The sequence below is a fragment of the Puma concolor genome, chromosome A1 (genome assembly GCF_028749965.1).
Source record: "Puma concolor isolate L17-30 chromosome A1, mPumCon1.1.hap2, whole genome shotgun sequence".
Taxonomy (NCBI): domain Eukaryota; kingdom Metazoa; phylum Chordata; class Mammalia; order Carnivora; family Felidae; genus Puma; species Puma concolor.
The window spans coordinates 5046304-5116905 of record NC_141667.1 but is presented as its reverse complement, the minus strand read 5'-3'; the positions used below and the strand labels follow the sequence as shown (position 1 = coordinate 5116905).

Here is a 70602-nt window from a genome sequence, read left to right as displayed (position 1 = left end):
TATTCACCACGACCAAGTGGGATTTATACCTGGGATGCAGGGCTGGTTCCATATCCACAAAACAACCAATGTGATTCATCATATCAATAAAAGAAAGGACAAGAACCATATGATCCTCTCAATAGATGCAGAGAAAGCATTTGACAAAATACTGCACCCTTTTTGGATAAAAACCCTCAAGAAAGTAGGGATAGAAGGAGCATACCTTGAGATCATGAAAGCCATATACAAAAGACCCAATGCTAATATCATCCTCAATAGGGAAAAACTCATTGATACTAACAGGTATGTCCACTCTCGCGACTGTTACTCAACATAGTATTGGAAGTCTTAGCCTCTGCAATCAGACAACACAAAGAAATAAAAGACATCCAAATAGGCCAGGAGGAGGTCAAACTTTCACTCTTTGCAGATGACATGATACTCTATATGGAAAACCCAAAAGATTCCACCAAAAAACTGCCAGAATTGATTCATGAATTCAGCAAAGTTGCAGGATATAAAATCAATGCACAGAAATTGGTTGCATTCCTATACACCAACAATGAAACAACAGAAAGAGAAATCAAGAAATCGATCCCATTTAAAATTGCACCAAAAACTATAAAATACCTAGGAATAAATCTAACCAAAGAGGTGAAAAATCTATATGCTGAAAACTGTAGAAAGCTTATGAAAGAAATTGAAGACACAAAAAAATGGAAAAAGATTCCATGCTCCTGGATAGGAAGAACAAATATTGTTAAGACGTCAATACTACCGAAAGCAATCTACATATTCAGTGCAATCCCTATCAAAATAACACCAGCATTCTTCACAGAGCTAGAACAAATAATCCTAAAATTTGTATGGAACCAGAAAAGACCCCGAATAGCCAAAGCGATCTTGAAAGAGAAAACCAAAGCAGGAGGCATCACAATCCCAGACTTCAAGCTATATTACAAAGCTGTAATCATCAAGACAATATGGTACTGGCATAAAAACAGACACTCAGATCAATGCAACAGAAGAGAGAACCCAGAAGTGGACCCACAAACATACGGCCAACTCATCTTCGACAAGGGAGGAAAGAATATCCAATGGAGTAAAGACAGTCTCTTCAGCAAGTGGTGCTGGGAAAACTGGACAGCGACATGCAGAAGAATGAACCTGGACCACGTTCTTACACCAACCACAAAAAGAAACTCAAAATGGACGAAAGACCTCAATGTAAGACAGGAAGCCATCAAAATCTGTGGGGACAACACTGCCGTGGGAGCGAGACAGCCCGTGGCCCAGAGGCAGTATCTGCTCTCAGTCTCTGCTGCTCCTACAGCCCTTCGAATTTTTGTCCTTTGTAGTAGCTCATCACTTTCTCCTTGTTAGAATTCGTTGCCTGAGAGTTTCCCTGTTCCAATAAGCACGTGGCTTTTGTCTCCCCACTGGACTCTGACACCGATGTGTTCAGGGTAAGTTACATTACAGCCAGTTACTCATTAATATGAATAAAATTTGTAACTAAATATTTGAAATTTGTCTACAAAACTGGCGGGAAGTTTCTGAAGGTTACTTCCAAGAAGCACTTTAGTGTTGAAGGTTAAACAAAACTTTGCCCCAAAATGTATTTTAAAAATGCCTTCCAAGAAGATGGCACCGATTCGCACTTTGACGGGTAGGAGATGTGAGGGTCCGTTAGGAAAATGTGTGCAGAGATGTTGGGATTATGTATCTTTGCCATATTGGTGGTGAGAATGGGGTCTCAGGAAAGGCGGGGTTTCATCTGATTTCTAGAGAGATTTCCGCTTTTCTGTGCTGACTGTTCCTTTACAAATCTGTTGTGGCTTCTTCGTCATATCGCCTTCCCTTCCCAGGTTAGCTCATTAATTCACATGCACTGTTGTAACCGGTGGGTTTTGTCTTCTATCATCTTCTTGTATGCTTTCGGGGATGCTGTCTCTTTGCGCTTTCTTTTTGTTGGTGTGGTGTAATACTTCTCAGACCTTTCCATCACGAGCTACCTGAAAGCACATCCATTTTACGTTTATTCTCAAAAGAATGATCTTTACATTGGAAAAGGCAGACATCGGGCTGGAATGATGTGGCCAGGCTCACGTAAGCCAGGCCCCCGCCCCCCAGAGGATAAGAAGTAGGAGCTTCAGCCCCACCCCGACCGATGCTCCAAGGTTCCCTCGATGTCTGCGGATTGTCACCTGTGTGGGACGTGCGTGATGCTCCCGTCTAGCCGGACAGGGCGATAAGGGGCCAGGTGGCCGTCAAAATCCCCAGGAGGTCAGAGAGCCAGGCTCGCGTGTTACACTCCAGGAACAGAGCGACAGGAGTCACATTCAGGAGAATCGCCAGCACCCACGACAGGGGACTGGACACGGCCACAGAGGCCAGTGTCTCCGGGGCACACGCACCAGGCAGCAGCACCCTGGGTCCCTTCTTCCGGCTCATCGTCTGGCGAACCTAGGCCACCGGCATCACGCAAGGAAGGGGTTTGCCACGGCGCCCTGTCTACACATTGAGTGACAGGGAAACGGCCACCGTCAGCTCCTTCGTCAAGAAGAGACACATTCCAGGCTTGTCCCCAGATCTCCCTCTGCTGGGGTAGCAGGCTTGTCCTGTGAGCCAGGAAGCACCCCAGAGCTTTGTAAGGATGCACTGAAACTCCTCACCCAAATCCGCAGAGGCTAAGTACTGTGCTCACTTTACAGACAAGGAGTGCAGGTGGCACAGAGTGGTTTAGTAACCTGGCTGAGGTCACACAGGATACAAAGCAGGGCAGCTTTGTCTGCGGCCTGCGTTCTTTCCCATTTGCACTCTCCAAATGTCGATCACGGTGACTTCACACTTGACATGACTTTGGTTTCGCCCAGCCCTTCTCATCACAAAACACTTCATGCTTCACGTGCTCAGCACAGAACACTTTACGTGCTCAGCAAAGGCTTGAAACGTCGGTTAGAGAGGACTTCAGTGCGCTCCCTCCCTGGGACAGGATGGGTTCCTGTTACAGGTGCACGCCCCGCCCCCACTTGGCCCCGCCCATCTGGGCGCAGGTGCACAAGCCTGAAGTGCCTTCACTCCCAGGTGCCTGGTCACAGGTACGGGGGAGATGTGGTCCAAGAGAAGCACGCTGGAAGTCGGTCCCCGGTGCCACCAGCCTGTCGCAAGGCCCGAGGCGAGCGTGCCCGGCCTGGGTCTGCTCCCCGCCCGCTGGGGCCAGGGTTGGGGGCAGACCCTGGACCCCACTAAATGTGTCACGGGGCCATCCATCCTCGTGGTTTTCGCTCCCGGCCACCCTGCTCCTGCCTATAGGGCTGGCGGGGCTGGTGTGGAAGCTTCGGGACAAGGGGCAGATGGAGGGCGCCACCTGCCCAGCAGCTGGGAGTAGGTCCCCCCGTGCGGGAGGACTCCAGAAGGTGCGGAGCTGCCCGCCCACCCGGTCCCCTTCCTCTACCCCTCTCCCTCCTTTGCTGTGCGTTCTGGGGGGAAGGCGGAGGCCTCTCTGGGCAGTCAGACCCAGCCTGCGCTCTAGAAAGGGAAGAAGGGGCTTCAGTGACTCCCTGAGGGCGGTGGGGGGTGGGGCTGCTCACTCTTCATACACAAACATACTGTTGGTAGCGAGATAAATAAAACCTTATGGCGCAGAAGGAAAGCACGTAAGCGCATGGCTGTCCTTAACACTGTGGTTTTGTTGCAGGAATAATACAAGAATAAGTTCACATGACTTAAAAAATAAAGCATCCAGCCACGCCCACTGTCTGGGGTGGTGGAGGCATCCATGGTGGGCTGCGCCCGCCCCGTTCTGTTCTGTGCTTTGGGGTCACACACACACACACACACACACACGCACTAAACGCATCCTGGGTACTTTTCCTCTTCTCTAAGGGCCGGGAAGTATTTCCGGGGCTGGCTGCACCTCAGCTTATCTCACCACTGCCCCCTGGAGGCGCCTTTAGGTTGGTTCCAGGGTTTTCCAGTTTTCAACGCAGGAGGATCGGCCACGGAACCGCCCCGGCCACTGGGTGGCGCCCTTGCTTCCTGGCTTTGGGAGGGGCAAGTCCGCCCCGGCGCAGGTGGCTCTGTACCCCTCCCGGATCCACCCGGGGGTGGGGGGGCGGCACCTGCAGAGAAAGACCTCCCGCCCTCTGCACTGAAGGCAGGGCCCTTGAAAGCTGCAGCCCAGCCCCGGGCCCCCAGCGCCTCACGCAGGCGTTTGCTCCGGCTTCTTCCTGGACCCCCATTCCGTCGGATGGGTATTTCCTGTGTCTGTGCTCCACTCAACGTTTGCCAACCTTTTAGTTCGTGAAAAGCTTTACCTCTCAAGTAAACAAACAAAGGGACACTCCTGGGAGGATTTCACAAGTGATGCTGCGTTTACACACTCTGTACAGGAGTCCCGAGCAGTCCTACATTCCTGGCCCGAAGCCGCCTGTCGACTGGACACGTCAGCTTCATTTTTCCGAAATTTCTATTCTGCAGCCAACAAGCATTGTTCTCTCTCTCTCTCTTTCAAATGTTTATTTATTTATTTTTGAGAGAGAGCGAGATAGCGAGCAGGGGAGGGGCACAGAGAGAGGGAGACCGAGAATCCCAAGCAGGCTCCAGGCTCCGAGCTGTCAGCACAGAGCCCGACATGGGGCTCGATCCCACGGACCATAGCATCCTGACCTGAGCTAGATCAACAGTCAGATGCTTAACCTGATCCCCCTGGGTGCCCCCATCACTCTCTATCTTGCATCCAACATGGTCGCAAGTGACTGGTTTCCGTCAGCACTCTTCTTACAAAGAAGCCCGAATTCCATTACCTCTAGGTAGGTACTCGATCCTTTTTGGAGGAGTTGTGGCAAGGACCCACTGGGTGCAGGGGGACCCACCTCACAAACCAGCCAGCTGCTCCCACACTCGTGACCCAAGGATCGTGCTTCAAGAAACTTCCCAACTGCTATGTGCTGTGGACGGCAGTGAAGAGTTAAGTCATTGGCAGTAAGTTTACACGTGAGACGGATCCGTTGTCCACACCACAGCACGATGAGAGGAGGGTCGCAGCACGAATGATGTAAGTAAGGAGGAGGAAGACCCTCCAAGGTTCTTGGGGGTGATGGCGTGAGAGCTGTGTCTCAAAGGAGGAATAAGACGTTTTGTCATCAAGATAAAATTCACCATCTTAAAGTACACAGTTCAGTGGTTTTGATACTGGCTGTGTTGTTGTGCAAACACCCCAACCATCCAATTCCCAAACATTCTCCCCCTCTCCCCACCTGCAGCCACTGCTCTGCTTTATGTCTACGGATTTGCATATAAGGGAAGCGCAAACCAAAACCACAATGAGACAAGGCTTCATACCCCCTAGGGTGGCTAGAATTGAAAATTCAAGTAATCACAAGTACCGGTGAGGATGGGGGAGAGCCAGCCCCTCCCACATCGCTGGTGGGAACGTCAAATGGTAAAGACAGTTTGGAAAGCAGCTTGGCCGTTCCTCGGTGAGTTACACACCGAGTCATCATATGATGCAGCATTTCACTCCCAGGTGTATACACAGGAGAAATGGAAGCCGACGTCCAGACAGAACCTTGCACGTGAATGTTCATGGCAGCGTTGTTCAAAATGGCTAAAAAAAGTGGGCATGACCCAAATATCCATCAGCCAATGAAGAGATAAATGAAATGTACATCCACACAGTCCAGTGTCGCTCCACCAGGAAAAGGAATGAATTACTTCTCCCTTCTGCTCAGTGAAATAGGGCAGACACAGAAGGTGACGTCACTGCATGATTCCATGAATAGGAATAAGATGTTAGCAGGTGAAAGGGCGCCTGGGGGGCTCAGCGGGTTGAGCATCCGACTTCGGCTCAGGTCACGATCTCGCAGTTCGTGGGGTTGAGCCCCATGTCCGGCTCTGTGCTGACAGTCTGGAGTGTCCTTCGGATTCTGTGTCTCCCTCTCTCTCTCTGCCCCTCTCCCGCTCATAGTCCGTCTCTCTCTCTCTCTCTCTCTTTCTCTCTCTCTCTCAAAAATAAACATTAAAAAAATAATTAAAAAAAAAAGACATCAGCAGGAGAAGAGTGAGGGGACCCAGTGGGTAAGTAGGAACAGCAGAAAGAGCCACAGTGAACACTTACTCTGCACAGGAATTGCCGCGCCATCCTCACCACAACCCACAAGGCAGATATTATTTTATCTCCATTTTACAGACGAGAAAGGTCCCAGGCTGAGACCTCACCTAGGAGACACGGTGGACCCCCGGCGGGCTGGCGGGCTCCAGAACTCAAGCCCTTCCCAAGCAGGAGCCCGAGTGAGGGCTCCACCTGCTGCCGAGGAGATGGGAAAGGAGCCCCTTCACCCTTGCCCTCAGTGTCTGCCCTCAAACGCCAGGCCAGTCACCAGGCTGCATCTGACATCCACCGTGAACTCCCTCTCAGAGAGTAGGAGCACCGGACCCCCGCAGGGGCAGGGGAATGGTCCCTGAGCTTGAGCCCTACCCTGAAGACGCAGGCCCATTGTCCTGCTCCCCACGAGGCCGATGGCACATCACAGCCTTAGCATCACTGGTGCCCAGAGGGATGCGCTGCTGAAGACGTGAGCCCCTTCCCCCTCGCTGCCCCACAGCGCCCTGTGTCTTCCCCATGGTCAGCCCCCGCCGCTGTGCGGTCCCTTCTTTGCCGGCATGAGGAAGCAACGTCTACAGAAGCTGGGACCATGACCACATCCGCCAGCAAGCCACTGCTTACCTCATCTGAAGGAGGGAGGGAGGGAGGGAGGGAGCATTATGGCTGTATGCTTGTGTCCCCCAAAGCTCCTGTGTCAAAGCCCTAACCTCCAGTGGGATGGCATTAGGAGTGGGGCCTGCGGCAGGTGGTTAGGTTTGGAGGAGGGTGGAGCCCCCTCCAAAGGTCCAGCCCCCTTTGGTGGAGGGTGGAGGATTAGTGTTCTTTCTGTAGAAGAGGGAGACCGATCTCTCCCTTCGCAGGCATGCACCAAGGAAAAGCCCCATGAGGACAGTGAGAAGGCAGCCAGGCACCAGCCAGGAACCAAACCTGCTGGCGCCCCGACCGTGGACCTCCAGCCTCCAGAACCGTGAGCAGTAAATGTCTGCCACGGAAGCCGCCCAGCCCGTGGCATCTGTCACAGTGGCCAAGCTGACGAGGACTGGGGAGAGAAAGCAGTGGGTTGGGGTGTGGGGCTGAACTGCGTCCTCCAAAAATTCACGTCCACCAGGAACCTCAGAGTAGGATGTTGACTGGCATGTCATCGGGTAAATTAAAATGAGGTCTTAACTGGATTAGGGTGGGCCCTAACCCCAAACCGGTGTCTTGAGAAGAGGAGGGAAATGGACACAGACACGGACGCAGAGGGAAGGCGGCCATGGGGAGACGAAGGCAGTGATCGCAGCGAGGTGGCCACAGGTCAGGGCCTGCCAGGGACTGCCCGCCGCTGTGACGGGCTGGAAGAGTCCAGGCAGGGCGCTCCCCCGGAAACTTCTGAAAGACCATGGCCTCCCAGTGTGTGGCACTTTGTTAGGGCGGCCTGGGGACGCTAGGACAACCTCTGGTGAGTTTCCATGCAGGACAGCCATGTGTGTCTGGGCCTTTCAGGCCCTGGGGCTTCAGCGCTTATGGAGCCCCGGCTGGGCCCACAGCACCCCTCCCAGCCCTGTGCACCTGCTGTGCTAAAGGGACAGAAGAGGCAAGCCAGGAGGCCTGGGGGCAGAGGCCGCTGAGCTGCAGGTGAGGGTCTCGGCGAAGGGGGGGTCACGTACGTCTCCTACCTCCTCCCCCTCCTCACCAACCTGCTGATATTACCATCGCTATGTCCTGGGGCGTGACGGGCATTTAAACACATCAGGAGGAGCCAAATGCTCAGAGCAGTGCCTGGGGCACAGTGAGCCCCATGTGGACCGCTAGTGTGTTGTGTGTATGTATGTATGTGCTTCTGGCTGGACAGCCTCTTCTCAGGGGCCCGAGAGCCCACACACGGCCGCCTCCTTTCAGCCACCAAGGAGCTCGTCCTCCAGAGCCGGGCCTGTGTAATCGCCTTCAATCAATACCAGCCAGGGGCCTACTCTCTTCCTTCACGTCAAGAAGGGAAAGGTCAAGTCAGGATGAAAAGGTTAAGTTGGAAAGATCATCAGCGTTCCTGTCATTTTCTAGGTCAGGTGGGTTCCACTTGAAATCCTGTCAAACAGAAATTTAGCTGAAATTGTTTCAGGGAGAAAATGCAATTAGAAGAAGATAGAACCAACGGGGCCCGATCACAAGCCGCCGGGTGATTATTTGACAGGCTCTGCGTTGAGTTTGTGTGTTTTCCTGCCCCCCACACACTCACCCACATAGGTGTGCACACACACGTACATATACGTGGGTGCACACGCACACTCACCCGTAGAGGTGAGTGCACACGTCCATACACGTCACTGACCATTAACACCCATTCCATCAAATTACATCATTCGAGCCTTTCCCAGATGCAGTCTCTGAAGCAGGATGTTGTCCTGGGGCGGGGAGGGTGTTGGGCTGGGAAACAAGCATGCGATTCTTTTTTTTTTTTTTTTAATTTAAAAAAAAATTTTCTAACGTTTATTTATTTTTGAGAGATACAGAGACAGAGTGCGAGCAGGGGAAGGGCAGAGAGAGAGGGAGACACAGAACGTGAAGCAGGCTCCGGGCTCCAAACTGTCAGCACAGAGCGTGACGCGGGGCTCGAACCCACGAACCGTGAGATCATGACCTGAGCCGAAGTCGGACGCCCAACCGACTGAGCCCCCCAGGCACCCCCTGTGCAGTTCTTCTAAGTCATCAATCTGCCTGCAAGAGTCAGGCTGGGGGCAGGTGGGCTTCATGCAGGTCACATTGGATGGGTCTTGGAGATTCAGTAGTGCTTCCAGGTGGACAAAGACAAGAGCTCCCAGCTGTCGCGGAGAGACCACGGGCCTGGGGGTGGGGTGGATGCCAGCATCCCCTCAGCCCTGCCCGGACCAGTGTAGGCACAGGCCAGTCACATCACCAGTTCTCACGGCCACAGCAAACCACCATGCTTGGCCCTGTCAGCAAGCTGGGCCCCCCTCCAGTCACCACCCTTGGGAACACCAGGGACTGTGCCCATCCCTCCCCGGTCTGGCTGAGGAAAAGCTCTGAGAGCCCCGGCAGCTGTCCCTGGACGCCTTAATGTAGTAGCTGCACCAGAGGCACAGGAACAGCCGGGGAACCAGGCACGGCTCACCTCCAACGCCGCAAAGGGAGACACCGCCCCCAGATAGCCGGGGCCCTCCCAGGACGGGGCTTGTGAACCCCCCACCACAAACCCCACCAAACCCCACGCGAACATCAAGTATCTGGGGCCCACGGCAGCGGAGCAGAATGTACCCATGAGCCTGTAGCCCCCAGCGTCAGGCTGCGCACTGACCAAAGTGAGGCGGGCCAAAGTCACGTGGGGCTCAGCCTCCAGCAGCCGTCCCCGGTGCAAGCAACCCCGGACCCTGACCCTGACCCTGACCCTGCCATGCCGAGCCCCCTGCCCACGCACGTGGGCACCAACCAAGAGTAACAGAAGGAAAAGCAAGATGGCACCCCCCCCACACAGCGGAGTCCCCCCCTTGGAGGGGACGTGCGCCGTGGTCTGTTTCTTGGGGAGCGCGTGTTAGGAATGCTGACCAGTAGCATGCGCCCTGTCACCACGCAAAAGCATTTCCAAGACCTCGGCTTGAACAGCTATTCTGGACACGTGGGTGATTCCCGCGTCCAGACCGTGGGGGGCACCAGGACCGCCTCCTGAGACGGTGTGAGTGGCGGCCAGAGGCCCACTCCCCTCCGAGCCCCTCTGGTGTCTGTCCCCGTGCGCGTGCTGAGAGAGGTCGCAGATGTCACCACGTGGGACATCTGAGTGTGTGAGGCCCGGAGGCCTGGAAGTGAGGCAGGAGCTGGGCCGTGTCCCTTCCGTCACCTCAGAGCCGCCTGAAGCCCGGCCCTCCCAAAGGAGGACGCGTGCTGGGTTGACCTCCTTGTGACGGCAGGCCAGGCCAGTTAGGTGCTCGGAGCTGTGAGTGATTTTTGTCCCCAGGGCTCTGGCCTCACTGCCCTGCACAACAGGGTGCCACGTTCACCTAATTTAAGGAAGCGCACGTCAGCACTTTCTCTCACTCCTTGGGGAGGCCCCTGCGTCTCCCTGTGAACCAAGAGCGCGAGCAAAAGGACTTAAGGGCACAAGTGCCAGGCCCAGGGCCCTTCCTCCCACCTCGGGAAGCCCGAGGGGTGACGTGTCAGCCCGCAGCTGCCGTAAAAGATGGTCACAGACGTGGTGGCTCAAAATGACACCGATCTTTCCCCACACGGTTTTGCAGGCCGGAAGTCCAAACTCAGTTCGCAGGTTAGCGCTGAGGCAGGGCCGGCTCCTTCTGAGGGGTCGGAGGTCACACCTGCCCCTCGACCCTTCCAGCTGCACGTGGCTGCTGTCATTCCTTGGCCTGTGGCCACGTCACTCTGATCTCCGCTTCTATCACTGCGTTGGCTTCTCTTGCTCTGTCGTCAGACCTCCCCCTACCTCCCCCCACCCCGTAGGATACTTGTAATTATAGTCAGGGCTCACCCACGTCATCCCAGGCAGTCTCCCCATTTTAAGCTCCTTAACTGATGACATCTGCAAAGTCTCCCTTGCTGCACACGGCAACGTCACAGGCTTGGGGGATGAGGACACGGGCAGCTGCTACGGGCCTGAACCTGCCCCCCCAAATCCCCCCCAAAATCTCCCACTGAAGCTCTAACCAGTACCTTGGACCATGACCTTATTTGGAAATAGAGCTGTTGTGGATGTAACTAGCTGATAGGACGTCACCCTGGAGCAGGGGAGGCCCCTCATCTGACGGGTGTCCTTATAAAAAGGGGAAATGTGGACACAGACTCGCACACACAGGGAGAAGGCCATGTGCAGGTGCGGGCAGACAGGGTGAAGTGTCCACAAGCCAAGGGGTGCCAGAGATGGCCAGGGAACCCTCAGAGACTAGGGGAGTAGCCTGGAACGCATTCTCCCCAGGCGGCTTAGAAGGAAATAGCCCACTGACCCCTTGACCGTGGACTTCAGGCCTCCAGAACCATGAGACAATGAAGGTCTGTCGTCCAGGCCGCCCGGTCTGTGATATTTTGTTACAGTGGCCCCAGGAAACTGACCTAACATCTTGGGGGCAGGACTCAGGCCAGCAGCCGAGCGGGTGGCCTATGTGGTGACCTGAGGTGGGGCCCAGGGGAAGTGGGGTCAGGTGAGGTGGGGGAAGTAAGATGGGGCCCAGGTGGGGTGGGGGGAGGTGAGACGGGGGGGAGAGGTGAGGCGGGGGGAGGTGAGGCAGGGGGAGGTGAGGGGGGCACGAGGCCACCTTGCTCTCCAGTTTTTCCTCCAAAGATGAGGAGCAAGAGCCGTGCACCCCAACCTCTGAGTCCACAAACTGCACCCCACCCACCTGGTCACCTGCTGTCAGCACCGCAAATGAGAGACCCCCACCCAGGAAGTTCCTGAGCGCATGACCGTCACTACAAAGGAAGCCCGTGGATGGCTCTTGAGGACAGTGGGACCCCGCACATCCCCTCCGTCGCCCCCCTTCCCTGGAGCCTGGCCCTGCCCCCCAGCAGCAGCGGGACCAGGAACGCGACGCAGGAACGTGTTCCGTGCTGAATCCCCTCTGTTGCCCTCATCCTCAAGCCCCGTCTGCGAATAGCAGCCCCCGAAGTATTGTTGGGGTCCTCAAATCCCCCTCGGTTTCCGTGGTTTGCTAGAAAGACTCAGAGCACTCGGAAATGCTGAGATACTGGGGTTTACGACGGCAGCAGGATACGGGCCGTAACCAGCAAAGCCTCGAGGGGTGAGCCCAGGACAGACGGCGCACAAGCTTCCAAGGGCCCGTTCCGGGGAGCTTGTGCGGACGGCCCTGAATTCTCACAGCAGGGACGCGTGGCCACACAGGTGGAGCACTGCCAGACGGGGAAGCTCACCCAGAGCCTTGGGTCCAAGGATTTTGTGCGTGGCCGACCTCAATTCTCAGGCTTCAGCCCCTCTGCGGGTCAAACCGAGGCAGTGGGCCCCGCGGCCCCCGTGAATCACGTTGCCTGCCTGACAGCTGTCAGGGCCCAGAGCCCCGGATAAACAGAGACGCTCTTGTCGGGCAGGACATCACAGGGGCTTAGAGGTGACCCCTGGGAATGGTTAAGGACCGTGCGCGTCTCTTAACGCTTCCCCGCACGCTGCTCCAAGCCCAGTCCCTGCTGGTCATGCCGGGAGGCCCTGGCAGGCAGATTCCCTCTGCGCACCTCTGAATCCAGCCGCCCGGACAAGACCCCATGCCTGGATCTCGCCAGATGTAACCGTCTGTGGACGCGAGTCAACGACTGCACTGCTAACCTGAGGGAATCTCACCAGATCCCTTCCTCCAGTTGGAAGAGAAGCCCTTTCCCGCCAAGGTCTCCACATCCGAGTCCACAGGCCCCATTTTTAGGGCCTTGAAGAGCAGTAGCACAAGGAGCAAAAAGGGAATTGGCTTCTTAACTCTTGTAATTTCTTCAGTATTTATAACAAATCAGTTATAGATTTTCATAATAAATATAAGGGCGGCATAATGAATCTGTGAAGCTGTGGCCATAAAACCCACTGCCCTCCAGGGCGGAGTTTGCTGGTTCGAGTGGTAGAGTGGATTTGGAGTCCTCAGAAATTCCTCACTCTTAGGATTTTGCAGATCTTTTTTCCTTTTTTCAGTTCTAGAAAAAAAGTGGCAGCCTGATTTCCCTGTACTTGTTTTTCACCACAGCACATGGTTTCCTTTCCAATATTAACTTATTTCACAGACCACCTGTGGGGGGGCACCCACCCACCCTCAGGGGACCCTCTGGCCAGGGGTGAGTGAGTGAGCCCTGTGGCCAGCGAGGGAGGGAGGGGTGTGGAGGTTTGCAGGGCTGAGGGAGCCTACCAGTAAGGCAAGGGCGCCCTCTCTGTTCCCTGCAGGGAGACAGCAGCCAGAGCTTCTGGAAGGCTGCAGCAGCGGGTAGGGGGCAGGAGGGGGGGGGGGTTAGACCGCGATGCCCACCTGACACCCCCTCGCCCCCCTAGCAGGCAGCAGCGGGCAGTGGGGGACACCTGTCGGCGGACACAGCCCATCCAGGAACCCGATAAAGCCAAAACAAAGCGTCGGCCGTTACGTGGCTCCCTCCTGGCTTCAGCTTTCCTTCTTCCAGGGCAGACGGCGGCAGGCACGCTATCGAAACACCGAACTCCACCCTCCGGTCACAGCTAAAAGGAGGACTTGGTATTTTAAAAATCCTGGTTCAGGGGCCCCTGAGAGGCTCAGTCGGTTGGGCGTCCGACTTCGGCTCAGGTCACGATCTCAGGGTCTGTGAGTTCGAGCCCCTTGTGCTGACAGCTCAGAGCCTGGAGCCTGCTTCGGATTCTGGGTCTCCCTCTCTCTCTCTCTGCCCCTCCCCTGCTCAGGCTCTATCTGTCTCTCTCAAAAATAAACATTAAAAAAATTTAGAATAAAAATTCTGGTTCATATCTGGATTCCAATTTTCCATAAAAGAAAAAAAAAAAAAAAGTACCTTGAGTCCTAAATCTAGTTGCTGCTGCTTTTGGTAACGTGAAAAAACATTTTCACTCACTAAAGCTTTGCTGTCTGTTTGTTCCAGACTTTCTTTGGTATGTAATAACGGAAGCAAGGGAAGCGTGACCACGTCCCCATAATAGTTTTCAATTAGCAATAATCGTGCCTCGGATAAACCCCATTGGCTACGATACTGCCACTGCACAAAGCTACGTCCCCATAATAAACCAGTGAGCATCTCAGGCAATTTCTGGGTGGCGCCTTCTGGGAGCAACATGCTCGCACGTGCGCGTACAACCCCCCTCCCCCCCCGCCTCCAGAAGGCTCGTGATCTATTAGGAAGATGAAATTGAAAAGGAAATGCCACTTTCTTGGCATGATATAGCAGATGTCAAAAGGAAGAGAAGATCAACTGGCCAGCGATGATTCCAGGACTGAACACCAGAAGAGACAAAAACAATCCTTCTGGACCCCTTCAGGTGGTTCTGAGGGGAGAAGGGACCCACGTGACGTGGGCGAAGGGGCCCATCGCAGAAAGGGTGGACAGAGATCATGGAGGACGAGGTTGCCCCCGAGGACAGCCGACGTTCGCTCGGCGCTCCAAGAGACATGGGACACACAGGTGGAGACCGAGGGTGTCAGGGCCTCCCAAACTCAGGCAGGACCCCCTTCCCGGCACCAGACCTATCCCTGGGGTCTTCTGAAACTTTGCAACGAGCTAAAAATCCAGGACACGAAGAGCGAGGGAGGCCAGCCCCGAACACCCCAACTGCTTTGATCTGTACTCCAGACAGAGTTCAGCACCATTCATTATACCTTGATCTCTGTGGACCCCGCCCATCTGAGTTTCTCGAAAAGCAGCACATAGGGTGCTTAACCTCTCTGTGCCACGGTTTGTTCCTCTGGAGGTGGGAAGGACCCCTGCGCCCTGGCGGCGGGGGTGGTGACGGCGTGCCAGGCCCCTGAAGTCATTAGCTCACGTCCATGAATGGTCCAGGCCCAGTGCCCCAGCCATGCCGACCCACCAAGTGCTCACGACGTCAGCCTCCTCTCAGCGTCAGGCCCACCTGCGTGGCCTTGGCCGGAGGCCCCGGTGCCCCACACCTGCGTGTACCGGGAGAGGGGCCGAGGGAGGGGAGGAGGCGCCAGGGACAGAGGAAGACGGCAGAAGCTGCCAGAAGCCGGGCGAGTCAAGATGGAGCTACAACTACCGGCTGGGTTTGGAGTGTGCTTTTCCAGAGCCCGCCTTGGCGAGGACCCGCACGGTAAGCGTAAAGGCCGACCGCGAAGGCCAAGGCCGACGGCAAACCTCCACATTTCGCGAGCCAGGAGGCTTCAGGCTCACCATCGAAACACATCAAGCCGGGCGGCTCTCATCACTGGTTGCTGCGTGATGAGAATTTCCACCGTCTGGGCCAGCTGTCCACAGGGAGCCACAGATCAGGCCACAGTCTGGAAGCTCACGGGACTCCATGATGGAAGTGGAGGTTTTTCTGCCCAAACCAGGCAGCGGCTCTAAGCTCACCGGAGGACCAGAAGGGTGGCCGCGCTGCTTGTGAAGAGCCCCCCATCCCCCCGCCCGCCGCAGTCAGGATGTGTCATCACTTCGGTCCCACCTCAGGTCTGCCTTGTGGCCCCGAGACCCCGCTCCCAGGGCCGGGCCTCAGTGTCCTCACCTAGGGCAGAGCTGCCCCGGCTAGGCTCCAGAGCCCTTCCGTCTTCACAACCCTCTCGTGATTCCCCAGGAGCCGAGCACACACCTGCTGAGTAGGCTTGCATTTGGTCACAGCTGTCCACACCCATCACCGTGGAGACACTCGGGACTTTGGGAGATTCACTGAAATCTGCGAGCCACCCGCTTCTTACCAAAACTTTAAAGGACCCACAAGAGAACCTTCGTGTGACCTGTAACACTTGTCAGTGCCTCAGATATCCGGGTTCAGAGGTCACGGACAGAGAGCGCAGCATCTGCAAGAACCCAAGTTGTGTTTATTGATCTTGCCCGCAGTTCACTCCAGGGCCTCGTAAGTCGTGGGCTGGCCCTTGCCCGGGACCCACTGAAGCCGGGAGACTAAAGGTGCGTGGAACTGCCAGCTTTGTCCACGGTGCCTCGTGACAAATGACTTCTGAACTGCCCCACCCCCACGGAGCTGTGGAAGCACAGCGAGGAAACCGAGTTTCAAGCCATTCTTGACAAGAATTAGCCCCAACTGTGGGGTGTTTGGGCTGTTGTGTTTCATCCTTTCTCGGGCAGCCTCCTCTGGTCATGTAAGTTACCCCACGACGGGCCAGGACTCTGCCACTTAGCAAATACCGATAGCACACCCTTCTCCTCTCCCAAGTTTCAGGAAGATCATCACAGGGCGAGGGCAACAAACCGTGCACACGGGGGCTGGTCTGTCTGCATCGCAGAGGTCCCACCTCCCACGCTGCACACGGAACGCCAGGAACCTGGGAGAGAGACAGCGAGGACACGAGGCCCCAAGCAACTCCAAGAGGCGGTCACGGAGCAGTGGCCACAAGGGAGCTAATTTGGAATCGTGGGATGTCCCGCGGACGGAGTCACTGTCGTGACCCGCAGGTGACCGACCTGAAGCCGTCACAGGACAGTGGGTGCAGGTATCCCCAACTGGGGTGGGGTGGGGTGGGGGTGCTTACGTTTCAGGTAACTGCAGTCTCCCCATCCCCTTCCCCGAGGCCCCGGGCTCACAGGCGTGACCTACCAACTGAGCGGGCTTCTCCCAGAGGCCGGGGGCTCCTGGAGATCGCGCCTTTCAGAGAACCGTGGGCAGAAGCCCACCAGGGGTGTGGGGCCACTGCCCTCCCACCCTGCCCAGTCCACCAGGTGGCCTTGCCGGGTCCCATCCCACCTGCCCGTGGCTGCCCGCGGCCACCCCTGCTCACCCGGGCCACCTCAACGTCCTCCCGCCCGCTCTCCGATGAGTGGCCACAGTGACTTAGAAGCCCTCCCACTTCCCACCCGTCCCGGCTCACCTCCCTCTAGCCTCCGCTTCTGCACCTGCTCCCGGCCACCGGCCTCTTACGGTGCCACCAACGTGCCAGCTCCTTAACCCTAACCCTAACCCAGCTCAAGCCCTCTCCTGGTCGGTCCTATTCGCAGACACACCTGTCACTCTGCCTCCAGCCACAACAGTGACATCTGGCACATCAGTTGCTTTCTGGGGGTTTCTGCAGACTTGCTGGAACTCAGGTGCACCTGCTTGGAGCACCCTCGAAACCTCTGTGGAAGGGAGGAGCGGATGAGGGTTGTACCAGGCTGTGGCTGAGGATTCTGGCACGCGCACTCCACGCAGGGGGGCGGCGGGGGGGGGGGGGGGGGCTGCAGCTGACACTCGCTGCTCTGTAACAATTTTTAGATACTTCCTTGTAAGTTCTAAATGTGTCACATTTTAAGTTACATTCTGTTTGGCTGTTTCAAATGTGTTATTTCTGAGTGATATAATTTGACCTACGAGAGACGGAGACGGACGCGTTTCACTGGAAAGTCTTATCAGTATGCAGTGGTATCATACATCCCCTTGTCAGAAACGGCACGTAAATAGCGTCGTTTGAGTGGCGTTCCTGAACCCGCCGGGCTGGCGTGGAATGCGAGCGCAGACTGCCTTTCGGCCCCATTTCTTCTGCGCACAGCCTGGCACGTCGGCTGGATTCCGATTTCCTGAACCAGTGATAAAATAATTTTTCGCTGCTCTATTTAGAAACTTCAGGGATATGAACTTAGAGAAGCTCCCCCTCCTCTTGAAAGGAAAGCAAACGTTCAAACACAGACACCACCTGGTTTCCAAAGTTTATTAAAAATCAAAGAATAGAAAAACTTTACATAAAAATATGTCAATTTTAGCTTCCACATTGTCCACACACAAAAAAAAATCGAAACATGATATCGTTTTGTTCAACCTGTAGCGCGTGACCACAGTGGTAGCCAGGCCAATTCATTCGGTTCACCATGACGGGGACGGGGTGTGGCGCCTGTGTCTACGAATCGAGCTTTAAAATGCACACCCCCCGGGGCCCTCGCCCCGCGGTGGCTCCTTGATATAGGGTTACAGTCAATATTGCTAATGTGCGGAGATTAGTACAGGCCTACGTATCAGTTTTTATAAATATTTCTTTATCAATAGATTCACAATTTAAATATCTTTAAATATTTTTGATAACTTTCGATCAACAAGAACTGCAGACATGTGCTACTCTGTTCTGGAACGCCGCCCCCACCCCCCCCACTACCACCCCGACAGCCCACAGCCCCAGCTCTCGACGGCGCTGTGAGCCAGTCCTGGGTCCGAGGCCGGCCGCAACAATGCGGAGCCGCCCTCCCTGGGGCCCCACCACCAGGCCGCACTCCAGAGCGCCCACTCGGCACATCGATCGGGTGTCATGGCAGTAAGTCTCGCGACTCGACGTTCTCCACTAGTGGACTTCAAAGACCAGCCTACCTGTAGTGTTCAGCAGGGCCGGAACCCCCATTTTAGAACTGGGGGCTCAGACGGCCTCTGAGATGCAGCCAACAACACCCAGGACAACTGTGGTGCTCCGAAAACTCAGGGTTAGGCAGGATGGACATATTCTTGTTGAGAACAAGGCCAAGGACAGTGGCCGCCGCGGCAGACTGCGCCCGCGTACTACGCCTGTAGGCTTCTCCAGTCGGGCGCCAGCTGCCCCCGGCCCCACCCCTGGGCTGTGCTCTCCTGCAATACGTTAAAAATACTCCCCACGGTGCACTGAGCAGCTGAAGGACTCCTCATAGGTTTGCTCTTAACAGAACGAAGGCATACTGCTACACAGATTCCTCAATGGAATCAACATAATTCCTTTCTCCACATTCCTAAAACTGGGTACCATTGTCCGTACTGATATTCACCAGACCCATCCTTACGGGCCACGTTACTAAAACTGACGGAAGCATCTCAAAGTTCACATTTGTTTTCTTAGGATTTTATAATGTGACAACCCTTTCTCCCCCTAGAAAGTTCTGGCACTTTAAATGCTGGATTTGTTGTCTACTTTAAAAGAACCAAAAACCAAAACGTTAAGCTCTGCGGTCAGAGCGAGACAACAGACGGGGCCGGAGGGCAGGGCCGGCGGGCAGCTGGTCAGAGGGCTTGGGGGCCGAGCCGCTTCCGAGAACCGCCGGGGCCACTCGGCTCCCCCGCTGGGCGCTGAGAGGCCTCGCCCGCATCTGACCAAAAGGAAAACACGAAAACAAACCCCGAGCCCCTCACTCGCGGTGTTGGTAACGGTGCTCATCAGACAACCAGCCGACACGATGAACCCAACTTAGAAAATGCGACTCGGGAAAGGACCTAAGCTTGTTTAAAAAAAACCTCCTCCCTTAAATATAACTTATGTGAAAATATGAATTAAATAAAAATATCTGAGTTATTGCACAAATCATAACTTTTCAGTATTTACATAGAAAAACAGTTCTGACACGGGACACGAAGCGTGAGGGCAGTGAGACGATGGCGGCCTCCCCACCCCGCCCGCCGAGGAGGACACGAGACCGGGGTCGGCCTCTGTCGCTCCGACAGACGCACCACGAAAACAGCCGCACCGCGAGGGAGCCAGACCCGCTGCCGAGGAGCGCCGAGGCCGACGTCGTGTCCTGCAGGCCCCGTCCAGGCCCGCCCAGGCGCCGAGGGAGACGCCCGGGCAGGCGGAGGACAGCGTCCGCGCCGAGTAAGGCTTCACAGACGAGCACAGGGAGCTGTTCTTGAAGATGGACGCGACCACCACACGAGGAACATGCAGAGTGAGCGGCGGCGGGCGCCCCGAGGGGCCCGGCCCACGTGCTGGATGCTGGTCTCAGCTGCCGGCCGGGCGCGAGGCCGCCCGGCGTGAGTCTGCGGAGAGCGGGGGCCGGGAGGCGCCGTCGGGGCCATTATCTGCTCAGACTGACAGGCAGGCTGTCCCTCGTGTGTGTGTGTTTTTTCCTTCTCCAGCCGGTGCGGTTGTACTGGTGGTGGCCCCGGTTGCCCACGGGGGGCCGCACGCCTCCACTGCCCACGGAGCCGTACGTGCCACCCTGGCCGTGGCTGTGCGAGCCTTTCACGGACAGTTTCATGCCACTGTGCTGCTGGAGAGACAGAGGGGACAGCAGGGTCACAGGCCGCCCCGGAGCCACCGGGCGCCACAGCCACGGGAGGCCCCCCACCCGGCTGCCGCGGAGCGTCCCCCAAGCCACATCCCCACCCCCCCCGCCCCAGCCCGTGCACGGGGATGGAGCACACAGGCTGCCCGTGGCGGCCACGCAGCAGTCTGGTCCCCGCTGCACGCACAGTGTCCCCGTGACACCAAATGTGGAGGAGCTGAGAGAAAGTCGCCTCTTCCAGGTCACGTCGGCCACTGCATGTGAGGCGGGAAGTCCCACGCCCACTCGGCGACCCACCCGGGTCAAACCACACACATTCCCGCCCAAAGATGTTAGCACCACACTTCCAACTGGTCCTATGTGTCCACAGAACTAAGGGGCCCCTCGGTTTTTTTCCTCCGCTTTGGCTCTGAAATTCTAGAACACGTGCACGAGCTCTGTGCCCAGCAGGCTGGGGGCTTGAGCCCCCGGGGGTGTGACGCTGGACACACCGTGGCCGGCGCTTGGCGCTCCTACGCCCGAAGCTCCACGCAAAGCAGAGCGGAGGAAACATGCCCGCGGTCAGGAGTGTCGCAGCAAACAAGCAGCAGGGGGTGGGAAGTAAAGCCAAGCAAAGCAAAGGCTCACGAAGGTGCCTCCCTTCTCGAAGTCGTCCCTTCACCCTGTTTCTAGCAGGGCAGCGTGATGCCCGTGGGGTGCCATGAACACCCCTCGTGACAGGATGGGTAAATCCAGGAAGGAATGTCTATTACTCGGCCCCAAATAGAAAAACCAGTCAGGACTTAATGACCTAGCTCCAAAGAGCCAGACCTTAAGCATCAAAAATTCACTGGCAAAATACGATCAGATAAGCATCAGAGGAACTGACTGGAGTAATCGAGGGGAATGTCCCCGTATCCTCAGAGACAGGGGACATTCGCCTGGGGACACTGCACCCTCATTCCCACGGGCAGATGCCTGCTCTCGGAAACACTCCGGCGCTTTGAGAGCATACGAAGTTGATGATGACCTGTTTTCCCATCACCCAAGTTTCTCACGTGCAGCATCTGGAGAAGCCACAGGGGAACGGACATGAGCATTCGCAGGGACCCCAGTGAAACCAGGTCAGATGCGGGCCCTCCCAGCACACCCCGGCCCCTCTCCACCCCAGGGCGCACACACAAAGAAGGGGGGTGAGATCACAGGGCGACACCTTGCACTGGGCCACGCCAGCATTTGTTCTGGATTGTACCACTGGCTTCTTGAAATCCAAAGCATTTGGCATATAATTAACAAATGAACATGAAAACAAAATATTCCCCACTTTCAACCTTCTTTCCAACTTCAGTTTTATGCTAACAGGTTCAATCAAAGAATTATGGGAGATGCTTAAAACTATATTACACTTGAAAATATCTTAATACGTTTCTTTAATTACAAACAAAAGCAAACGTGCGTTTTGTTATGGATTATCAGAAAACAATTCCACCTTAAAGAACGTCTCTGTGGGGCAGTTAAACATCCAACTTGAGCGCAGGTCACGATCTGGCAGTTCATGAGTTCGAGCCCCACCGTTGGACTCTGTGCTGACAGCTCAGAGCCTGGAGCCTGCCTCGAATTCTGTCTCCCTCTCTCTCTGCCCCTCCCCCCCCACTCGTTCTCCCTCTGTCTCTCAAAATAATCAAACTTAAAAGAATCGTAAGAGTAAATAAATAGTAAAGAGCATCTCTGTGGAGCCCTGTCTCAGGCGGAGAAAGCATGGAGCCCCGGCCTGGCACAGACCCGCGTGGGTGGGCACCGCCAGCAAGGGGGGCGGCCTACCTTGTGATACAGGTGAGGACTCGAGAGCGGGTTGGGAGATGCGGACGGAATGGCCGGGGAAGACATGTGGTGAACGGCTTTCAACGCTGGAGCTCCTTCGACGCCAACCTGTCTGCAAGCGACAGGGGCCACCCCGAGGGTCGGTGGAGGTATCGTGAACCTGGTCTAGGAACAGAAGGAGCAGAGACATCAGCGAGGCAGCAAGCCGACAGAGGTCACGGTCCCAGTTGTCATGCTGAGCCCGAGAAGGGAGGGCGCTACTTTGGAACAGCACTTGGCAAACAGGTTCACGAACGTTGCTTGTGTTTTCCTATCACCTGACAAGACTTTGTTTTGCCGCAAGAATACTTCGCATTCTGAAACAGCATTTGCAGTATGAAGTCTGCCCGGGAGGCCAAGTCATAAAAGCTTTTGCTCTTCCTGGAAGACCAAACACCAATGTAACAAACGAGTCATCAGAGTGACAACCAGCCCTCGCATCTCTGGAAAGAGCTGAAGCATAGTCCCCGCCCCAACACAGGCTCAGAGGCCGCGCGCTGGCCTGTGAAGGGGTGCTGGGGAAGGCTGGCCCCTCCCCGTCCTCTCCGGCCCCTGGACTGCTTCTGTTTCTGCACAGGGTGCCCCTGGGAACTCTCTCAGACCGTTGAGAAAGGCACTGCCCACATCCTAGAATCCTCCGTGTGCCCCACAGACCCCTGGGGACTGCAGCCCCCACCCTGAACAGCGCCTGGAACAGGTTGCCGGGACAGGTGCTGGGGTGTCCCAGATGGCACTCTGAGGCTGTGACACCTGCAGCCGCAGGGCGACAAGGGCACCGGACACAGGCAGTGGCCCTTCCTTACGCTCTACCAAACGAAGCTCCCCACCGGGGCCTGCAGCGCACACGGGCCCTCTCTCTTGTCGGTGGGCGCTCTGCCCTGCCCAGGAGCTGGCATCACTGGGAAGAGCCCACTGGGTCTGACAGACTCATGCCCCAGCTCCACGTGCCCATTTCGTCTCGAGCGGGGGACACCTCCATGGAGACCGCACGCACGAGATATTGCAGACAGGAGTGGTTTACTCAGTTACTCTGCTAGAAGTAATGTCTGAAGTTCAGAAAGAAAACGAAGTGGGCCTCAAGCCGTGGCTTCAAATCTGAACCACCGCGGCTTTAGGCTCACTCACTGTCAGCACGAGTGACAGAGCAGACCACGGCACCAGCACCCGGCCTTCGACCTATCCCCCAAACATTCCTGCACTTCCTGCCAGAATCACATGGTCGGCATTGGCTGGACCACCACGCAGCGGCCGCACTGGCCTTTGGGGGACCGGGGGCCTCAGGCAAGGTCAGACCCGATGACTGATCCAGGAAGACCGTGGCCACTACCACCCCCAGAGTTCGTGGCAGAATATATTTTGTTTTTAATTTTTTTTTTAAGCTTATTTATCGAGAGAGAGAGTACGAACAGGGGAGGGCCAGAGAGAGGGAGGGAGAGAGAATCCCAAGCAGGCTCCACGTGGACAGTGTGGAGGCCGACGTGGGGCTCCAACTCACGAACCGTGAGATGACCTGAGCCGCAATCCAAAGTCGGACGTTTAACCGACTGAGCCCCCCAGGCGCCCCCAGAATCCACGTTCATAGCACAGGAAGCCGCCTCAGCATTACACCCGCACGCAGTTCCCGGGAGCTCTAGCGGGGCCCTCCCGCCTGCCACCGTCGCCACCCCGTGTCATGGCACGCTGCCCTCGGCCTGCGGTCTGGGGCGCGTCCTGTGAGGACACCCTCCCGGGGCAAAGCTCCAAGCCACAGAGAAATGAGCCCGTACGTTTGCGCCCACGTCCCTCTACGCTCACCTCATAACCCGCACTGTAGAGATGACCTTTCTTGAAAGGCAAATCCACGTGTTGGGTTTCTCCACACACGTATTCAATTGTGTGTAATTGGGAAGAGCCACCAGATTTAGTGTTTTTTGAGATTACCTTTCAGACATCTAGTTTTGTCTAAATTAAAAAACAACAACAACAGGAAACATATTCTAACAGAAAAAGCCCTATAAATACTGCCTAATGAGTGACATGAGAGAGTCAAAGTTTTTGGAGACCGGGAGAGGACGCCGAGACCACGGCCCCTCCCTGCCCAGGGGCAGCGCCAGACCCGCCAACGACAACAGTCGCACACGGGGCTCAGAGGCATCTTGAGACAGACGGTCGGCCCACTCCCCGTCAAGAGCCCTGTCAGGGTGGGAGGCCAGCTGTCCCCCCAGCGCACGCCTGCCCAGAGTGGGCCTCGGGGACGCGCTCTCCCGCAGAACGACCCAAGTCACAGCCCACCAATCCGCGAAAGACGAGGGTTTCCTGCGAGGCAGAAACGTGCCTGCCGCAGAGTTCAGGAGTCGTTTACACCTCAACAGCATTGGCCGGTCCCAGGGCCCGCCCCCAGGACGGGCGCCGGCCGGCCACGTACCTGAGTGTTAGTTGTCACGACCAGCGTCCTGGAGGTGGCGGGCTGGGCTTTGCCGCTCGTCATCGGCAAGGCGGTGGGCAGGCTGGCCAGCAGGGGGGTGGGCGCCTGCAGGCTGAACTGGTAGACGCTGGGCGTCACGCAGGGCGGCGTGTCAGAATCCTGTAAGCAGGAACAACGGCGGGGAGCTGAAGACGGGCGCGCCGACGCGAACATCGGGAGCCCACGTGCCCATCGGCCCCCGCCACAGGAGCCCGAGGCTGCCCAACGGGGCCTCCAGTCGTCTCCGGACGGAACGGCATTCGAGCCGTGCAGGAGACCCCTCGCGTCAACGTTTCGTCTCCAGACGGCCTTTGAAAAACCACTCGAGGGCGTCCACCCTAGCGACGTGTGGACAGCACGCCGGCTCCTGGGGCCTGCGGAGACCGGGGTCCCCGAATGTCGGCAGAGGCCCGCGGCAGAGCGGGGACCCGTCAGTGCGGTCTTGGGGTGCCCCCCACCCACACACGCATGGAGGGGAGAGGACCCCCGGGCTGCTAGAGTTCAAAGGCCAGCCAGAGACGTCTCCCGGCCAGCGCACTCACAATGTCGCTTCCCGACAGCGAGGACACGGAGGAGGTGGAGGAGCCGGACGAGAGCAGCTGGGGGCTGGGCAGAGACAGGGTCAGGCGCTGGCTGTAGGCGGACTCCGGGTCCCGGCGCTGCGGCTGGTCCCCGTCACACGCGCTGATTCGCTCCTTTATCTTAATTCTGTCGTCTGCGGGGGAGACAGGCCTGAGTGACCTCACTGAGAGGATGGGGGGGGGGGGGGCGGGGGGCCACAGGTGCCGCTGGGCCCGGACCCGGTGCGAACAAGACCGACCAATTCAATTCCTAATTTTATTCAATTTTCTTAGTTTTTAAAGCTGTGTGTTTCAGCACTGGGACACCTTCAACTGTGCTTAGAACAAGGTGGCTACGGGAACAGTTTCCAGCTGTAAACCTTACGAAATCTGAACATGCAGCCCGTGTCTGGGGAGCGTGTGGTGTGCACGCAGGGTCTCACGGGCCCAGCAGCACGGGAGTAAAATCTCTCAAAAATGTTTTATACACGTCGCGTGTTGAACAGAAGTTGAATAAAATACGTGAAAATGAGTTTCACCTGTTTCTTTTCACATTTTTAGTGCAGTTACTAGAAGAGACGCTACAAGTCCACGTGTGGCACACGTCGTACGTCCAGGGGCCTAAATCTCATGGCTGCAAACTCTTACGTTACAGAAGACGAGGCACTTAGTCTGACAGTTACCACGGAGGGACCGAGAGGCACTGCCACACGAGGTGCCAAAGTGCGCAAGTGACAGATGGGAGCAGAGAAGTCTCACCAGGCTCGGGCGCGGGGGGAGCCTTGCCGCCCCACTTCTCCTTGATCCACCTCCGGTAGTCGATCACCTCCTGAGTGACCTTGATGATTCTTCCCAGAGTGCTGCAGGAGGACACGGCGGGGGGTGGTCAGCGGAGGGCGGCAGCTACTATGAGCCCACAAGCCCTTCCGACCGGCTACTCTCTATTTTTAACAACGTATCCCTTTGCTAAGTGAAAGACAGTAGGAAGAAAGCTAAAATAAGTTTACAAAGTATATATGAATTCTGATGCTTGAGCCCAGATGTGCTTTGAGATCATAGCACAGAAATGGTGGGCTCGCTTATACAGACGTCCCGGGGCCAACAGCGACCTACAAAAGACGGTTTCCAGGAGGTGTCTAAGCAGGGGAGTGCCCCCCGCCCCCGCCCAGCACTCACGAAGGTCGGACATGGCGTTATCCCCTGTGGAGGCAGCCAGGGCCGAGGCTCCCAGCACCCGGCACGGGGCCGAAAGCCCTGCCGGAGAGCACCATGAGCGGAATGAGGCTCGAAACCCTCAGCAAGCCGATCACCGGTGGTGCCGGGCCTCAAACTCCCCGTCCGGCATGGTTTCCACAAGCACTGGCCACCACCTCGTTGTTCTTCACTCCCACCGCCCCCTCCCTCCGTCCGCTCCCCCAGCCATGCCGCAGGCACGTCTCACAACCCGTAAGAGTCCTCTGAAACGGAGACTCAAGAACGAGCACGCACCGGGAGGAGGGCTAGGGCCTGTGCGCCCAGAGGCCCGGACGCACTCACTCAGAACCCAGTATGTGCATTTTGAAGACAGCCTCAAGGGAACGCATCACACTCCCAAGTTTTAAAAAGCCAGAAATCACTTCCCCAAAATCAAACGCCCTGAAGAAACCGCCAAGTCCCCAAACAAGAAAGTTTCGGTGTCGAGCCACCCTGAACTCCCGCCCGGCCTTCCTCATCAGCATCTTTCTGGGCTACAAGGCGGGGGCACATCTGCCAGTAACTTCACGGAAGCAATGACAGGGGCAGGCGGGGCAGGCGGGGCCGGCTCCGCGGAGGCCGAGGCGTGTGGCCGCCACACCGCGGGGGCCGAGAGCCCAGGACAGCGACAGGGGACTTGCGTTACCTTTCCGAGTCTCTGTTTGGATAGGACCTCGCGAGGGGCGACACGGCATGACTGAGAACAATGTAGGCATAGTCAAACACCTGCTTCACCTGCATGGCCCCATAGGAACTGCGGCCCACGTCATTTCCTGAAAGAGAGAGGCAGCTGTCAAACCCTGCCCAACATCCGGCCCTTGATCCAGATGTTTCCCGTCTTCTCCCGTGAGTCACTCTGCAGCGGGCCCTCCCCACTTCCGGACGCACCAGGAAGGCCGAGCCAGGCGCCTGCCAACACGCTGCCCGTCACTGGCGCCATCTCCTGACGTTCGCGGGCTAAGATCCGGGTCTACCTCTGTGCGATGTCATTCAGACACAGAGTGACAGTCCGTGAAAAAGTCAGGCAGCTCCCCAGGTGGCAAAGACACCAGAGAGTCAAGGCAGCGACTGTGACCGACCACGGTGGTGCTGGCCAGGCGTGCACGAGGCGGGCGGCTGGCCCGAGACACAGCAATCCCGTCAGCACCGCCGGGACCCGCGGGGAAGCCCGCCCTTTGGGGTGGAAGGCCGCAGGCCCAGACTCTCCCACGGTGAGGACCGGCCGGGCGCGGGGTGCATGGAGCCAACAGGGAAGTCACCAAGTGAGCCACAGTCGAGGAACTTTTGTCACAGGACAGTTTTGAATTTCAATCAGCATCCTTCACAATGCAAGTAAGCAGGACTTTTTTAGGAGACATTCTAAGTATTGGGATTTTTCCTTTTCCAGATTTGGTAATACAATCCAGTGATAATGTGGGCTTTCCTCTTTTAAGTACATTTAAGCAGATAGTGAAGACACTGGAAATACCTCCAACTTAACTGATTGGACACAGACAAACAGACGTGAAACGTGTTCCTACACTGCTGGGGAATCACTACAGAAAAAGCACGGCGTTAAGTCACGTCATTTATGAACGACAGAACAGTCAGCACATTTCCTTTCAAGAGGCTGTTAAGAAGTAAATTCCACACTCCAGCAGCCCCGAAACAAAACAAAACAAAAAAACTGTTACACTTGAGGACATTAAAAAATATATAGTAACTGAACAAGAAATGCCAAATACAGATGTGAAAGACAAGCTGGGGAGAAATAAAGGACAGCGTAATGACAAGGAAAGCTTCCCTAACACTCGCGTGGGATCTCCCAGAACCACTCAGGGTGAAGGGCAGTGTACCTGGAGCTGACATCCCGCCCCCCCTCCTTCTCTGTCACCTGTCCGTCACTGATTTTATCACCAACAGTAAGAACAGTGTCTCACCTAATAGATGCTCAATAAACATTTGTGGAATCGATAGATAAAAATTGGGTCAACCTCACTAAACCACGAAAGAAATCTAAATTCGGAGCACCTGGGTGGCTCAGTCGGGTGGGTGTCCGATTTCGGCTCAGGTCATGATCTCACGGTTCATGAGTCTGAGCCCCGCGTCACGCTCTGTGTTGACAGCTGTGTTGACAGCCTGGAGCCTGCTTCGGATTCTGTGTCTCCTTCTCTCTCTGCCCCTCCCTAACTTGTGCTCTATGTCTCTCAAAAAATAAATAATGTAAAAAAAAAAAAAAAAAAAAAAGAAAGAAAAAGAAATCTAAACTCAATGAAAATTTATACTACGTGGTTCTGTTAGACCAGCAAAGATTAAGAAGACTGTCCCTACACTAACGGGGACATGAGCGCCATCAAATCCGCTCGTGGGAATAAAAGTGGAGAAAGAGGAGGCCGCCTCAGGACCGTCTGCACAGCAATCCTTGTAGCAGAACACGCCTACGCACAGAGGAAAGGGGCCTGGGATGCGCTGTTAACTAGAACGACGAGTTGTAAAGCTGTGTGCATTATGGGGGCCACTTAATTAGTAAGATTACAATAATAAATGTTAATATCTGTGTAGGAAAAACCTGAGAGATAACACGCCGAAACAGAAGGGGATTGCGGCCCACTTTCATTTTCTGTGTGACCTGCTTCTCAGAAGTGAATGGTCTACGATGGATATGTGGATATGTTATACTTTACTAATCATAAAAAATACACTTTTCTTAATTTTCACTTTCTACATTTTTCTGGTTAATCAAGGAATGGAAACAAAACTCAGACGTTGTAAGAACTAGAAGCATTAAACGAAAGAGTTCTGAAGGTATCCCGCTTAACTGTTAGCACAGTAGGAACCCGCCTGGAACCCAGTGCACTGCCCTTGGCTGCAGGGACTGTAGACACGCCCCTTCCTGGCCCCGCCACGGCCACGGCCACGGCGTGCACTGGAGATACCAGCTAACTCGGAGCAAGGTGCCCTTACCTGGCAGCAGAGGGTCCTCAATGCACAGCATCGATGGTCTGTACCCACTGGTCATGGCTTTCATGATCTCTTCTTTGGCGATATAGGCACCTCCTTCTTTTATTCTAATACCAGTTTTCAAGTAATTAAAATTTCTTCCGTAGAGTTCAAAAAATTCTACAAGAAGCATTCCAAGGTTTTCATCAGCTCTCCGGGCATCAATTCTTGGATGCAACTGTAAAAGCAATATATCCACAATTTGGATTCAAGTCACTTTCTAAATAGACGGCATGAAATCAGGAGACCTACAGGTCTCTCCAAGGAAACACCCTCCGGGGCACCTGCTCTCACCAGTTCTGTGAGGACGTTCCGAGCAGCAGAGGTGAGGCCCTAACCGAGCCTGGAGAGCCTTCGTCAACAGAGAGAGTTCAGAAGAAATAAAGCTTCTCATCTCTGTTTTTTTATTACAGTTTAATTCTCCGAAATTCGTGACCCACAGAGCGTCTTCCTACTAACGCAGACATGTGATTAACCACAGATTAGCAAATACCGATAAATACGCAGAACGTCTTCTCCACAACGTAGAGTCCTCTGGCCGGTGAATGCAACGTTACAGACTCCATCCAACCTTAATTCCGTTATTCCAAAATACAACCCATAGAGGGCAGTATCAGACCGGAGAGTGTCACAGCGTGACATACAACCAGAATGTGAGATTAATTTTAACTGTGTACAGGTGATTAGTACTGTGTCATAACATTTACACCAAATTTACATCCCTGCTCGTCACACGGATTAGTGCCAGCCTCAGTTTGGTGCCCCATTTTCTGTAAGCGGGTGACGGACTTATTCTGAACCTAGGACGCAGCCTCTCGATACCCTCCTGGTTTGAGAGGCTCGGGCGGCAGGCCTACGCTGCCCACAGTGACAGCCACAAGCCATGTGTGGCCATTCATAGTTAAATTAATTAAAACAGATTAATTGAAAACTCCGTCAGCCTTGCTGGCCAGGCTGCGAGGGCTCAGTGGGCACGTGTGCTCAAGGCGCCACCGCGGGACACACGGGGCATCACGCCGGCCAGGGCGGGCCTGGAGAATGACGGCCACGTCCGGGTGAAAGCCACAGTTCCTGAAAACTCACACAGGTCCCTGAGGAGAGACAGCTCCTGGCACCGACAGGTGTTTCTGGGGCTCTCAAGAACTGAGGATGTGCACGTGCCAACGGCACAAGGGCAGCATTCGTGCTCCTGCCCTCCAGTCAAAACCAAGTACCTGAGCGCCACCCAGTGCAAGGTTGGGGCTCTCACCTCTGTGGGCCGCGAAATGGACTCAGACGCTGCTAGGGGCCCAGGTTCGCGGCACAATGCACCGGGCAGCAGGGGGCACGAGGCCAGTGGCAATCCCACGCACACCGCGTGTGGCCTTCTGCAGGGTCACAGGACTGCGCCCAGGACCCCGTGGGGAATGTGCCAGGAGGCACCGAGCCCAGTGCCCGGCACCATAAAAACAGGCAGTAGCCATGACGACAAGGCGACTGAAATAATTCCAATCAGGAAAACGGGAGGGAATCAGAACAGTAGGTTGTACTTAGTTCAAAATAATGGGAAGAGTGGGTCCAAGGGCAGCATCACGGAGGCCAAAGTGGAGGCAAAGCGCTGGGAGCAAACTGTAAGAAACTGTAAGAAAACAGGTGTGGAATCCCAGTCTCGCTCTTCTTAACGCATCTCCGGCAGAGACGTGCCCCGGAGTCAGAGGAGTCAGACTAATGAAAGGCGGTGTGACCGTGCCTTGAGCCAGCAGTATGAACAATAAGGAGAAAAAGGGGTCAAACCTTGGATATCAAATCCCAAGCACGATCACAAGTACAAAAATTAACGGTAAACACGGAGGAGTAGCCCGGCACAGCTAAAATACACACGCAAGGTTTGTGTGACGAACAGAGAATCCTTCAAGAAAATGTAAACGGGGTCATCAAGGTTTCCATTCACTTAGAAACTGTCTTACATGGTAACAAGTGTAAGCACAGTTTATCAACGTCCCAGCATTGAACACTCGGGGAGGTTTTCTACTGACAGGCTGCTCCACGGTCCTCAACAAAACAAGGGCAATGTAAAATTCAAGACCAAGTATTTGTGTCTTGTCAATCTGAGAAAAAAGACTCTCTTTTCAGCAACTTTTTCAATTGTATATGGTACCCAATTTTTTTCTGTGACAAATTTTTAATAAGCCACAGTTAGTAACCAAGAAAACCAGCTTTTTATGGTCTATCGAGGCACGAGAGCATCCACATGTACGGAGCCCTCGAGTTCAGACTGGTGCACACCTGACTGCTCTGACCAGACAAGCCTGCCCTCCCTGTAGCAGCTCAATCAATTAAAAAAATAACCTATAAAGGAGAGAAATGAAAGAAGCATTCATCAAAATAATTTTGTCTTGACAATCAGAGGTTCATTTCTCCTGGACGGGAACACAGGAGTAAAGGGCAGCAAGGACCGTGGGAGCATGGAGCAGGGACTCTGGAACATCACGGAAGCATCTACTCCTACAAAGTCTCAGTGTCAAGGTCTCTAGAGAGAACACACACTCACCTGTAGAAAGCTAATGGCCATTAAAATTAGGCTGTATGAGCTAATTCCACCTGTAAAAACTTCATTCAGGTCCCTCTGCAGGAGGAACTGTTTCAATACTAAAATCAAGTAAGGCAGCAATGAATATTTCTGTAAATTCCAAAAAAAAAAAAAAAGAGGGAGAGAGAGAGAGAAAATATTGGTTAGTTAATATACCTTTAAAGATTTCACATAGCCAATTTCACATAGTAGGAAGAAAAGCTTAATCCTCTTGCCACTTGGAAGGCTCTGGGCCCGTCATCCTCAAACTTTAGGGGCCTGAGAATTCATTATGTGAGGGGCTTCTTAAGACATGCCCCACCCCCCACCAAGAGCCACATCCCGGGTTATGGTTCTGCAGGGATGAAGTAGGGACACTTGCATGAACAATCCCCAAAGAGGAGGTCAGGGAACAATGAGTGTATTCCTTCAAATGATTTCCCATGGCCCGGCTTGCCCTGTGACAGGTGCAGGGTAGGGGGCGAGGAGGCGGAGAGGAGGGATGTGGCAGTGAGCCAGGAAGAACCCGGAAACAACACCCGAGGCACCCAGAGAGGACCAAGTGGGGTGTGTGCGTGCAGCTCATGAGTCGGGAGGACAGGAGCAGAGGGCCACGGAGAGCAGGGTGAAGGGAACAAGGAAATGCAGAGGCTGGAGAAGCAGGGGGGTGGGGGGTGAGGGGTGGGGGTGGTGGGGAGACAGTGTGGAAGCTGCTGTTGTTTTTCACGTTCTGCTGTGGCAGAGGAAAGGGAACAACTGAAGGACCAGGGTCCCTGGGCCTGCAGGAAGAGGCAGCGTCCAGACGGTGACACTGGGGTTGCCTCTGTGAGGGGCTTCACCTCTTTCCCTGTAACAGGAGGGAAAGACCGCCTGTCGCATTGGACCCCCCCACACGTGCTGGGCTCAGTGAACAAGTCGGCTACCCCGCCCTCAGGCACCGAGACAATCCAAAGTAAGCAAACTACGCCAGGACGTCTTCCACTTCCAGTAAACTACCCTTGCAAATCAGGCACACTGAGCTCCAGGGACGGTCAGTTTGTAATAATGAGAAAGAACATTTTAACCAAGCTCTCTAAAATAACACTACTTCCTGGTCAGCATGGAAAGTGAAAACTTACAAAAGAGCTACACAATTTCAAAGCATCTCTAGAAACAATATCGGAGATAAGTAATTCAACTGTATTGCCTTTATCATGAAGACTATCACAGAGTTTAAAGTGAGATGCTGACGTAACAAGGCCCGTTTTTACAGCGTTAACGCGGACGACAGCACCTTCATGTAATTCTTGATGAGCTCCGCTGCCCGGACCCCAGTCTCCATGTTAAAGCTGATGTCGACTTTAACTTCAGTCTCCTGGTCTGTGAGCTTTATTATCGGTACCTGCAGAGATTGAATTTTAAAAAAACAACTAGGTTCTACTGGCCAACATTCACCACAGTCTGATATCAAAATGTTTCCGAACTTGTACAGAGGGGTTTTCTTTTCTAACTCACAAAAGAGCTGAGAGATCATGAGTCCCAGGCTTTAAAGAAGAAAAGAGATTTTGCAGTGTGAACCTTGACCTCATGGGTCCTTGGAGCCCCAGACCCTCCTCCAAACCCCCTGACAACAGCCAGTGCTCACCTCTGCCCGGCCCTCTTGGCCGGACTCAGCATCAGTCATGGCCACTACCTGCGGGAAGGCTTGGGCTCCACAAGGAGAAGCTGGCTAAGTTCTTGTCCCACCCCCGGGGGCACCTGGTGATGGGGCGACACTCCAGGTCCCCAAATTATGTTTGCGAGAATTTTTGCAAACGCTCAAAGGAACTCCAAAGCCAGCTTTTTTAAATTATGTTTCGTGCTGATGTTTCTCCAAACAATCCTACTTTGGGTTTTCACTAAGACAATTTAACTAAAAAACAAAACCAAAGCAAAACAAAAAAGCAAAACAAACAAAACACAAAAAACCACTTTCCTGAAAACCCAGAGTTAAGAAGCTAGACTGGAAAGGTTCTCATCATAAAGACGTGCAAGGTGCTCAAAACCTGCCTCGTGAGGGCTGCCCAAGCAGCCATACTGACCACACCCCTCCCCACCCCACCCCCCACAGAAAATGAATTGTGTACTTCCAGAACAAAAGGCAGCCTGGAAGCAACGAAAAAGCACTTTCCCTCACCAAAACGACTGGTCTAATTAAAGGTCTGGATACAGGGTGCGCACCTCTTCTGGGCCCTGAAACGCACCTGGCAGGAAACTGCCAAGGCCACACAGGGATGTGACAGGGATGGGCCAGTGGGTGGTGACTGTGACTCCTGGAGACCAGCAAGACCAGCAAGCACGGGCAGCTGCAGCGAGTGTGGTCCAAGAGGGCAGAAAAACAAAATGCTTTCCCAAAGAACTTCCCAGACGGTGTTTCAGAAGGAGCCCACGTGTCCACAGCACAGTCAATTCCTCATGAACAATCCCTGCTCCCCATCACCGCTGGGCATGGCACCTCCTTGTCTACACACTCACGGGACGCTTTCCCAAAACCCCTCCCGGTGCTCGCCTGGCTTACACACACACACACACCCACACCCACCCACCCACCCCCCTCCCCCCCACACACACACCCTCCTACACACTCAGAGATTCTAGAGATTAGCAACAATACCACCATACTTATTTCTCGGTCGCTCAATACAGACAAGCTTCCTTCTTAAACACCACTCTCAGGCTGGCCTCCGGAGCCCGGGATGAGAAGCAGGTGAGGCCACCAGCAGAAAAGGCGGCCCGGCGTCAGCTCATGCTTAGAGAACCGAGCAGTGCCGGACCCGCGTGGCTCGGTTCCCCTGAAGTCTACACCGGGCCCCTGGCAGCGGAGGGAGAGGTGTGCACAGCAGCTCCTGTGACACCGACTGGACCGTCTGTCCGCCCCGTGCTCCGAGCCAAGGGCAAGCAGGGCCTTCTTCAGCTCCTCTGCATCTAACCTGGACACTGGTCAGAGACCACCGCCATCTCGTTCCCGTCAAGGACAAACGGCAGAGCCCCAGAGGGCAGGGCGGGGGGGCTCTGAGAGGCATCACCACGCGAGGGGCCAGTGAGAGTCGAGGGCCCGAGCAGTGTGTGCCCCAGACTTGGACTTGGGTAAACCTGGATGAGTGCACGTCAGAGCACCCGCATCTTGCAACTTGTCCCCGAGATAAAAGGTCTCCACAGGTACGTGTCTGAACGATGAAAGGAATGGGCAGGTTCTTGCTTAACTAGAAGCCGGCAAACGGTCATTGTCTTCTGTGTAACAAACGCCGTGTTTTAATCACTGGGCTATGGGAGCGAGACTGGGCAGCACAGGAACGCGTCGGTTCCTCACGCATCCGGACGGGGGCTGGCCCTGGCCCAAGCATGCTCTCACAACGTGCCATGAGATACGTGCTCGGCTGGTAGTCCTAACTACTCGAACACGGCTACATTTACACCGGAAGCAGAGAACTCTTCAGAACCCTACGCGGTGACGCCCGTAAATGGCGGAGCTCAGACACAGGAGAGTCACCGCAGCTGGCAGGTGTGCGAAAGCGCCAACCGGGGCTGAGGGGCCCAAGCCGCCCGCACTTACCGTCGCTTTGTCAAGGACTTTGATGGAGCACGGCTCGGCCACGTTGTGCTTCCGCAGGGCCTGCTCCAACAGCTGCAGAGGAGGGCGCTCCCACTTCCCGAAGACCACCAAGTCGATGTCGCTGGACAGAAGAACACGTGACCGTGAGCCACCCGCTCACATCACTGTGCAGTAACACGCGCACGTGGGGCACATGCTCACAACTCCTTCAAGGGGCACACCCACCCCCACCGAGCACATCCCCCTGAGGGAGAGAAAACGCGGTGTGCAGCTGCTGGTAACGTGTGGGCGGAGAGCCGAGAGGCGGGAAGAACCTCCCAGCATCCTCAGGTAAGTAAGGAGGTTGAAACGCTCCTCAGAGGTTTCCTGGCCCTCCGTCTACACTGTTGTCTACGCTGCACCACTCTGGCTGACCCGTGGCTCCTGGGTACCCAGGATCTGTTCCGTTCCCTCCGGGCCCTGCCACGGCTACCCCAAATCCTGGGATTACAGCCCTGTTTAGTCTCCAAGTGTTAACAGTGGGTTCGGAGAAAATAAGCTGTTAACGAAACACTGCACATAAAACTGATCTGGGTATCAAGATAGTTCTTGACGAGGAAATACTGAAGCACAACTTTAGGAGGCTACCTCGTTGGCTGCTTTTCAATTAAATACAAATACAAAATACTGCTTGAATAGAATCCTGCTGGAATCTTCACTGAAACATCAGATCAGTTTTCAAAAACACACCCAAACTTTCGGTTTTCTCTACCGCGTTGTCTTCCCATGGCCCTCCCACTCATCTTTACGTTCCTAACGGCCAGCATTTCTGCGACACCCCAAATCAAGCGCAAGAGGGGAAATGCAATCAGTTATTATAACACTAGATTAAACGTTATTTCCTGCCCTGTTCCCTCTGTGCTGCCGTCTCTTCCTTTAGCTTACGTTTCTAGCCTGGGATCTGAATATGAGGAGCCTGCATTTAGCCCTGACCGCACACTCAGATGTCGCCCGCCCCAGCTGAGTGGCCGTCGGGCCGGCCTGTGCAGGGCAGCCTGGTACTCACCTCGTGGGAAGATAGAGGCCTGTACTAAAGCTGCCGAATATCTGTACCTGAAAGAAAAGAGTGGTCGTCTTACAGCACAGGCCAGTGCGAGCAGGCAGCCCTCCACCCCCCCCATACCCCCCTGCAGAAGAATTTTTTAAAACTCAAAATTGAGAGATGAAACAATTACTGGCCTTTCCCACAAGTGCTCAGAGCAGAGGACTTTTCAGAGCTGCTTTCAAACCCTCCAACCCCAGGGCGCAGAGGTCGAAAGACAACCGTGTGGGAGGTCATCTTCCAAGAGGAAGGGAATGCAGTGGCCGCCCGTGCCCACGGGGACCCCCCCCCACCCCGCCGCGCCCTCCACCAGCCCGGCCATCAGGAGGGGGGCCCACATCAGGATGGGTGCTGTGGGCACAGGACGCTTGCGGAGTGAGGGCAAGGGGTCGGATTTCGGAGTCCGGAAGGTGCAAGGCGGGGGCCTGGGAACGTGCATTTCTAACAAACTCCTGGGTGATGCCTGCTGCCCCCCCCCAGGGCCGCCCCGGGGGAAGCACGGCCCCGGGCAAGGAGAGCCCAGGCCCCGGCCTGACACAGAAGCACAGTGAACAGGGCACCCACATCAGCTGCTGGCCAGAGGTCCTTAACCACCGTTTCGATCCGTTTCACCACCTCCCGTCTCATGGCTGCTTCTTCAGGACAAGGGGACATGAAGTTATAAAAGTCAATTATTTCCTCATGAAGTCTGGTGGACAAAAGAGAAAACACACGCGTTATTGCTCTGAAAGTCAACCACGTCCACTCTGCTGTTCGATCAACAGGACTCTGGAACAGCCGTTGGGCCCAGAGCACCCCAGCTCTTCTCCCCTCGGCAAGCACAGGACGGAATGAACACGCCGTGGGCGACGGCGGCCCGGCACGCCTGGCCACCACGGGCGGACTCGGGGAAGTCTGCCAGGACACAGAGGCTTCCTCTCGGCCCTGCAGGACCCTCCAGAACAATCCCCGCGGGGACCACGTTCAGAAGCCGAGGGAAGCCCGTCCACAGAGCGCAGAGCGGGGCCGGCCTGGCATCCAGGCCTCCGATCCCACCGCACCCCAGGGACGAGAGCCCCCTCGCCCTTGCCACCACACTTGGGAGTACGCCCCCCAAAGGAGCCAGCTGACCAGGAGGCCCACAAGCAGATGCGGGTGCGGTGCCAGTGCGAGGCCCTCTCTCCCTTAACAGAGATCTCCTTAAGTAGCGGCCGGAAAAGCCCATCCCGTGGCAGACCCTGGCTCATGGAGCTCGGTTTCAGGGCCAAGGATCTACACGGAAGCCTCCTTCTGCAGGAGGGAGATACGGTCATCCTCAGTCACTTTCAGGGATTAAATTATGGGGCAGGTGATCTAATCCTGGGAAGCAAAACAAATCCAATTCACCTACTTCCTCTCTAAGTCTGATCAGTGAACAAAGAAATGACAAAATAGAATCTGCTCGATAACAACATAACGTTAGCGCGACAGCTAGTGGAACAGTCCGCGTGACAGACGGCGACACTTCTCAACAGGACCTGTTAGTGTCAAGTGACAAAGGCAAGGGGCATCACATCCCCTCACGAGTCACATCGGCCCTCCACTCCCTCGCCTGGAGCTCTGCCCCGGCACCCCCGAAATCCCTGTGCAGTGACCGTTCCTAACACTCAGCAGCCGGCTGACAGGCTCCTGGAGGCCGCTGAAAGCTCGCTGGGGGCTCTAGCTGGCAGTCGGCGATCCCCCACACCTCTGCCCTGGGTACGTCTGCACTGGATGTAGGCCAGTTAGATTCAGGCCACCACTGGAGCTTAAAATCAGGTCTATCATGTTCAGCTTCGTAGGAAATCAAAAAAAGAAAATCCCACCCAAGCACGCTGCTGCCTGAGCCAGCACAAGAGCATACGGGCTCCAGGGCCTCTCAGGACCCCTCTGATGACAGAGGTGTGAAATTTGGAGGCAAAATTATAAAGACACAGATCTAGAGAAGTTAAACAGCTGACCGACCCAAGTCGCAGAAGGGGAATACCCAAGCTAGCATCTGGAATTCTATCCACATCCCACACGCCTAACCCATGAAAAACATCTAGCAAACGGGGCGTGCCACTTTCCCAAAACGTCACTGCAGGCCGGCACCTGCAGGGTAGAAGGTACCAGGACCGTCAACTTCCTTCTAAGCCGCGTGCAACTCAAGTGACAACCTAAGACTTTCAGCCCCCGACGTCCCAGGCCTCTGCCCTCATCACCCTCAAGGCTCCAGAAAAGGAAGGAGCAGGAGGGACCCCTCGCTGTCGTCTGTACAGACACCACCAGCGAGCGTCACACCGTGTCCTTTTATCGCAGGTCCGCTGACCGGCTGGAGACAGAAGACGGGGCTGCCTGGCGTCTCCCCTCCCACCCCCGCCCACATTTCAGGAGAGACGAACAACGAGGTCAGGGCAGGCCCACGTTCCCAGAGCTTGAAGCGGTGCCAAGTGCAACACGAGGCCTCCCGGTTTCAGGGTCGCGTTCCGCCGAGAAGAGAAGATGCGCTGACAACGCACCGACCTGAAATGCGGCTTTCGTTGGGCCTAACCGGTAACAGCTGTGACAGAGACCAGACAGCAAGAGGACTCCTGCTCTGCCTTCTGGGAATAAGAAGGGCACTCCCGGCGCACGCAGGGACTGGATGAGAAGCCCCCGCTGGCCCTTTCTGCAGGCGAGCAGGGTCGGCGAGCCACAGTGCGACTCCTGCAGCTGCGGGGTCCACGGTGCTCTGGGCTGCGATGGCACCGTGGGCCAGACAGACAGGAACTCTAGCCATCACCACAAGTGGGCAGACCCCAAGAGCCCCCTCGGCTGCTTGCTCTTACTCAGCAGGATCCTTGCGGAGCCCTCCCTCAGCTGAGGAGGCACCCAGGACTGGGTGAGGAGGGTGGGGGAATTGAGCAGGGAGGGGACGACCGCCCAACCCCAACCCGAAAAGGACTGTGCCATCAGAGCAATTCAACAGACACCGCAGGACAGGGGCGCCTGGGTGGCTCAGTCGGTTAAGCGTCCGACTTCGGCTCAGGTGGTAATCTTACGGTTTATGAGATGGAGCCCCGAGTCGGGCTCTGTGCTGACAGCTCGGAGCCCGCTCAGATCCTCTCTCCCTCATTCCCTCTGCCCCTCCCCCACTCTCTCTCAAAAATAAACATGGGGGCGCCTGGGTGGCGCAATCGGTTAAGCGTCCGACTTCAGCCAGGTCACGATCTCGCGCTCCGTGAGTTCGAGCCCCGCGTCGGGCTCTGGGCTGATGGCTCAGAGCCTGGAGCCTGTTTCCAATTCTGTGTCTCCCTCTCTCTCTGCCCCTCCCCCGTTCATGCTCTGTCTCTCTCTGTCCCAAAAATAAATAAATGTTGAAAAAAAAAATTAAAAAAAAAAAAATAAACATGAAAAGAAAAAAAACAAAAAACACAAGACAAGGGGGGCAGCACGCCTCTGCCCTCCCACCCACCCCCCCACCCCCGCCTTCACTGCCCCCTGCGTCCTTCCCACAGCGTGGCGAGGGCCTCCCCGCTCACTGCCTGGCCTCCAGCGCCCGAACAGTGCTGGTTCCTGGGGAGCATCTGACTGGAGTGTGTGGGATGAATCAAAGCAAGCTCTGATTAAATGAATGCTTTGCTTAGGACCTTGTCATTTAACATCTACATTCCCCATGAAATACACCCAAACTTAACATTCCAAACAGGGCTAAATACAAGTTTGAATTATTTTATTCACGCCTAACATTACGCGTAGTTTTTATCACTTTAAGAAACTGCATCTTATGTTGTCGACAATACACTTTCACAATGAAGTGTTATCAGCCACAAGGCCCAACTGCCGGCATCAGACACCCCACAGGTCAATTTATTAGTCTGTTACTCCCGACCCTGAATCCACCGGCACACTCAATTCTCCAAAGTGGTTCAGAGTTTCGTCCGTCATCATTGATGTCCACGTGATCATTTCCACACAGCAACAAAAGCGAGGAGGCTCACTCTTCTCACACATCAAAACCTCAAAGGCATTGCACCTCTGACAAGACATCTACATAAAACCACACTGAAGTCTCCGTATCTACGATTAGTCATGATCTCTTAGGGCTCAATGTCAGCCACCAGCATTCGGTCTCCAAATCTTCCATGGAAATTTCTGTGCTGTGACCATCATAGAAAAATCTCCTCTATAAGGGATCACAGAGGGGGCATCTCAAAACCACCAGGACACTACGATTATTTAATGAGTTTTCCTGGCAAGGTTTCTTAAGGGAAGAGAGGCCCACGTGATCGGTTGCGAGAAAGGCCCCAGGTATGGAACAAGGAGGGCAGGTGAATGCAGTGGGCCAACCCCATGATCTAGACTGGACCACCAACACTCCATTACTTCTGTTCTCTGTAGCCAAACTGAATCCTGAACAGGAGCCTAAAAACAACGGTGTAAGAGTCCCACCTTGTTCGACACTTGAGAATGTAATACAGATGCAGAGTGGAACTTTTTAAGTGAAAAAAAGCCAAACATGAGAAGGAAAAACCCACAAGGAACCATCAGCAGCTTGGACTTGAAGACGGCCTTTCTACGCCCTCATACAAAACGACAACAATCACAACACAGAGACTGAAGAACTTCTCTCCAAAAACATGCTGACAGTAAACAAATTAAAAAGCGACCGGCAACTGCACATGGCAGAAATAGGACGAATCCGACTCTGCAGAAAGACCAGGCCCTGGCATACTCTGGGGTAAGCTGACAATTTATCAAAAGGCTGAGCCCAGTCACTCCACTTCCGGAAACCTGTGCTGAGACCCTGAACCACCCCCAGAATCTGCAGGGCCTGCTCAGTGCAGGACTGGGGCCGTCAGGTCTGGTCCCACAGGAGACGCTGTCCACTCGTGAAGAACACGGAAGACGTGAGTGCCCCGGTGAGGAAGATCCCACGACAGCCTGCTGGTATGAAGACTGATAACAGACCCGGCCCCACTTGCGTCTGAGTGCCCGGCCCCTCCCTGTGTGCAGCACTAAGCACAGGACAAGGTCTAAAAGGCCACCTGCTGACGCTCACAGCGTTTCCCACCCAGGAGACTCAGGTGGGCTGGCGTGGGAACAGTCCACTTTCGAATCTCGAGACTTCTGTGCAGATTGGGTTTTGTTTTTTTTTCAAGAACGTGCTCATCAAATTAAAAAATGAACACAAAAGAGTCAACTGCATTTTAGATGACCAGAGTGTGATTTTTAAGTTCTCTTTGCCTTGTGCATTTTCTAACGATGAATATAGATGCCCTGAAAAAAAAAAAGAGGGTATCGAGTCAGGCCTCCCATCTGCCCCACACGAGGCAGTGGACTCCGGGAGAGGTCTCCCAGAGCAGACCGGCGAGGGGCGCACAGGTACCAAGGCCGCCTCCGGGGAAGGAGGGGTACCTGCTCCCCACACGGTTGGCCGTGGGGATGGCACGTGCTGTGCGAGGGCCACTGAGCACCCGGGACGTAGTACTGCACGTGCACAACCGCGGACCCGGGGCTCTAATCTGCCTGAACGTAAATCTAAACAGCCACACGCGAACTAGCGGGCCTCTCGCGCGGCCCTGGCGGCCGCTTCCTGACTCCCCCCAAGACAGGCTAAATGAGACACGGGGCAGGCAGGGGCAGCCCCACTTAGGGCACACTTGTCGAGCTTTCCCAGAACTGCACGCACGGGCTCTGTCTCATCCCCCAGATCCTCCCTCTTCTCACCCTTGGAGGACCTGGCAGCCCCCGAAAGCAGAAGTGACCCCCCCCACCCAAGGATCGGTCTCGCTTGCAGGGCTCCACCAGGTGCACACAACCCTCCAACCAGAGCCCAAGTGGACAAAAACGCACTGTGGTAAATAATGCTGCAAAAGAACACAGGGAGGCACAGATCTTTTCACAGCACCGTCTTCGTTTCCTTTGGGCAAATACCCGGCAGAGGGATTGCTGGATCAGAGGGTAGTTCTGTACGCATTTAAGGAGCCCCCACGCTGCTCTCCACAGCGGCTGCACCAACTGACGTTCCCACCGACGGTGCACAGGGTTCCCTTCCCTCCACGTTCGCGCCAACACTGGTTGTTTCTTGTGCTTTTGGTACCAGCCATTCTGACACGTGGTATCTCATGGTTTTGATTTGCATTTGGGCATCTCTTCGCGTGTCTGTTGGCCGTCTGTACAGACAACACGTGGAGGCAGCTCAAGTGTCCTCTGACAGACCAATGGACAAACATGTGGCGGACCTACACAACGGAATATTACTCGGCCACAGAAAAGAGCGACATCTTGCCATCTGTGACCACAGGATGGACCTGAAGGGCATGTTATGTCAAGTGAGTCAGATAAAGACAAACAGCATATGATTTCACTTATATGTAGAATCTAAAAAATAAAACAAGCAAGCAAGCAAAAAACAGAAGCGGACTCATAAACACACAGAACAAACCGGTGGTTGCCAGAAGGGAGGGGGGTGCGGGGATGGGCAGATAAGTGAAAAGGATGAAAAGAGGAAGACTTCCAATTATAAAATTGGTCACGGAGATGAATGAACAGTACACCACGGGACCAGAGTCAACGGTACCGTAATAACTGCACAGTGACAGATGGTGGCCACATCTGAGTAATGTAGGGAACTGGTGAATCAATGTTGCGCACCTGAAACTAACACTGCATACCCACTCTACCTCAATTAAAAACAAACAAGACAAGGCAACTTCTAACAGGTCTTGGGACTCTCTTTTCCAAACTTTCTCCAAAACAGATGTTCTTAAATCTCAGGGCTAAAAGTGGGTAAGAGAGAGTCATGTCTGTCAAAACTAAACATTACAGTTCTTGATAGAATTTAGACACATACTTACTGTTACATTTACAAAACTGTGGTTTAACAACTTAACAAGATGTTAGTAACAATGGTGCCTGATTATGGCATTTTCCAAAGACGCTGATGTAATTACAGAACTGGGCAGACTATTCTTCCAGTCTCACTGGAAGGCACTCTTTTCCCCCAACGTTCTAACATGCCTGGAACTGGGATGCAGTTTTCAATCAATGCCCGGGCATCAGATCAATTTTAAAATTAAACACTTTTCTTCCTTCATGGTACATTTCACAATGGTGCATCTTTTTCGGGTCAGCTGATCTCTCCAGGAAGTTGTCTATATGAAGTTTATACTTCTGACCCACGAAAACAACTTCAAATGGGTCAGGGTTTTGCATACAATGGCACCAGGACCCAAAGAAATGCGGGAACTAGAAGCTGACCACAAGGCGTCCAGTCCCGGGGAGGCAACAAGAGTAACAGCAAGGACCCCCGGGAACGTGACGCCTTCCCCGCCACACTCTCCAGCCTCAGAGCCGTGCGCAAACCCTGGAGCCTCTGCGCAGCGCAAACTTCCTACTAAGCAGAGAAGCCAGGTGTATGTGCTGCTGGGGGCCGTGACACTGCTCTTCTGACTGCTCAGTGGTGGCGTCGCAGCCTCATGGGAAGCGGGTCACCAATTTGGGCAGGCGCGGTGGGAAAGGAGGCCGCGAGCAGCCTGTGCGTCTCTGGGCGGTGGAACGCAGGTGCTCCAGCAAGGCGCCCGGCCCACTCGGGTCGGGTGCGCTCTGAGACTCCATGTGGAAGATCTCACCTTTGCACGTGGCACTCGCTGCAGAGAGCCCTGAACGATGCATTTCCTGGTATTTTAAGAAAGACGGGAATGGTGAGAGCAGAGTTTTCAGTAAATTTCAGTTTTAATCATGAAAGTACTCGACTTCCTGAAGCACCATTTCCCAGCGTACTCTTAAACTAAGGATTAGAAAATACAGTTCTTTCAAAAACAAGACACTTCTCATCCACAGTTTGCTCTCTTCCAAGAGTCCAACCCCATTCAAAAGGTAATGACTGCTCAATTTCTAGTCGGTTTTGCAAATTCTGCTTTTAGTACCAAATATGAAGATCAGTAATGTTTCAGTATCTATCTTAGCACCTGGTGTATGGTTGCTGTAAATCTCTATGAAGCCCAACTCCATGAGCTACTTGGAGGGTGAAATGTACTATTTGGTTAGCAAACCCAACCATCTGATGTAGCAGCTCCTGGGGCTACTGATGAACACAGACGACCACTGCGGGAGGACGTCTGATTTTACAAGCTGAGCTGGTGGGCTTACACGGTTCCCAACTTCGTCTAATCTGCATCGAAGCCAGCGAGGAGGGCTGGCTGGTTCCGAAGGTGCTGCAGGGCGAGCACCCCCCTCCCCCGGGGGGGGGGGGGGACTTGGTGCCCAGCCCCAGGCAGAGCCAGCTCTTACCCCCCTCCCAGCCCCGGCACCCTCTGCCAAGTGACCCAAAGGTGGCTTCTCTGTACCCACCACGCAGGACAGGTAGGGGTGCTTCAGCAGGTAACGGACACAAAGACACAGGGGCCAGAAGCGAAGACGATCAAACGTATTGCAAGCAAGACACACGGGAAGAAAAGTGGCAAAGGAAACGTGCTGAACAGGTAACGATGCTGGCCCGGGAGGCGGGAAGCACAGGTGGGTTTGCCTGTCCCCCTAGATTTCAAATCCCGCGGTTTCTTCCAAGGAAAGCGATGGCCAGAGGTGAGGGTTTAGTCACCATCTCCTTAAGGGAAAAGGGATGCCAACGAACGTGCACAGGGCCTCGGACGCAGCCCCGATTTAAGCACCCGCCTCTCTAAATACAAGCTGTGCTCCACAGGGCCACCAGGGTGGATGTTCCTGGCTCACTGAAGTCTCAAACCCTAAACACTGGTCCCCAGACCCCTCCCTGGTCCCCATGGTCCCTGTCAGTCCTGTTAGCCACGCGTTCCAGTACACCTTCACCATATGCCCCACTAGCCTGGTCAATTCCAAATGCTGGGGGAGAAGCACGCTTTCCATTACAAAGGAAAATGCAATAGAAAACACCAGAAATTGCGTTCGACTGTTAACTTATTCCCTCCTCTCCCTCACTTCCTCCAACTCTTCTTAAAACCTTTCAAAAGCGTCAGAGCACCTGAGTGGCTCCATCGGTTAAGCGTCTGAATCTTGATTTTGGCTCAGATCATGATCTCACAGCTCCTGGGCTCAAGTCCTGCATCAGGCTCTGCACTGAGCACGGAGCCCGCGTGGGACTCTCTGCCGCCACCCCCCCCCCCCCACGCACCAGCAAATGCTCTCTCTCAAAATAAATACATAAACTGTAGCAAAACAAAAAACCTTTCAAAAGCCTTAAAAAGCCAGTGGTTTCTCATAAACTGGAGCTCCTTCCCCTTGACTCCACATGTTCACTGTCGACACTTTTGCCAAAACCACTGCCTTGATGAAACTATCTGGAGTTAACCACTGGAGTGTGTCCATTTTGAAGCACGCGCCAATGAACCTGCAGGGGGACGAAGGACTCAGACTCCACCCCACTGCACAGACGGCAGAGAGGGAGGTGCTGACTCAGATCCGAACTGAAAAGAATGGGCTGCTAAGCCAATGGCAAGTGCAGACTTCCACGAGGGAAAGGCTGAATCATTTCTATTTTCGGGGGTGAATGGTCCTCTTTAAATTACCCATTTACGGATACGGTTAATGAACTAATTAGGAATCATTTTTATTTATTTTTAATTATATTACAAGGCAATTAACATCTGCACCAAGTATTTAGAAAACCTTGAAGAAGGCTTTCAAAAATTTATTTGTTTTTTAAAATACAAGCTCACTGGGGTGCCCGGGTGGCTCAGTCGGTTGAGTGACTGACCTCGGCTCAGGTCATGATCTCACGGTCTGTGGGTTCGAGCCCCGCGTCGGGCTGTATGCTGACAGCTCAGAGCCTGGAGCCTGCTTCGGATTCTGGGTCTCCCTCTCTCTCTCTGCCCCTCCCCCACCATGCTCTGTTGCTGTCTCAGAAATAAACATTAAAAAATTTAAAAAAATAAATAAAATAAGATAAAATAAAATAAATAAAATAAATAAAATAAAATAAAGTAAAATAAAAAATAAAATAAAAATAAAATAAAATAAAAACACAAGCTCAGAAGTGGAAGGAAAACCACCGGAACTGCAGATCAGAACCCAGTGCTTCCAGGGCGTTCCTCTACTTCTGCTGTTGACGCGGCAGCTCCACGCCAGGCTCCCGTCAGCCTGCGTGAAGGGCCTGCACCCCAGCACTCCCACTCCAGAGACCCACCTGTGTCCCCGTCTCTCCGCAGAAGGGCTTTGAACAAAGCTGACCTGCACGTGGTGTAACATGTGAGTGGAAGAGCGAGGCCCTTGGGAAGCTGCTACAAAGGGAGGGGGTTGAGAGCAACAGAGAGGAAGAGGAGGTACCTCCCTGGGGGAGGGCAGGCAGGATGGGCTGGGAGGGCACAGCTGCCGTGGGGCAGGCCACGGCCAACCCAGGTTGAAGAGGCTAAACCCAGCTAGCATTCACAAAACAGCCAGGTCAGAAGGGCGCTGCAGCTTTGGAATCATCAATGCTGTAACTCTGGTCCCATGCACATTCAGCTCCCAATAAAAGTGCGCTTTCTATCCCCTTCCGTCCAAGACCCCTCCTGGGATTGTTCGGCCGACAGTGAGTCCTGGTGCAGGCAGATGTCTGAGGGCCTTTCAGAACCTAAGCTGAAGGCCAGCAAAGGAAATGACACTCTTCTACCTTAGCAAAGCAAACCCAAGCACACTGCACACGCCAAGCAAAGGCCCTGGGGCCACTCAGACACCACAGATCCACAGCAGTCTTCTCTTCCCCTCACAACAGAAAGCAAGAACTCAGATACCAGAAGCTTATAATTAATCCATGACAAAAGTACTTAATTTAACGCATTTCTCCTGAACTCACTGCTAGAGAAGAAAGGATATTCTGACATGGCTTCTAGAAAGAGAACTCTAGTGAGGCACCCGGGAGCTTCCTACAGACCAGAGTGAATCTAACCCAGCATTTCACAAGCTGACTCAATAGAAAGTCCAGTGGTGGGGTTAGTGCTACTCAGAACCATTTTGTATTATTACCCCCGAGAACCTATCCCATGCCACGGGTACCAGCTGGAGAAAACCCGTTTGCTTATTAGCACGTCCACAATCCATCAGGGGCAAAAATGACCAAAGGGCTCAGTCTCCTGACACTGGTGCCCTACAGAGCCCACAGTGCAATCCACAACCTACAAGTCTAAGGACTAGCTCACAGCCAGGAGAGCTGCTGGGGGGCAAGGAGAGGCCAAGAAGGCACTCTGCTGAGCCACCTATGCTGGCTTTCTCCTGCGCTGGCTCAGGCCATTGCCACCAAGACTTGCACAGCAGCCACGGCACAATCAGGAAGCACCATGGCCACCTGTAGGGTGCTCAGGGGGAACCGTATGGCTGCGTCTAAAAGCCCAGATCCCGAGCCCTGTTTGCCAGCTCGAGTTGCTGCACCATTTTTGAAATGAACACAGCTACATGTTCTGTCCTCTTTCCAGAGATCCCGACCCTCCATGAAGACAATCATCGTTTGAGGAAGATTAGTAAGAGTCTGAAAACGTTAATATTCCGGAATGCTACACAGTATCGTCTACGTTACCAGCATTTTCATGAGCCTCCCAGTCCTGAAAGCAAATACTGTCTTCTCTTTACAAATGAGAAAACTATTCGTTAGGCAGGTGGTAGCCAGCCCAGGATCATGCAACCGAGACTCAGACCCAGAGCTGTGTAGTTTGAACTTCAGCATTTAGCCACAAAGCTGGGAAGCCACACTCAGGAGGTGACCTGACATACAGAAACCTGTGCAGAAACTTCTGCAACGTGGGTCCCTTTATAAAGAATGCAAAGTCATGACTATAACTCTACTCGGGGAGTAATGTACATCCACATAACGTTTTTAAATTGTTTAAAAGAGCTTTCTTTCCAATGACCGAGGAAGCACTGATCGCGAATTAGATTTGAACAAATACAAAATGACACCTGTGCAGTGTATTTAAAGTAGCACTAAAAACAGCAGAGAAACACACTTGAGTGCCAGCAGGAAAATCATGGGTGACTCCTCTTCCCTATTGTCCAGGCCTCTTCAACAAGTACATTACTGCTCTCATAACCATAACCCACCAAAAAACCATCCCATCAGCTTCGTGAACTGATACCTCTCTACCTCCGAAGGTTCCAGGGCAGACATCCCCGTACCTGTGGTAAGTCTTCTCTAAGACCCTGGTCTCCTGCCCCTACATCTCGGGCACACCAGCAAGGGCGCGTCCTGTGGCCCTGTCAGCCCACGAGAGAGCCGTGCCCAGCGCCGCGACTGTCGAGGAGACTCCACGCCCGCTCAGCTCCAAGGCCCCTTCATCGCTAACGTTCTGGTTCTGGAGCCAGCCAAGCCACTGGTTCAGGAAGCTACCGCGTTCACCCCCCGCCCCAGCAATGCCCACCCGAGGACGGGGCTCCTGGAAACACTACCCTCACGTTCCCAGAAAATCCTCCGCAGGTGTGGAAGGATGAACCCAGAGGAGACGTGTGCGAGGCTCTCTGGCCACCCCACACCGGGCACGGCTGACAGGCCCACTCTGCTGGGCCAGCTCATCAAAGGTACTGCTGCCCAAGGGCTGCGTGCGGAGGGAGGTCTGAAGGCTACACGTGGACTTGCGAGAAAAACCCCACAACTCCCTGGCCACACGCGTATCATCAGCTGACATGTACCACCGGCTTGCTCTGTGCAGGCACCGCGGGACACGTTTCCTGAGCGCGACCCGGGTAACCACCAGCATCACCCCGTCCGACGGGAGGCTCAGCAGTTCAACACCGCACCGGGGGTGCGCTCCTGCACAAAGAGCTGAGGCCAGTCAGCGCCCCGGCGGCCTCTGCTCCCGCTGCGCAAAGTGCTCCCTGGAGCCTCCCACTCAGCCGCCCTCCCGTGTGCTTCCTGCAAAATCTGGGACCCCCACCCTCCACCTCCACCCCCACCCGCTGCTTGCCTGGCCTTGACCACTCAGCAGGACCAGAGGCACGCACAGTCTCACTGCCGGTGCTGTTCTAAGGAGACAAGTCGTCCCGACGCCCCTGACGGAGGACGTGAGGTCACCTTCCCTGTCACCGAGACCGGAAAGGCACTGGGTAAGGCCTACATCCGGTTCCAAGTGGCCCCCCCCAGACAGGCACACGGCAGGCGCTCATCACCTGCCCGGCGCCGGGGCCGCGAGCCCCCATCCACCCCACACGCTGGCGCGTTCGCCTCCCCGGGACCTGCCCACGTCCGGTACCACATGTGTCACAGTTCAACGTCCGTTCCCCAAAGGAGAAAAGCTCCCGGGACTTTCACTTACCATATGCGTACTCTCCAGCCAGCCACGACTGCTCCCGTCCAGTTTACAGGACCGACTGTCAGGGCCTCACACGGGACACCACAGCCTCTTTAAGGCTCGGGAGAGGGTTCAGCACTCAGCAACCTCCCAAGGTCCCTCCAAGAGGACTGAAAATGTTTTTAAGAAAAAGCACAACAAGGGGCGACCGGGGGGCTCAGTCGGTTAAGCGTCCGACTCCGGCTCAGGTCATGCATGATCTGACGGGTCCGTGAGTTCGAGCCCCGCGTCGGGCTCTGTGCTGACAGCTCAGAGCCTGGAGCCTGCTTCGGATTCTGTGTCTCCCTCTCTCTCTGACCCTCCCCCGCTCATGCTCTGTCCCTGTCTCAAAAATAAACATTAAAAAAAATTAAAAAAAAAAAAAGAAAGAAAAAGCACAACAGGACTGGAAAATTATTGGGGAGGGGAGAGGAGGAGGGGGAGGGCTTAACGGATCCAAAGGTTTAAGGCAACACGAGGTGCAGAAAGCAGACGCAAGTGCTCTCTCTCCAGTTTCCTCCCGCAGACCTACGAGACAGCAGGCACTACCCTGCTGCTGGCTCTGAGTGGGGAGCACAACGAAGTAAGTAAGGCCCTTGCTCAAAGTCTGGGAGAGCAGAGAAGGCAGTGCGGAGAGGGGAGGCAATAACCACACGCACAGCCCGGCCGTGCCCGTGCTGCCGGAGGCTGGGTGCCGAGGGGCCGGGGCTGGTGCTGGGCTCGCAGGGCCAGCAGCAGCCAGACCCCACAGCTCAGGGGCCAGCGTTCCAGGAGAAGGACGTGCGGCAGGGTCCCCGCGGCAAGGGTGAACTCGGGAGGCCTGGGGAAGCGGAGGAAGCCCAAGCCCGGGACACAGGGGCAGCTCCCCTGGGCTGACTCCCGAGCAAACAAGACTGTGGGCATGTGAAGACACCCCATGGCCAGAAGGAAGAGGGCCCAAGAGGCCTGCAGAAGCCGGAGTCATTCAGGAAGACCCCAGCCCCCACAAAGGTGCCCGCCGAGTCCCCCAAGCCTCTCCTCTAGACCCGCAGGGCTGCTAGGTCCCGGAGCACCGGCCTCGGACACGGCCTTTCAAGCCTGAGCTGAAGCTTCTCAGTGAGGTGGGAAGGGTACAGCAGGAACACACTTGTGCCACGTGGGCACAAAGGTGGCCTGTGAGGGGGGGGGGGGGGAGGAAGAAAAAAGAGAAAAGAAACAGAACACAGCGAAAAGAAAAGCTAAAAGAAACGAAATGAAACACAACACAAAGAAAAGAGAGGAACCCAGTACGCAACGGAAGCAAGGAAGTCAGTCGGGAGGCAGGCACAAGCGGAGATCAGGACAAGTGTGCTCTGGAGCCTTGTTCTACAGAGAAGAAACCTCGGTAAGAACGTGCCCAGGAAGTCGGGGTTACCCGACTTCTGCTGACAAACAGCAGAGTGAGGGGAGGGAGTGCTCAGTGCTAAGCACACAGACTGGGAGCCGAAGCAACAGGAGCCTCGTTCCACAAAACGAGCACAGGGTAGAAGGAAATGACTGCGGTCATCTGAGGGCAAAAGGTTCCGGAGGGAAAAGACACCCCGTTAACAGGAGGACAAGGCGTTCGCGGCACAGCCGGTCTCCCTAAAGTGAGGGCAGAGCCCGCTGTGCGGGTGCGACCAACGCTGGGACAGCCGCGGCACAGGGGACCGTGCCTAGGCGAGGGGAAGGCTTGGGACAGGCGACTGACAAACTGACCAATGCGAACCACCCTCACCCACGGGGGAGTCCGACCTGCGTCCGATCTCGGACAGCATCCACAGCCAGACACACGGCCAGGTTGAGGCAGGGAGACTGGCACCGGGGCCCGCAGCGGGCCTCCGGGAACGTGGCCCCAGTTAGCTCCCCTTTAGAGACCCGAGTGCAGGCACATACCAGAGAGACACCAGAGGCTTCTGCATGCAGAGCTGCTGAGTACGTACAAGGGCTGCCGGGGGCCCCCGGTGCTCAGCGGAGCTCGGTGCGAGGACCAGGGGCGCCCCGGCCAGAGCAGAGCAAGGCCAGGGTCACGGCCAGAGGAGCAGGATCTGCTCCTGCGACACCGACGACAGCACCTGAAGGCAAGAAGGCACGGCTCCTGAGAGCTCTGCCAGCGAAGCCGCACCCTCGGTGAGGCCCACTGGAAACAGCGACCCCGCCGAGAACTCGGAAATCTTCAGGAACCCCGTAAGAGTCCTGGTGGTGAGCACCGAGTTGACATAAACACAAAACCAAGACTAATCGATTGTAAACTGTGGTTTCCGGTGTCCAGGCAGCACTGCAGAGTCACCAGGCATCCAGAAGGCCTGGGGTCAGAGGCCCTGCTGCTTTCTGGCTGGGAGACCTCGCGGGGCCCTGCGCTGTTCCACGTGAGACACGAGGATGCGCACGGTGCCCACCCCCCCCCCCCCCCCCGCCACGTCACTGTCATGAAGATTTAATGAATCCAGACGAAGCACTTAGAATAGGATCTGGCACTCAGTACAGGCTCAGTAAATGGTAGCGATTCTAATTACAGAACAAAATACAAACGCTTAACTCATGATGACAAATAATGTAATGCAAATCAGGAGGTAAAGATGTATAAAAGGGCTCTTTTAGTCTGCTCAGGCTGCCGTAACAGGGCACCACAGACCAGGCAATTTCAACAAGAGAAATGTATTTCTCACAGTTCTGGAGGCTGCAAGTCCAAGATCAGGGCGCTGGTGTGGGCAGGTTCCGGCGAGAGCCCTTTTCCCAGGGTGCACACGGCTGCCTTCTCACGGACAGGGCCTCGGAGCTCTCTGGCCTCTTGTCTCACAGGCACTAATCCCAGGGTGAGACCCCCACCCTTATGACCTCATCTAAACCTAATCACCCCCTCAAGGGCCCCTTCCCCAAATACCACCACACTGGGGTTTGGAGCTTGGAGCTTCGACAATGTAGGAATTCAAGGGGGACGTGATTCAGTCCACAGCAGGGGCTTAACATCTCTATGTTAAGCAGGAAGCAAACTGCTATGATTTCATTAAAAGTTTTACTCTGATCTTTTTGCACTTAGCCACTTAAGGTTTCCATCTTTTTTTTATGTTCTTGGTCTTCACAATACCTCTCAGAAGCTAGTATTTCTATCTGATGCTCAACATTACTTTCACTTTCAGGCAAAATTAATAATGTAGTGAGTGTATTTAAAGAGACGTGAGTGGTAATGCAACTACTTCTGTTGGTCAATCCACGTGTCCACCCGTGCGTGGGCTTAGTTAGAGAGAGAGGTCCCCAATGGCAGTCACCTAATTGCACTTTGCTTTTCTCCAGGTGGTGAAAGTAATGATTTTCAAGCTTTCTTTTTTTTAAGAAAACACAAACACACACAAATCCATTTAATAAAATAATACACTTATTTAAAAATCAGCAGAAAGCACTCTTGGAAACGCTCTCTAAAGCAATTAGGGCACAGTGGCACCTGGGTGGCTCAGTCGGTTGGGCATCCAACTTTCGCTCAGCTCATGATCTCATGGTCCCTGAGTTCAAGCCCTGTGCCGGGCTCTGTGCTAACAGCTCAGAGCCTGGAGCCTGCTTCGGATTCTGTGTCTCTCTCTCTCTCTCTCCCTGCCCCTACCCAACTCGTGCTCTGTCTCTCTCAAAAATACATGTTAAAAAAATATCAAAAAGAAAAAAAAGCAATCAGCACACAGAACTGTAAGAGGCACAGCATCACATGTGGCAGTGGCATCACTGGCCGCTTATAGGAGTCACTTCAAAATGCCGGGTGACGGCACCAGGACCTCACACTTGGGTTTGTCCGAAACTACTTCGGGCTCCTTCTGGGGAGATCAAGGCACAGAAGCCCACCTTCGGGGTCCCTGCCTCGTTCGGAGCCTGGGCAGAACTTCACGCTGCCACCTGCAAGCCGAGAGACCGGAATTCAATGCAATCATTTTCTTCCTATTGCTGTACCTCTTCGAACAATTCCCTCTTTGCTCTGCACGTCTCGCGGTTGACACGACGCACTGTGGACTCAGACTGCCTGGGACCCAAAAGCAGCATGGCACCTGCCAGCTGTGTGAGCCAGGGGCCGCCCTGCCCGGAGCCACACCCTCCTCCTCTCCCGGCCGAGGGCCACAGGAGCCGCTACACAAAGGGGTGAGAGTCAACAGGGCCAGTGATGATCATTACAGTGACAGGCGCGGTAGGCCATTGGCTAGACGGGAGCAAAGGGAAGACTGGAGTGCTCGCCTGTGAAGGAAGACTGGAGAACGGTGAGCCATCTTCCCCAACCACAAGCTTCTCACTTCTGCCCATCTTTACCCAAACACAATCCTAAAAGGCCATTTTCACTCTTACCAATTTTGCAAGCTTCAGTTCATTCCAAACTTTAACCTGTGACAAATTCTCACCTGGAATTGGTCTCCGTTCCATGCTCGTTTACGTTGTACTTGTATGCAGACCTCGCATCTCTTGTGAGTCGGTCTCTGATAGAGTCACAAACTCTCTAGACAGACTCATCATCAGCTTTTTCCCAGGAGCTCACTTATAGCAAGACCTCGGGATGTCTGCATTTCACAAACCATGTAAGGTATCCTCTTCTGTATTTTGGATCACTCAGAGTTGTCCTTCAAGTTTTAGAAATCTCTGCTTAAACTTAGAGACGATGTCTTTAACCAAGATACTCCACTGCGTTGCCCTATGGCTCCCTTCTCTGCCAATTCACCAAGTCCTCGCGTCTTGCTCCTAACCCGAGCACACCAGTTCTGCTCCCGGAGGGGCAGTGGCGAGGCCCGGGGGCTCTGTGGTCAAGCGGGCCCGCCATGGGGCTGCAGCTCTTCTGGTTTTCTAGGTGCACCCTGGACAAGGTGCCTCATCTACTAAAGCTTATTCTCTCTTTAAAACGAGCTCTTGTCAAGAAGAACCGGGAGGAGGCAGTCCAAAAACGCTCACGGGTCCTGCTCTTGGCCTTCAGTTGTGTTCAGCTAAAACAGCAACTCATCACAGGCTCCACTTTTCCTAGATGGCAGCTCGTAAGGAAGCTCCAGATGGGAGGAGCCCTGCTCCCTCCAGGTCGGTTCTGGAATGTCTGCAGAAGGCAGGAACCGCAGCTCCCAGGGCCGCAGGACTGGCTCCCTGTCCCCGAGCCTCCCCCACAGCATCTTTGTCATCATCTGCCTTGTCTCACAGCCCCCACAGGAGGACCTCACCCTCCCTCTCCCCCGTGCCATCTCGCTCTTCAGGAAAGCAAACACATTGGAGCCAGATCTGCAGGGTGAGCTGCGAACCGTCGCCCGCGAAATCGAAGACGTCTCCGTCATGCAGCGTTGCTTGGAGCTCCTGACGTCGACACTGGAACGATCGTGTTCGCCTGTCTAGGCGTTAGTTACTTTTCTGTCTGCAAGACAGGGGTGGTATTTCCCATTTCCTGGGCCTGCTCTCAGAACACAGGGAGGAGGCTCGCGCAGAGAGCCGAGCCCCACAGAGCCTCCGTGGCCGCTGCGTGACAGGGAAGACGGGACCGTCCAGGTTCCGGCACGCGCCCGGCAGAGGGGGTTTGACACCACCGCCCACGGGCCAGACTGGACGCTCTGAGCCACACGCAGTCGTTCCGTCTGGTACCCTGCCACGGACGGAGCCCAGGCTTCGTGTGCCACCGAAACAGCAGCCCTTTGAAGAGGATATACGCTAGGAATTCCGAAACGCAATTTCTAGAGCTTTCCCAGTGGGGACCGGCCGAGCACCACAGCTTTTGCTGTTGTTCAGGTTTGGGCTCGTTTAGGCAGCAGCTGCTGAATCAAACTTTGTTGTTTCGAATAAAGAATCTAAAGTTACCCTAGTTCGGTGCCGTCCAAACACAAGGCTATCTAAGTTTTCATTAAAATTAAATGCAACTAAAACTCAGTCCCACAGTTGCATCAGCCACACTGCAAGCGCTCGAGGGTCACGCGTGGCTGGTGGCTACCGTACTGGACCACACAGACACAGAACTCCTCCATCTTCCCAGAACATTCTGCCGGACAGTCTGCTCTCAGTCGCAAGTTCCCTGCCCCTTCCTGCTGTGTGCACCACCACACCAGAACGGAAGTTAGAAGCTGCAAGGAGCTCACAGAAATAACACAACAGCCACTCCTACCATGCACACAGGACAAAAAACCCTCAAGGACTTCAAACAGGTGACATGCGGAGACAGACCTAAGAGATCAGGAGTGCCCTTAAAGCTCTGGAAAGACGCTTATTTAAAAACTGCAGAACGCATTACTTAGGCACAGTTTAAATTTTTAAACTCGGAGAATTCCTTCAAAGGGAGAAGCGTCTTCACAGCATGGCAGGGGCCCCAGAGGACTTGGAACTTCAGGCTTTAGCAATTTCTGCGAGAAAAGCTTTGGCCGGAGGGGGAAACTTGTATTTTCAAACCCGGAGCGAAAGGCTTTTTCTGTCCAGTTGGCAACAAGCACCGCCTAATTTTTGGTTTCCATTTCCTCAGAGAGAAGAAAAGGGAAGGGAAGGAGCGGCCATCCCCGTCCTCCACATGACAGCTCACGTGGCTCTTCCAAGTCCCCTTTATTCGGTCCGTCCTGCGAGGGCGATGTGGCAGACTGCACTTCAGAGATGGGGAAACTGAGGCTCAGAGGTCAAAACCCAACCTGGGAACGAGGCCCTGGGGTGCGGGACGCAGGCTAACCGAGCTCCAGGCCACAGGCCCGCCTCAGCGGTGGGAGACAGACTCCCGCCAAAGGGTTCAAAGCAAGAAGGAAACGATGTGATTCTGCATTTCCCTTGGACTCCTGCATCCCAGCCACTCCTTCGGATCCACGGGATCGCAGAAACAGGAGGATCACACACGGAAAGATAAAAACTACCTACATCCACATGTTATCACTTAGGAAATGAACTCCAGTCTTAAACCACAGGGGAGCCTAAACGGTTCCACGGAGCGGCTGGTTTAGGAATTAAAAACGAGCACAGACCCACCATAAAAAGGCACGTCACTGACAGTGAAAGACATTCCTTGCCAACGGGAACCTGGGCACCTCCAAGACACTGCCATCGAGGCTTCCCTGTCAGTGGCTAACCTGTGCAGAGGCCTGCTGAGCCTGGAGACCCAGCCCCGCCTCGCCACCGGCCACCGACACACGGGAAGCAGGCCTCGGGAGCTCAGGACCCCCTACGTTGATCACCGGGCACGCACCAGGTGGCCGAAGGATGGGCAAGCTGTCTTTATACTCTTAGTGTTTCCTAACTTTTCAGGGTTAGGTATTAACTTTACAATGACAAAGAGAAACTGGCTAAATCTAAATGGATGCCTTTCAAATACAGGATTTTTTTTTTTTTTAAAGCTTTCTGCTTTGTGTTCTACGCTGCAAGGTATTAAACTGGTTTAACCACGCTCTTTGGGATGATGAGCAGATAAACTGCAATCAATTTTATTTTAATGTTCTGCATTAATATAACTTCAGGTTGGCCATCAAATCTTCAAAAGTTCTAAGACAAACCATACGAGTTACCTTCAGCATTTGACTTCAACTATACAGCCCTGCCCCTCCTCATCTGTTCACCTAAGCGGGCAGATCCTGCCATTCATTCCCTCCCTCGGTCACCAGGCGCTCACTGGGAGGTGGCCGCCAGCGGGTACTGGCACTGGGAAGGCAGGCTGAGACCCGGGGCTGCAGGAGGACAGAGGTCAGCAGTGTCAGAGCAGAGGGAATCGCAGGAAGGGACCAGGGAAGCACCGTGTGGGGTTTTCATGCTCCGCCTGGAGGCGGCACAGGGCTCTGAAGCCAGGGTCACCCCCACGAACTTGGGCCGCCGTCTAAGTGGTGTGGCGTCTTCTCGAAGCAAAGACGGACTGCTATGTATTTAGAAGTTCCGGAGACAGCTTGATGGATGACCTAGCACCCCTGACCTCCCCCCCACCGACCCCACCGACCCCACCGCAGGAAGGACAGCCTTCCTAAGCGGGCCCACGCAGGATGCCTCCTGAATGGTCCGTCAGTCACTACAGCTCTTGTGTGTTCAGTCACATGGCTTCCACGTACACTTTTCTCTGATGACAGATTTTAAGAGAAGTTCACGTGAGAGAGGCACACAAAGGCACTCAGAGCTAGTCACTCTGGTTGTCCGAGTTCAGTTGTGACAACCAAGCCCGAGGACAGGGACCAGACATCTACCAGAGTCATCATGATGGGCTGGAGTCCAGTCAAGGGAGAGAAGAGCTGGCAAAGAAAACCACAACCTCCTTGTCACCTAAGGCAGGGAAGTCTACCTACAGGAGCACGCCTCCACACGTGGCAGTCGGCCTCCAGAAGATTCCGGACCCCAACCCCCAGAACCTGTGGCTAAGACGACATCGCCATCACTCCCGTGGTCCCACTGTATTAGTACATATGCCCTGAAAAGAGACAATCGCCTGGGTGGGCCTGATCTGAGCACACGAGCCCTTGAAGCACAGGGCTTCCTCCGGCGGGCAGAGACCTGGCCAGAGAGATTCAAGGCACTGTTGCCAGTTGGAAGACGGAGGGACCTCGAGTCAAGGAAGGCAGATGGCTTCAAGGAGCTGAGATAGGTCCCCAGCTGGCAGCTAGTAAGGAATCGGGGACCTCCGTCCTACAACAGCAAGGAACTGAATTCTGCCTGTATCAGGAATAAGTCTGCAAGAGGTCCCTGCGCTCCAGCTGAGAATACAGCAGTCTGCCTTCAGCCTGGGGAGAGCCTGAGCAAGAACCCAGCCCAGCCATCCCAACCTCTGACACGCAGAGTCTGAGGCACAGCAAACGAGTACTGGTGTAAGCCGCTAAGTCTGTGGTCCTTTGTTACGCAGGAAAAAAAACAACACTGCGCACAGGATTCTTAAAATAAGACACTTACTTTGCAGGGCAAATCCCACACCGTAGGGACGATGCGCCCCTGACCACCCTGCTTGAGACGTATACCTGCACGGGGGGCAACTGTCCCCATTACCAAGATCACCTGTCTGCCTTTATTCGGCCGCCCCGCTCCCTCAGCAGCCTTAGGAAAAGAGAACCCCCTGACGGGCTGCCCAGAGCCTTCTGGAGGGGCCCCTCCAGAGCCACAGCCAGCAGCAACTTCCAGGTGGCACTGTAGCTACACAATGTCCTATGGACGTAGTTAGCACGAGGCAGTTACCCCTCACCTGTTAGCCTGTGTTGTGGCAGCAGCGTCGAAATCCGGTTTCCCAACCTCTGCATCACAGGGTGTTTCGGTTTGTTGTATTTTTCACAACCCGCTTTTATTGCATAACTCAAAACCTAGATCCTAAACAATACCAGAGTATACCAAGGTATAGAAAATCCTCATTTCCCAAGGATAACGATCATCCCTCCTTCCATCGGAGGTATGGGACTCTCTTTAAAACAGGAACCCAAATTTCCTATCAAATAGCAACCAAAAGGAGGTTTGAGGCCTAACCTTGAAGTACAAATCTTAAAATTATGAGAACCCGATACTTTAAAACACTGACTTACAAACCATCATCGAAGGCATTCGGTCCAAGCCGCATTATTTCTAAGGCACGAACGGCACTGTGTCATTGCTTTCTGGTCACAAGCTCACAGCAGCAACACGGGGTCCCCGTTTCCCCACTCAGACGTCCTCAGCAGGAGCATTACCAAGGCCAGTTTTTGCAGAAGCATTTGTGGGCTCGATCTTCCCACAGGACTGCCCCATCCTCCTCTGGGGCACCCGTCCTGCCCTCCACCTCCTCCTGGGTGCCCCTCTCCCGTGTCCGCAGTCCTCACCCTGCCCATGAGCATTTATCAGGGAGCAGGTGGAAGTGTGTCCAACCTCACCAGAGCGGCACCCTGCACGAGCTTCCCGACATCACTGTGCAGTGACAGCCGCCAGCAGGATGGGCTGGACCAGGCGATGCTATTAGCAAGCGGGGAGGAATCCCGGGGTGGGGGCTCATCTCATGTGGCCGGTGCAGCGGGAACGTGTGCACCATGTGGTTGCTCCTATTTCTATGGCCCTACACTTTTGGGGTCACAGGGGACAAGCATGAGGAAGGGAGGCCCATGTGCACGCCCATCACCTTCTAAAAATTTTTGTTAACTTTATTTATGGGGGGGCGGGGCAGAGGGCGCGCGAAAGAATCCCAAGCAGGCTCCACGCTGTCAGCGCACAGCCTGACATGGGGCTCGAACCCAGGAACCCTGAGATCATGACCTGAGCCAAAATCAAGAAAATCAAATCAAAATCAAATGCTTAACCAACTGAGCCACTGAGGCCCCCCACGCACCCATCACCTTCTGAGGAAGGTCTCGCACTAAGCTCTGCCATGCATCACTCGGGGTGTGCGGGCAAGGCACGCTGGAGTCTGCGACGGCCCTGCGGGTCTCACCTGTGCCCTCCCACCGGGTCCCCGCAGGGCCATGCTGTGGGAGGGAGTGCCAGGCACTACGTTCGGCATGCCAAGTCAGGCTGCAAGCACAGAGGGGGACGAGGGATGCCGGGCGTGCCTCCAGGCTGGCTCTCAGAACAGAGCGAAGAGAGCACATGTAGAGTAACAAGGCCAGCGTGGCTGACCACGTCCTCTGAGCGACATGTGTCAGTCTCTCACCAACTTCAGATCGAGAGCTGTCTTTCTCTGAGTGAATAGATGTCAAAAAATTAAACATTGCCGAGTACCCCGCAGAGAGGATGTGGCCCGAGCGAGGCACGCCAGAGGAGACCTGCCGAGGGCCAAAGCCCTTGGGAAGCCTGGGCGGGGCGCAGGCCTGCAGGTGCCTGCCAGGAGCTGGAGGCTTTGCCTCGTTCCCCTGCGCTCTTCCCGGGACTTCCCAGGGCACCTGTCAGGACATGGCCAAGTTCTGCGATCCACGCTCCCGCCCTCTCACCCGGGCCTTCTCTTCGCCTTCAAGGAGGTTTCTGAAGGATTCAGGACCAAGCCAGGCAAAGTAACAACGCACTGCTGGGCCGGGGGTGAGGAGGGGAGGGCGTGGGGAAAAGGAAGGGGCAGAGGCTGGGATGCGCAGGGCCCGTGAGCCTGTCCACACCCGCCTGCATCTCCAAGTCAGAAGCCTGGGTAGAGGGCACAACTCACACCGCTCCCAAAACAGAAAGCTGGATGGTTCAACCAAAACGCAGAACACAAACCAGAGCGATCCGGAGCTCTCCGGAACCAGCGTTTTGCCTTCCCCGCTTCGGAAGTTCCTGTACCGATCCCCGTGCCCTCCTCCACTCTCTTTCTTCACCTCGCTCCAGGAGGAGAGCAGACCGGAAGCCCCCCCAGGGCTGGGCCACCAGGTCAGGTTCCTAAGGGAGAGCCCCCTCCCCAGACAGGAACGAGCAGTTCAGGCTGCCTGCCACACGGGCTACCACGCAAAGGCCCGAATGGCCTTGGCTGATGCTACTCTGGCTCCTGCAGCACCGGGCTCCTGCTCACCCGTTCCCGGGGCCGCACACACGATCTTTCCAGCAATGCCCGTCCTGGGAACTCACAGGAAGCCTGAGCAGCTCCTCATCGCCAAGGCTCCTTGCTACTGACCGGGCCAAGGGCTCTCTTTCTAAGCTACAGAAGAACCACGTCATGGTGCCCTTCCTCGTCGCTTGGAGGAAGCCGGCGCCCGGAGCCAAGTTCTCGACCAGCGCTACTTCTCGATGCCAAAAAGTTCTGTCGCGTAGGCCCAGCGGGCCTCGGCGGAAACCTCACTGCAGGCACAGCTCAAGTGCTCCCGAGGTTTCCCGTTCCTCTCCTCTGTCCCTCCTGAAACGGGGTCTGCTGGAAGCGTGCAGAGGAAGCAGAGCAAGCAGGGGCACCGGCCCTTCCAGGCGCCTGGCAGGCAATCCCACAGGGTCCTCCCTCCAGGCACAGATGGCAGGAAGCGGGGAGACCCAGAGTGGGGCACGCGACCCACAGAGGCAGGCAAGGAAGGGGGGCCAGCAAAACAGAAAACGGGAGCGTGACCCCACACGTTGCTGCAGTGGCTCCCGTCTAAGTAAGTTAGAATGCAGAGTTCCCGGGGGCCCCGGGGCCTACTCTTCAACCCTACACGTGGCCTCTGCACAGGTCCAACAGGGCCAGCAGGGGTGAAGGGGCAGGACCGTCAGCAGGCCCCCAGACAGGGCACCGAGCAGCAGGGCCCGGGAGGCATGCTGAGGGCTCAGGTTGAGGACGCGGGAGGTGCCATCACCCGGTTCTACACGGATGGGAGCTGACCAAAGCTGCTGACAGAGGCCATTATCCCACTGGCAGTTCTGGGAGAGGCCCAGAGGCCAGCAAGTGCGTGTCAGATGACCACGGGCCGCTGGAGCAATCTCGAGGAGAGGGGACCGCTCTGCAAAGGGTACAGAGAAGAAGGCGCAGAGGATCTACTGAAAGACAACACTGGGGACACAGACGAGAAGGAGGACCCGCACGCCTGGACAGCCCGTACTGTTGTGTGCTGGCCAGCGGCACTCACGGAGGGCCTGGTTTCAGAGTCAGGATCTAGAGACGGGGGTCTCCCAGGCCGACCCTGCCCCCAGATCCTAGCAAAGAACCCGGTACACAGTGGGCTCGTTTGTAAAGAAAAGCAACACCAACGTACATACTGCAGCTCACTGGAAACCTAGGGGTGAGGAAAGGGGATCTGGGGCCTGAAAAATTTGCAGAAGGGCCTGGCGCCACCAGCACTAGAAGCTCACGGAAGGAAGACGTGGGACTTGGGACTGTCTGGGCCCCCAAATGCTCTCCCAGTGAAAAACACGTGTCTTCCTACTTTCCTGGGGCTAAGACACAGAGTCGGAGTTGGTTCCAGCGACAGGACAGGCTGGAAACCTGTGGTTCCTGTCCCCAACCCCACCCCAACAACTCAGGTCAAACGCCAACATCAAGAACCCACTGCGCGACACCTCTTCTTGGACAGCTCCACAAGGGCTCCTACTCGGGGCCGAGGCGCATGCTCCGGCTTCGGCCAATTTACGAAAGTAACACTTCTAACCCCAACCAGGTGAAACAGGCTGCTGGGCATGGAGCTTTTACCGTGGGCACCTCACAGACTTTAAAGGAGCACCAGCTTAAGTGTTTTCCAACTTGAACGAACAGATATGTTAAAAAAGCAGCAGCAAGAAAAAAGAGAACTTCTTAAGAAGGAGCCTCAGTATCTAGCCATTGCAAGATTTATAGAACTCTAATATCTGGGAATACCCTAACAGCCTAGAAGATCCTTGACTGAGCGCCTTTTTAAATCAGGATGCGATGTGCAAGGAAAGTTGATGAATTAAGTCTTGAAATACTGACATAAAACCTGGGTACAAATACCTCATTTCTAGGTGCTCAGAAGAGCACAGAAAGGCAAAGGAGCAGGGTAAGTGGTGTTTCCACCTGAGCAGCCTCACCTGGGACTGCTTCAACCCACACTCCCACCCCCGCCCACGCTGTTTTTTGGTTTTTGCTTGTTTGTTTGTTTTTAACCAGACCTCGCCATCTGTAATGGCACTAAACTTAGAACTTCTCCTCCTCTCCAGGCTGAGAAGAAAATATTTCAAGAAAAGATGGCATCTTCCAAAGAATATGTGCTACAAATGTTTTTATTCCCCTCAAATGCTATTAACTGGCTTTTAAAAACTACAAAAGAACTTTTATGTTATTTTCTGCATAAAATTAAATCACAACAGGCAAGTCCTTATCCAAAAAAGTCACTTGTAAACTCACTGTTGGTTACATTGTATCACTACCAAAGAAACCAATCATCCCTCAAAAGGATTTTCTCAGGAAAAAAAGTTAGTATTTAACCAGTATTTGCCTTCAACTTGATTCAAGTTCCTGGCAATGCTGACAACCGTCTGCAACTGACGTAAAACTCCACAGCTATCTGCATGCACGCCGCTTTGACCAAGGGTACCTAACATGCGTTGGGGAGAGGACGAAAGAAGTATCCGTACCCCCTTCCAGGGGCACTCAAGAGGCTGAAAAGAAAAACCTCTGCACAAGTCGGGTTCGGGGGCCCCTTCCTCGCGCTTGTCAGTTTTAGGGCCCGAGCAGAGCCCTCGTTTACAAGACGAATTTAATTGTTAATAGAACTAAACACCTCGGGGCACAGAGTGGAACCCGGGCCTCCCACAGCCACCCTCCGGACAAAGCGGGCCCCCCTCCCCTCCTCCCCCCCCAGCCCCGGTCCCCGCCGGCTCCGCACTCACCCCTGGATGCCCGGGCTGTACGCGCGGCTCTTCCACGGCGTGCCGGGCCGCGGCGCCTGGGGCCCGGGGCCGCCCCCTCCGCTCAGCGCGGCCGCGCGGCTGCCCGACAGCAGGTAGTTGAGGCCGTAGGTGCTGGCCTTGTTCTCGCGTTTCCGGCGGCCCGGGTGGAACTGGTGCTGCGGCGGGGAGCCGGCGGGCGCGGGACCGCGCGGCCCCGGGTGCCCGTTGGCCGCGCCCGGGGCGCTCGGCGGGCCGTCGGCGAAGTGGAAGAAGGCGCCGCCGCGGCCGCCGCCCGCCCGGCCGAGCGAGGCGCTGCTCGAGGACGACGACGAGCAGCCGGGGCTCTCGGTGCCCGACTCGGCGTTGGACGAGGACGACGACGACGACGACAGCGACGGCGACTTGTGCAGGCGCCGGGCGCTCTCGGCCGCGGGCCCCAGCGCCGTCAGCAACGCGGGGGGCAGTGCGGTGGGGCCGGGCACGGGCGACGGGGGCGACGCGGCGGGCAGCGCGGGCCCGGCCAGGCCGCCGCCGCCGCCCAGCCCCGCCGCCCCCGCCGCGGCCGCCGTGTCCAGCGCGGGCGAGTTGAGGCAGAAGTAGGACGCGAAGCCCGAGCCGCCGCGGCCCACGCCCTGCGAGGTCTCCCAGATCTGCATCCACAGGGCATTGGCCGGCCCCTTCTGCTCGGGCTGGATCCAGGCCACGCGCGGATCCATCCACGCGCCGCCCCGCGGGCCCGCGCGCCCGCCCGCCCCGCCGCGGCCCCGCCCCCGCCGCGCCCCGAGCCCCGGCCGCGCCGCGCACGGACGGACGGACGGGCCGCGGGCGGACGGGAAGACGGGCGCGCGGGCCTGTGCCCCGGTTCCGGCCGGCTCGCGGCGGCGGCGGCGGCGGCGGCTCCCGTCGGGGTCCCGGCGCGGCGCGGGGCGGGCCCGGGCAGGCCGCGGCGGGCGGCTCGGGCCTGTCGGGCTCCCTTCACGCGGCGCGGGGCGGGCGCGGGGGCCGCGGCGGCGGCGGCGTTCCACTCGGGCCGGGGGGAGAGGCCATCGGAGAGGGGCGGGCGGCCGGGCCGAGGGGGCGGGCCCAGGCGCCGCGCGGCCCGGGACCCGCGGGAGGGCCGCCGCCGTGCGCCGGGCCCTCGGTCACGCTCGCGCCGCTCGCTCCGTGCTCCTGCAGCGGTGGCGGCGGCGGCGAAAAGACACTCTCGGCGGCGACAGGGCGCGGGGGAAGGAGGGGGCGCCGCCGCCTCCGCTCCAATGAGGGGCGGGGAGGGAGCGGGGCGGGGAGGAAGCGCGGCCTCCCTCGTCGGGGCCGAGACGTCAGTGCGCACGCGCGGCTGATTTCAAATCCTCACTAGACACCGCCGCCTTGGTTACCGCGCCTGCGCACGAGGGCGCTCCTCCGTGAGGGTGGGGAGAGCAACGCGTCGGAAGGAGACGCGACTGGGAGGGGCTGAACGGGCGGTGGCGGCGGTGGCGTGGGTCTCCCTAGACTAGACTTGGCTGCGGTGAGCGAGGGAGAAACGAGGAGGTCGCTGCGTCGCCTTTGGCCGGGCTACGTCTGCCGGCCCCACCTCCCGCCGCCGCGAGAAGGCTGAGGCGTGGAGACATGCGCGCGGTGGCCGGGGTCCCCGGCAGCCGCCCGGTCACGTTGCGCGTGCGCAAGGACGAGACGCCGCCGCCGCCGCCGCCGCCGCCGCAGCGGCTGGGTGGAAGTTTCCGCGCCGCCGGGCGGGGTCGGGGATCCCGCCCGGTGCCATGCTCTGGGGCTGCCCGCTGGCCGTGCGTGTGGGCCAGGCCAGCAAGGACCGCGGATAGGCCGCTCTTTTAGAGAAAGGACAAAAATGCCCCGAGTACCGTCCCGTGCATCTTCAGGCGCCCGTGTGCAGCCGGTCACGCTGCGGTCACTCGTGCCCGCCCACGTGTTCGCCGGCGGCCTGGGCAGCACTGCCGGCTAAGTCGCGGCCCCGGAGCAGGACTCTCCTTGGCGGGGTTTGTTTTTTTTTTTTTTTTAAGGCTTTTTTGTTTCCTTTTAAAAATGATTTTCTATGAAGAAAATGAAGTTAAAACTTCCAAGCTAGCTCGCTGGTGCGATTCCCCGAGGCCGACTTGGCAGTGCTGCCTGCGTGCTTGGGTGTCTGGCCTCTAGGCCGGCACTGGGTTGGCAGGATTCCGTAGAGGTCCTGTCCGCTGTGCGAGTCCCGGGTGCCCGAGGATGCTCTAAGCCCGGTGTGACAATGGTATTGTTTGGAATGTGACGCTAACCACACGTTTTGTGAAGTCCAAGGCAAACGCCAGAATGTCATTATGTAAGTCTGCGTGTAGCCACTGGAGCCCGGCCAGCGCGGACACCATGGCCCTTCCAGAGCCCCCACACCCCCTCCGCCAGATCTGGTCCCCGCCCAGCGGATGCAAGCCCTGGCCGGGCAACTTCGAGGAAGCGCAGCGCTTGGGCTGCATTCCTTTGAAACATATTGAAACAAGGCCTTTTCAACATGCTCTCCTGCCTGGCCTCTGCCGTAGGTGAGTACACGTTACTAAGCGCTGACACTTCAAACATCCTAACACGGTGAAAAATCCGTGGATTGCCTACGGAGGCGTTTTGGCAAATGGTATAAATAATAAAAATGACTATTTTGGTTCAGACGTTTTTCAGCCAGTGTATATTGTACACGTGGAAATCACGACCAAGGATTAGAACGTGTGCGTTAGACAAACTGGAGAAACAAGTCGTTATTCTGGAACCCCTTGCTTCCAGGGCCTAGGGCCAAAATTCTTGGAGTCATCCCAGCTTCCTCTCTCCATAACCAACAAATTCTCCTGGGTTTACCTGCAAGAAACATCCAAATCCAACAGCTACCCCTTCCTCCCTCCCTGCTCTCACCTACAGCCCCTTCAAGCCACTGCTATTTCTAGCATATTTTAAGCCAGTGCCTCCTTGCTAGTTTTCCACATTCCATTCTTGCCCTCTTTGGCATTTTTCTCCACAGAGCAGCTTGTGAGTGATCGTTTAAGAAGAAAAAAAAAAAAGAAAAAAGATTATGACGCTCTCTTACTCAAAACCCTCCAGTGGCTTTCTTTCTCGAACTGAGGCTTACTGTGACCTATAAGTCCCTACCTTGTCTTGTTCTCATCCCTTTATCTCTCATTTAGTCTTTCAGCTCTTCCCCTAACCCAGCCTGCTCCAAGCCACGAGCATTAGCAGACAGACTTGAGCCTCAGGACTTTTGCACTTGCTGCATCCACCTGGATTCTCCTCCCCCACGTCCGCACCTGGCTCTCTCCTTCCCCACTCTCGCAAACCTGATCCTCAGCACTCCCCCTGTCCATTCCCTGTTTTATTTTTCTCTTAGCATTCATCTCCATTGGTTTTCTAGGGCCACGAACATGACAAAATACCACAAACTGGGTGACGTATAACAACAAATTTATTCTCCTACAGTTCTGGAGGCTAAATGCCCGCAATGTAGGCAGCAAGGCCAGGCTGCCTCTGAGGTCTCTAGGGGAGGACCTGCTCCATGGCTTTCTCTTAGCTTCTGCTCTTTTCTTTGGCATTCTCTGGCTTATAGGTGCCCCACTCCAGGCTCTGCCTCCGTCATTGCGTGGCGTTTTCCCTGTGTCTATGTCTCCTCTTGTTAGAAAGATGCCGTTCATACTGGATTAGGGCTCACCCTAATGACCTCATGTTACCTTGATTACATCTGCAGAGACTTTATTTCAAATAAGGCTAACATTCTACTGGAGGGTTAGGACTTGAAGTTCATCTTGGCAGGGGGAGGGGCACAGTTCAATCCGCTATGCCATCGCGTGAATTTTATTTACCTTGTTTATTATCTATGTCCCCTCCCCCCATTAGAATCTAAGGCTCCACAAGGAGAGGGCTGTTTATCTGTGTTTTTCCCTGCTGTGTGCAAGCTTGAGGACTGTGATTGGCACATGGTAGGTCCTGAATGAACGCTGGTGAAATGGCCAACGGTCGGTTGACCAACTCAACAGGAATGAAAGCCTTTCCTGGCTTCCAGGATCTCTTCCACAGATTGTTATTTACTCCTTTTCAACGTTCTCAGTTTGTTTTCCCCGTGGCGGTCTGCTCTATGCTTGTATTTTGTCTCCAGCTGATCCTTCTAACTTTGGTTCATCAGCCATAGTTAACTTCCTATCATTAAATCCAGGGTTTCATTATTTATGTATCTGATCATGAGTTTTTACATAAATGAGAAGCAATATATTTCTTTCTGTAAAACAAGAAATGATACTAAGTTAGCTGCATCCCCTGTGACTCTGGGTAGGGGAGGTCTTGGTCATTGCTTATCAGTTTTCACAGATAAGTCAGGCTTTTTTTTCTGTGGCCAAAATCAACTTTTCTCTGTCTCTCTCCTGATGTTAAAGGACAGGTAATGTTAGAGATTATACTGTGGTTCAGTGATTCATTCTCATGAACAAATGGTTTCCGAAGCTGACACTACCATGGGTTTCCTGTGCCAGAATCAGATATGCTGGTTAAAATGCAGATATCTGGAGCTCACCCAATCTATGGAAAGTTTCTAAGAGTGAAGTCCAGGAATCTGGATAAGTAAATTCCCTGGCCAATTCCCAAGCACAGTGAAGTTGGAAAAACTCTGCCTAATTCAGGGTCCCCGAGCCCAATTGCTCACAGGAACTGAATAGGTTATAAAAATAGCTGAAAAAAAATCTGGGTGTGCGTGTATTAGTCAGCTACTGCTGGGAGATAGACCACTCCCAAACACAGTGGCCTAAAATTAAGGTGTAGTGTGGCTCAGAAGTCTGCACATCACCTGTGTGGTTCTACTGATCTGCTTCAGACACGGCTCATCTTGGCTAACGGATCGCTTCCAGGCTGCAGTCCGCGGCCAGGTGAGCTGAAGCCAGCTGGTCTAGAGTGGCCACACTCACACGGCTGGCCGTTGGCTGTCTGGCTGTCTGGCGGGCAGCTGGGACACCAGGGTCAACTGGTGCATGTATCTCTCATTATCCAGCAGGCTAGCCCCAGCTTGTTCTCAGGGTGGCTGAACAGGGTTTCAGGAAGGCAAGCAGACATGCACGAATTACGAACTGGCATGCCTTCACTTCCTTCCTCACCATTCTGTGAGCTCGAGCAAGTGACGAGGCCTTGACAAGATTCGGGGGGGGGGGGTGTAGCCTCCACCTCTCGATGGAAGAAGCTGCAGAAGCTGCAGTCACATTGTGAGGGGCATGGGACGCTGGGAGGGGAATAATCAGGGCCCCAGTATGACGTGAGCCAGGAGCAGTAGGGACGGTAGGGTCCTAGAGAGCACCTGCCTGGTGTAAAGGGGTGTAAAGCCACTCCTCTGCAGCTGGCGGGAACGCGGGAGCCACCCAAGGTGCGAGACGGCCATTCTCCTGAGAAACCAGCTGCGGCACCGTGAGCCTGAATTCTCCTGTCTTGAAATGTCAACCTCTAGGTGGATGCTGCTGGTTGCCACACAAGTCCCTTGTCCCCACTGCCCCTTTCTGCTCTAGCCGGCAGAGCCCTGATTCTGCTCAGGTATTTTCATGGCCAGGCATGGGGGAAGGGTCCCTGTCACTGCTGGTGGTCTCATCCTCTCTGCCAGCACCAGTGTAAGCACAATACCCGCCTCCGTTCTAGAGGAAAAGGCTGTCAGGACACTACACTCGTGGGAAAGCCCTCTGGATGAATAAAAAGAGACACGGCAGGGGGACACTCCCTGCTTCACCCCTGGACAGGGTTGCATCCGCAGAGGACGCCTGGGACAGCTGCAGCCACCTTGCGGCCAGAGGAGAGATGTGACCACCACCCCAGGAACCAGGCCGAATGAGGGAAAGACAGCCTGGACCGTGCCACCAAGCAGCAGAACGAGCTCCACCATGGGCCCCCTGCAGATCCCTGGCATCGGAAGCGCTAGGCTCTCTGGTGACTTGTACCATTTTCTGGACGCATCTCACTGCCACTTGCTACGGACAGCACCTTAAAGCAGCAGCCATTCAGAAAGTGCCAACGCAGCATGGAAAGCGGACAGTAGGAGGTGAGTTGTGTCTGGCTGGTGAGTAATCTCCGATCCCCAGAAAGCACGTGATATGATGGGGTGGCCGGGCGATACCGTGCGCATTCACGGAGACAGGCTTCCTTCGGAGAGCGGCGTTCCTGCCCAGGTGGCTGCTGAGATTTTTGAGTTTCAAGCACCAGTGTCGCTCGTGAAAGGAAATCTTGGGAATGAATTTTTTGGCAAAATGATCATCCTTTTATCCTTAATTAAGGAAAGTTGCAAACTTCGACAACAAGTGGAGAGACCATACGTATTGAACTCCCGTGTGCTCCTTACCCAGCTTCAGTAACTCCAAGTCGAGGTCACACTTGTTCTCCAGTGTCCTCACCTGCTTTCTCCTTCTCCAATTATTTTGAAGCCAATCCCAGATAATATTTCATCTCACCCATAAATAATTCAGTATGTGGGGGGGTGCCTTTGTGGCTCAGTCAGTTGAGCGTCCAGTTTCGACTCAGGTCATGTTCCCGTGGCTTGTGAGTTCGAGCCCCACATCAGGCTCACTGCTGTCAGCACACAGCCCACCTTGGATCCTGTCTCCCTCTCTCTCTGCCCCTCCCCCATGCTTGCTGTCGTTCTCTCACTCTCGGAAATAAAAACATTAAAAAATAATAATTCAGTATGCATCACTAAGTTATAGTCATACGCGTTTTGAAACATAAGTACATTATCAAAGCGTGAATGATGTTTTACTTAATATCACCAAACATCTGATCTATAATAAATATTTTTGATTATCATAAAATGTGTTATTTATATCTCAAAAAAGAGGTCTATAAATTGCAATTCATTGATTTGTGTCTTCTAATGCTTTTAATCTATGGTTTCTCCTATCTTTTGGGGGGGCGGGGGGCAATCTGTTGTTGAAGAACAAATGGTTCGTTTGTTCCCACAGTCTGGATTTTGCCAATTATATCTCCCTGTGGTATCATTTGACACATTTCCTGTCATCTGTATTTTTTGTAAACTGGCCGTCGAATCTAAGGTCTTGATCGAATTCGGGTTCTGTCTTTTATCGGCAAGACGACTGCAGAAGTGATGCTGTGTCTCACCTGGAGGCCTACGGCATCTGGTGCTGTCTTTGGTGATGTGAGCATGAGCCCCTTTGCTGAGCACTGCCCCAAGCCCTGCTCCTCTGTCTCTGCAGTAGGAACCATCCCCTTTAAACAGCATGGGATCCCAGGATGCCACTCTCCCGGGATTTGAGAAACCGATGCCCTGCAGATGGTCAGGTCAGTCTCCTGTCTTTCCAGATGAGGAGTCTGAGGCTTGCCCGCAAAAAAGGCCCAATAGGGACGATTAGAGTTGGGGGC

At 55.0% G+C, this 70602-nt stretch overlaps 1 protein-coding gene and 1 pseudogene across 2 annotated transcripts; both read right to left on the bottom strand.

Moving 5' to 3' along the window:
- Positions 1-13685: 13685 nt before the first annotated feature.
- LOC112861746 (U4 spliceosomal RNA) lies at positions 13686-13762 on the bottom strand (annotated as a pseudogene).
- A 3584-nt stretch (positions 13763-17346) lies between these two features.
- TENT4A (terminal nucleotidyltransferase 4A) lies at positions 17347-64509 on the bottom strand. 2 transcript variants are annotated; one of them, XM_086675785.1, is made up of 13 exons: positions 63247-64509; positions 36482-36605; positions 35882-35928; positions 34837-34957; positions 32539-32646; positions 31248-31376; positions 28682-28895; positions 26385-26511; positions 25265-25365; positions 24488-24660; positions 23907-24065; positions 21464-21628; positions 17347-19645 (listed from the first exon to the last, which is right to left on the bottom strand). In XM_086675785.1, exons 1-13 carry the CDS (start codon positions 63960-63962, stop codon positions 19454-19456), a joined length of 2376 nt encoding a protein of 791 aa, XP_086531911.1. In that variant the 5' UTR covers positions 63963-64509; the 3' UTR covers positions 17347-19453. The 2 variants fall into 2 exon arrangements, with proteins under 2 accessions (XP_086531911.1, XP_086531907.1); XM_086675781.1 differs by having other exon boundaries at positions 17347-19648; positions 63247-64508.
- Between the last annotated feature and the right edge of the window lie 6093 nt (positions 64510-70602).

What these genes read in the sequence shown, in the direction of transcription:
- TENT4A (XM_086675781.1), bottom strand. Translation starts at nt 63,962, where the DNA reads ATGGATCCGCGCGTGGCCTGGATCCAGCCCGAGCAGAAGGGGCCGGCC. An exon ending in TCATCAAGAATTACATGAAG is followed by an intron (nt 31,377 to 32,538) that starts GTGCTGTCGTCC and finishes TGGAATTTACAG; the next exon opens with AAATATTCATTGCTGCCTTA. An exon ending in GTCCTCACCTGTATCACAAG is followed by an intron (nt 19,649 to 21,463) that starts GTAGGCCGCCCC and finishes CTGTCTCTCCAG; the next exon opens with CAGCACAGTGGCATGAAACT.